The sequence below is a fragment of the Schistocerca cancellata genome, chromosome 4 (genome assembly GCF_023864275.1).
Source record: "Schistocerca cancellata isolate TAMUIC-IGC-003103 chromosome 4, iqSchCanc2.1, whole genome shotgun sequence".
Classification (NCBI taxonomy): Eukaryota; Metazoa; Arthropoda; class Insecta; order Orthoptera; family Acrididae; genus Schistocerca; species Schistocerca cancellata.
Window position 1 is genome coordinate 331,140,741 of NC_064629.1, and position 72,089 is coordinate 331,212,829.

Below are 72,089 nucleotides of genomic sequence, written 5' to 3' on the forward strand. Positions count from 1 at the left end.
CCATACTACAGATGTCAAGAAAATCTTACGACTGTACTGGGCACTACACATTGCAATTTGAATAGTTTGGCTTATTTGAGTGGCCCAGAGATGTGGCTGGTCTCAATGTTAGGCAACGTTTTTCGACATCGGGTACCAACTCACACCTGTCGTGAACTCAATTTTTCAGATCAAATAAAGTATAACAAAACAATGCAGGCAGGTATTGCGGTGAAATTTAAAATATTGAGTCACTCATGTTAATTTATAATTTGAACAAGTGGTTTATTTTTCTTCAGTATATTCACTAAACACTTAAAATGCAGTCTGAGGGGCTTTTACATAAGGGCGGCTTTTAACAACAGATGCTACAACACTTCACTATGAAAGTCATATGTCGCAATCACGGTAACTCGGCAGTCTGTTCACAATTCAAAAAATAAACTCTTGTCTACTGTCCTAAACCACTATATTGCGCTCCACTTGATCGCTTTAGAACGTGGCTACCAACCCACTTTTATCCCCAGATCGTCGGCACGTCCGCCCCTTAGCGTCGCTCAGGACCAACTCCTGAAAGATGGCCGCCCTATGCACCCTCAAAACGACTGCCTAACTCAAAACAATGTTTGACAAAAATTCCGAATATTCTACAACTAAACACATATTATAACTTGAAAAAAATGGAAATTTAAAGTACAAATTTTTGTATCTGCCATCATTTTTTTTACAAATAATGTTCTTTCCCGGATTTTTTATACTAAACGTAAATAAACAAATAAAGATACATACTTAATTACTCAGGCACCTCTTTCAACTTTAGAATTCTGCTGCTGGTTTCGTCTCTTTAAATTTATTTATTACCAAAACACACTTTCTCTCAGTCGAATCTCATATTCCGATTTCTCATTCAAAAATGGTACATGTTTCCTAAATCGGCTAAGATTGCTCGATGCAGCTCTACTAGCCACATCCGTAGACACTTTGTTTATATTAATCGGCCAAGGCATTGCCAAGATATTAGCTTTCAACTTTCATAAATTTACAGTTTTTGAGACAACAATAAATTTTAAACGATTACATGTTTTTGTGGCGCGTCTCGATGAATGCCAAATCGCAACTCCGTGTCTCTCCTATTTCTGTTTTTATCGATTTTTCTCTAGCATATAAATTTCTCCTAGCGCGCAAACACGGCCATATGCGCCCCTGCCAAGCGTCCAATCAGGTTTTTCCAACGCCGCGTACACGCTGGCTGCTCGCCACGGCCCCGCAGCAACCGCCAGCCACGTGCTCTGTGGCGGGAAACTGCCGCTCCAATCTCCCGCCACAGGTTGTACTCTCATACTGTTCACATTAAAGGCGACGAATTCGTGACCTCTTATCGGATTATGAAGAATACGTCAGAATTCATCAGACCATGCAATGCTCTGCCACTGCGCCAACATCCAGCGTCAATGGCCACGTGCCCATTTCAGTCCCAGTTGCTGATGTCATGGTGTTAAAATTGGCTCATGGATGAGAGTGAACTAGTCAGTACGCTGGTAGAGTGGCAACAGAAGTGCAAATGTGTGTTGCATGAATTCTTCGAATTTTATCTGGAAATTTGGGAAGATTCAATATGGCAAGAGTTCGCGCTGGACAGTTATTCTCCCAAGCCCCCACCCTTTTACGTAAACTGATCAGTTGACAGCCATGGTGGCAGTCTCTCGGGCCCATGACCATCTTGTACATTCGGCATGTAGATACTCGGTGATGGGCTCGCAACTGCCGGCGTGGCCTGCGCAACCAGGGCTGCCCAGCAGTCGGTTGTCTGCGCACGCTTCGCGATCGCATGTGTGTGTGATTGCAAGGTTTTTTTTTTTTTGGCCTATATATTTAGTGCAAATTGGAAGAATTATGGTGGTGGATGCTGCTTGGCGCTCAAACATCGGTGCATTCAAGACGTTGGATCAATTTAGCGCTGCGATCTATTTGTGGCGGAAGTTTAATTACTTGATTTGCAAACGTTTGCGTGTGACTCTCAAACATTGAAAATATAATTTATTACGAAGGAGAATCATCATAAAGTGGTGGCGAGTGTTATTAGGGATCTGTTTGACTCCTGTAAACTGTTAAACAATTAGTCTGATAGGATAGTACAAATGTACTATTTCCTGCCGTTTTTGATATTGCAACTGCGTCAGAGCGCCCTTTCTTCCCAGCATTAACCAAAAGGAACAAAGTATTTTGAGGAGGCTTGAAATCCTTTGTCTGCATGTCTGAACACGTTGGTTCATGCATGTGTTCATTCAAACCGAGGGTAACCACTTAAGAGAGACAGACACAGGAAGCGAGCCCAGAGTTTTCTTCTCAAAGAAATGCTGCCACCTGATGGTTTGTGCATATGCCGCAAGAACAAATGGAGGTCTGTCGGGAAGCTAGGCATGTCATCTTGGTCTACAGGTGTGAGGCAGAGGTGTTACACTCGGCTGTACCCACTTGAGAGAAAGCGGGTGTGATATGCCGGGTGTAGAATATAAAAGGGCTGTAACTTCTGGTCCGTAATCGTCTGTATTTACTGTCGTGATCTGTGACTAGGACGCTGGGCGGTTTTTGGGTTTTTGACCTTTGCGGTGATCTCAGGACTATATTGCACTTGATTCCACTCCTCCATGCTGACAGTTACTACGTCATGGAGGCGGAGAGGTGCAGACGTGAACTCTACCTGAGTGCTGGAGCCCTGTCTCCTGCAAACTGATTAAATAAAGAATATGCAAACTGAATTGAACTGTATATTACTGACATTGATTTGAACTTCATGTCATGAGATCCTTCCTCTCCAGCAAAAACTGTGTCTCTCTCCTGCCGCCGGCCGAAGTGGCCGTGCGGTTAAAGGTGCTACAGTCTGGAACCGCAAGACCGCTATGGTCGCAGGTTCGAATCCTGCCTCGGGCATGGATGTTTGTGATGTCCTTAGGTTAGTCAGGTTTAACTAGTTCTAAGTTCTAGGGGACTAATGACCTCAGCAGTTGAGTCCCATAGTGCTCAGACCCATTTGAACCATTTTTTCTCTCCTGCCAATTTCCTGATTGGGGAAGGGAGGTGGGGCAGTACAGGAGGGGAGGGGTGAGATAGAAGTTTCCCATGAGGGCAAATAGTGGCTCATAAATAGGGAGGGTGTTACCAAAGAAGTGTCCAGTGTACAGTGTCCCTTTTCCCATAAGGGAGGAGCGGTGAGGGTTTCTTAGAACGATGGATTATCCACCAAGGGGTCGTAAATCAACCCCCAGGGGGTCATAAACCACTTAGCACATCAATAATTTAAGGGGTAGGGAGTAGCATATTAGGATTAATTAATCAATTTATTTAATTAACATATCAATTAGATAGTACAAATACGCCAGAAAACGGCTTTTTGACAATACCTTTGTTCACCGTGATGAAAATGAATGCGGACATGGATGTGGAGAAAAATATGGAAACGCCACAAACACAACATATTACCACGCCTGATACCGTGTAGGAATCCGTTATCATTCAGAATAGCTCCCAGTCATCGGTAAAGTGATAATACAAGTCCTGTCTGGTTTTCAAGGGAATCTTATACCATTCGTCCTGTGACAAGGTCATGTAACGACGATGGAGGTGACTAACCGTCACAAAATCTTCCCTCCATAGTACATAACAATGTCTCTGTAATTTTTAAAGCTTCAGTGTTGCAGAGTACCCAAGGGGCCCATGGAACACCACCATATGGCCCTGCCGCGGGCATGGATGTGTGTGATGTCCTTAGTTTAGTTAGGTTTAACTAGTTCTAAGTTCTAGGGGACTAATGACCTCAGAAGTTGAGTCCCATAGTGCTCAGAGCCATTTGAACCTCTTTTTTTTTTTTTTTTTTTTTTTTTTTTTTTTTTTTTTTTTTTTTTGAATTCGCGCTCGCCCAGTAGTTCCCTGTTTACGGAGCTCCCTCCATTTTGTTTTGTTACTGACACGGTTCGTGAATGCGACATTCGGTTCTGCAGTGACTTGCAGCTGTACACCTCTAATACGTTGTCACAGACCTCCTTAATGACCATTCGTCACAATCACTCACCACTCACATTCGTCTGCGTTGTGACTTAGCGGATGACGTTGTTCCACTTTCTCTGCACGCGTTGTAAATGGTGCATCTTGAAACAACAAACACTTCGGCTACATTAGTTATGGAAGCACCCACCAGCCGAGCATCAACAACTGACCTACGTTCTAATTCATTTAGCTCCAACGTAATGTACTCACAACTATACAGAACACTGTTATGAGCAGGACTGACACTTGCAGTGGGTAGAGGATACTACACCGGTGGCGTTCGAAGTCAAATAAGACTGTACAATCCGCAGACTTGGCTGGAATCTTCATTTATGTTCAAGAACGCATTTCTCGCAATGTTTCCATGTTTTCGTCCAAACACTGTGCATCCATTACATGTAAAACTTTAATCGAGAGAACTTATATTGTGAGTGAAAAGTCACAGTGAAAAATCGTTATATTTGTTTCTTTCATCAATATATTGTGCATACGTTATACTTGCTCATGAATAAATACAAGATTAACGCTTGAATTCGTCACTTTTTCCATTATACTTTAAATTCCTGCTGTTCTTTCATTACGACAAGTTCTGTATCACGTTCTCACAACCTTCACATTATGAAAATGTAATGAAAGCCAAAAGATATAAATTTTCCAACATAACTGCCCTGTTGTGGTCACTAATTAACCAATCCGTATGCTGTGGATGGGAAAGCTGTTTCCACAATTTCGCTATTTACCCAAATTGCATTTTCCTGCGCCTCATACTTTTAAATAATGGAACAAAATTTATTTTTGTAATTAATTAGACAGTTTTTAATTAATAATTGTAGCTTTAGGTGGGAACAGGTGTGTAGCGGTATTCGTAATATGTATTACGTGTATGTCATGTAAATGTGCTTTGATTGAAACAAGTTTGATAGAACTGCTCATGACATATCTAAACATTTCATTACAGCTGACCCATTTTTGAAAGGTTCTTGGTATAAATTCTTCACTGATATGCTACTTTCACATTAGCCAGTGTGTTCACGCGTTGTTAGGAATTAGGTGAATCAATTTTCAGAATTAAAATCCGTTCTTAAGTAAGTGGATATCGCTCTAACGGTAGGCAGGATGCTTACGCAAATGCTAGGGTCTTCCGACTCGTTAGCTGCTCCCGACCAATAGAAAATGCCCGAGTTTGGCTCCACACAGGGTTTGGTTAATCATGTGGAATACTTGGAGAATTCTAGAACCGTTTAAGAAATTGGAAATTTAATTTCATTAACGAAATTGTAACAAAGTTCAAATTAAACGACCTTAGCAATATTAATTACAGAGATACTGGTACCAACTTCTATTCTGTAAATGATAATGTAGCAATTTTTTCTTTTAGGGGCGTAGAAGGGGACGAATTTAACATCATTTTAATCTGCTAAATCCGATAAATAGTTTTGAAAAAATTGTAGCTTTTACCACTTGGAATTCTGTTTTTAACCAGAAACTGATTGATGTCTTGTGCGGTAGTTTGTGATCTCATACGCAAACGAGGAAAAGTGTCGCATCGCGTATAAGGGAGAGGAATGTTTCACCGCCAAAATGTCGATAAATAACGTGTAGAGCCGAAATGCAGGCTTGTATCCTGTGTGTCCATCGAATATATTATTAATGTCACGTAGTTGCATGAAGATGGAACTACTCTTTATCCAGGTTGGACGCTTGTGTATCGTCGTATGTTGGAAATACTAACATTTCTCCGACACTACGTATAGAATTACAGAAAGTGAAAAGCTATTGAATTGCTCTCGTTTATGCTTCAGAGACTAATAGCAGTAATTGTTGTATTTTCATAAGAAGCAAATTAAGTTTGTACCAATACTCAATAATTAATACTGACATCACAAGTGTCTATACGTCGTTTAGTAAAAGCTTTGTTACACTTCAACTTAGTGAAAATAGAATTAAATTATCTTAAACGACATCCGAAATACATGAGGATAACAACAAGATCGTCACTCTGACCAATGATTACGTTTTAATTTTTTTATTTCAGTTTATACGTTATAAGTTCACAAATCTGTTGTCAAGATATGAGATTATGCCCTTCTTATAGATATTGGAATTTTAGTATCCATCTTTTTAGATTACTCGAATAATATTCAGTGACGTTTTTGATAGACATGTGAGGAAGCGTGTAGATGTAAACATATTTATTTATGCACAAAAATTTTCGTGTTTGAGTAGTTTATTTACTGTTAATGAATTACTATTTCTGAGTGAAAGGATGTTCATTGATACCCTATCTTACTATTACTATATTGTTGGTGATTTGAGATCTGTACGGCCTTACCGTTGTGCGCATAACTGGAAAGCAAGCTGTCTCTCCTCCAGACTGTGCGTTCTGCTGCTTGCGTAGTTCACGTTGCGAATTACCTTTCCTATAATAAACTGACAATACTTACTTAACATAAGTGGAACATTATTTTCAAATGGGAGACGTACCTTACAAGAATGTTGTTGTTTTCTTTCCTTTACTGTTTACCAACAGATATTTCCTCTACTTCCCTTTCTCTTATATGTCGATCTCATCCTTGTGTGAGTCCCAAAGCTGTGTGTGGAACTCAAGAGATCAGCGCGGGCAGACTGCTTCGCAGTCATGAGAGCTGCCGCGCTGCCCAAATGCTCGCGTTGAAAACTTTTTTCATCTCTGGGATTCAGGAACGATAACATCGAGTTGAGATCCATCACGTCACTGTATCCTTGAGCCCTCGGAAACGGAACGGCATCCTGAAATTACTTTCCGCCGACGATACTGGAGATCGCATCCCACTGCTTTTATATGAGCAATTATTACGGTTCCCTCCATCCTCTGTCCGCGTAAGGGTAGCCGCAGATATTCTGTGTAGAATTCAGGTTACTCCAATGCCAACTTAACTGCAACCGGAGCACAGAAAAAAATACTTTTAAACTTTATTTTCAGATACAGACACATCAAGGGAGCGTGTCTGCAGCAAAATAATAAGTGTGAAGACCTTTCTAAATATTTAAAAAATTAGCTTCGTAATGAAACACGAAGTAAACGAAGTATTTGGTTTCCAAATGAAAAAAAAATAAAAAATAATTCAGCACTTTGACAAAGGAGTGACTGTTATATTTCGAAACTTGCTACACTTCGATATTTCGTCTCTAACCAGTTCTGTAATACAAGTTTAACATACTAACGGGACAGGAAAGAAATGTCGTTCCTGCGCATGTAGACATTCGTTTGTCATTTATCACTTCATAGTGTACATCAGAGTTGTGTCAGAGACATTTTAAGGTTAGGATGGGTTGTTTACAAGTAAGTAATGAAATATTACTTTTTTTGCAGCTGATGGTCAAATGGCCAGCCAAATACGAAAATAGATACATATCAAGCATTGTATTCTTTTTGGGTAGTAGAGCAACAGTTGCCACAAGAAATATTTACGATGTTTATCCAACTGCATTTGACGTTCGTAAATGCCAAAGGTGATTTTCTAAGTTCAAAGGCCTGTCAAGCACTCTTTACGATCCTTTGTCAAAAAATGGCTCTGCGCGCTATGTAACTTAACAATCTGAGGCCATCAGTCCCCTAGACATAGAACTACTTATACCTAACTAACCTAAGGACATCACACACATCCATGCCCGAGGCAGGATTCGAACCTGCGACCGTAGCAGCTGCGCGGTTCTGGACTGAAGCGCCTAGAACAGCTCGGTCACAGCGGCGGGCCCATCCGTTGTCGATCATCCAAGAACATTTGCAGCAGATTGGTAAAGAGAAATAAAGCTAACCGATCTACGACATGCAACTTCTTGCTTCAGCGTTGCAGTACAGAAGCGTTTCTTGATACTTGTTCATTTTAAATGAAAGATGGGTCCTCTATGATAACCCAAAGTGCAAAACGCATTGGCCCTCTTCGAATGAATCAGAACGAAGTATAGCTAAGCCAGGTTTACTTTTGTGTGCTTGGTGGGGTATTAGTGCGGTAGTTGATTCTGAAGTGTTGAAATCTGGACAAACTGTGAATTCAGATCTTTACTGTGAGCAGTTCGATCGAGTAAATCAGTCTTTAATTGAAAAATGCCCAACGATTGAAAATAGAAAAGATATTATCCTGCAACACTATTATACAATATCGCACTGCGCAAGACGAACCCTGGATAAAAATTAATGAGTTGTGGTGGGAGGTATCACCTCACCCCGCTTAATATTGCACCATCGGAATTCCATTTATTCCGATCCCTACAATATTTTGTAATAATGGAATATCCAATCCGATATGTCGAAAAGTACACTGAGGTATTTCACACTGGAAGAATACACCGAAAAAATGCGCTGTTAAAATTTTAGCTGCTAAGGCGCACTACAAGTATTTTTTTTAATGTTGAAGTTACTTATTTTTCCCTCACGAAATACTGCTTATAACAGCATTTTGTTGAGCCCTACCTACGCGAGGAGGCAGACGCAGCCGTGATAAGAGAACGCAGCATCGCTAGCCCAAAGTCCAAAGTGCACACACGCTAATTTTAAGTACTTAAACAATACCATAACTGTCTCAAATAGTTAAAATTATGCATGACATGGTGTTTATATTAACAACTAAACTTTTGCAGATGTAACTGTTACACAAATGACTAACAGAGGAAAGAAAATCAAGGCAGTGTGTGATGTTACGAGGGGCATTCAATAAGTAATGTAAGAAACTTTCTTTTCTGAGAGCAAGTTGGTTTTATTTAGGATTCAACTACACCATATTATTCCCCTCCCTTTTGGCTATAAAACCGTATTTTTCATGATAATATACATTCAATGCGATGACATAGCGCCATCTCACTGGGAGGGCCTGTATGCCGCAAGGTACCATTCTACTGTTCTATGTGGGAGCCAACGTCTTGCTTCATCCATAACCTCCCCATTTCTGGGCGGGGAGGCGTGCTGGCCCCCTTCACGAATCCACCCGGTGGACTATTGTCAAGGTCCCGTATGCCGGCCAGTCTGTGGATGGTTTTTAAGACGGTTTTCCATCTGCCTCAGCGAATGCGGGATGGTTCCCCTTATTCCGCCACAGTCGGCGACTGCTGCGCAAACGCATTCTCCTCGTACCATAATTAGTCTACCAGGCAAACATTGGGGTTACACTCGTCTGGTGTGAGACGTTCCCAGGGGGCTCCACTGGGGGTCGAACCGCACAATAATACTGGGTTCGGCGTGGGGCGGCGGTGGGGTGAGTGGGCTGCTGCAGCCTTTTGTTGGGTTGCTTACCACTGCGGGCTACGGCGGGGACGGAGCCTCTCCGTCGTTTTTAGGTCCCCAATTCCAGACAATACAATACAACCTCCCCATCATCCACGTACTGCTTCCTATAGAGCATCACGCCCGCGTTCCCGGGTTCGATTCCCGGCGGGGTCAGGGATTTTCTCTGCCTCGTGATGGCTGGGTGTTTTGTGCTGTCCTTAGGTTAGTTAGGTTTAAGTAGTTCTAAGTTCTAGTGGACTGCTGACCATAGATGTTAAGTCCCATAGTGCTCAGAGCCTTCCTATAGAGTATGTCCTATGTTGGACCAAATAGATGGTGCGAGATCTGGGTCGTAGGGTGGATGGGCAAGAACAGATTCATGTTGTGCAGACTTGTGGGAAGCCTTCTGTTATCATGGAGAATGGAAAGTTCGATTGCATTTTTGCGGCGACGAATATGCTGAAGTTGTTCCTTCACTTTCCTGAGGGTAGCACAATACACTCCAGAGTTCAAATGGCTCTCAGCACTATGCGACTTAACTTCTGAGGTCATCAGTAGCCTACAACTTATAACTAATTAAACTTAACTAACCTAAGGACATCACACACATCCATGACCGAGGCAGGATTCGAACCTGCGACCGGAGCGGTCGCTCGGCTCCAGACTGCAGCGCCTAGAACCACACGACCACTCCAGCCGGCACACTCCAGAGTTGATCGTTGCACCACGCGGGATGACATCAAAGGGAATGATCCTTTCATAGTCCAAGAAGACTGTAGCCATAACACCGTTATTGAATGTGTGGCTTTGAACATACATTCACACAATATACACACACACATAGTGTGCAAAGAGACTTTCATGCTGACACACACACACACACACACACACAACCATGACAAATCGTCCGTCAAAGTATTCGGCAATATACACATCAACAATTTACAAACAAATACATGCTAAGTCACTCGAATGAATAGTGTGAGTAAGGTAGTGTCCGCATCCTGTCCCCACAGATGAACGTTTTGTCTTCATGATGGGAGAGACTTACTTGCGGCTGCATTGCAGTATGCACCTCATGACCTCTCGAACAAAAGATATTTAGAGCTGTACCAATACCGTAGAGGAAGGAAATCTTGTAATCTTCAATTGTGAGACTCTTTGAGACAGCATGCTGCACACCTCTAGCCCACCTCTGGGTAGAACCTTCATCTATGTGGAATGCGTACATCTTAGGTCACAGCCCCACGAACTCTAAAGTCTGTGTAACGTTCGCCTTGTCTTTCACCAGGCCGCGTTGAAACCTTGACCATCTCCGCAGCGATCAGTCCTTCATTGAAAATGGTGACCCATTTGAAATTTGGTCTGGTAACGTAATTTATTAAGCCATAACGCTCATCCCATGGATTTATGAAATAATTTTCGCGGTATTGTCTAACATTATCCATGGTTTATCTGAAAACTGAATTGTTTATTAATTTGTAAAAATCTTTTTTAAAATCACACTCGTGAGAGCCCCACCTTCAGAGTTGAAATCAATGTACTCCTTCAGTTAGGGAGGCTTATTAAAAGAGATTTTGCAGGTGATACTGACATGTCCATCCATAACTTGTGACATTGCTGAAGGTTTCTGTAATGCATAAAATAACGATCTTTGTTCTCCAGCGTTGTCAACAGCTTGGGTATGAAACCACTCTGGATATAGCTGCAAGTCACTGCCCTCATCAGGCAAGTGGATGGGATAATCCAGCTCTACCACCAGGACATATCGCTCGCATGCATCCTCAGCCACGTTATGGATGTTTTCCTTCAGCCTCGATTTCCCAACTGGACATTCATCGGAACCCTCCAAATGATAGATTTTGTTGCATGGCTTGCTCATAGAGATTGTTCATATCCAGGTTTAGGCTCTAACTTATATCTTCGCAAACCGGCAAAGTGCCCCACGAATCCTGTGTGCAAAGAAGAGCAGCATTTCAGCAGTAGTCAACGGACGAGAACAGACTATTTGCAGACATCTATCCCCACGAGAGTGTGATATCAAAAGCTTTTTGAGTCTTTCGTGGCCGATGCTGCTGGTTACTGTCTGCTACTACCCACACCACCATGATACCGCTGGCGGCCACTGCAGATACCTGGGTCGGCTTTGTGTCAGCTGAATGTGGCACGTCGGCACCGAGCGCTCGCTGCAGCCACAGATGACACAGCCATCGCAGTGAACAACGTCCATTTTGCAGAAGAAATCTTTACCTCAGTTCACGTATTAAATAACTTGCCACTTGCCGCGTATAGTTACGCTCATGTGGGCCCTTTTATGCAGGCAGCTGTAGCCAGGTGGGGCTTCCAGAAACGTATTGAGGAAGCTGCAAGAATTATAGCTTCAGCACTGAACGAACTCCACAGATAGTGTATAACAACTATTTATCTAAACCCTGTAAAGTTCTATTTTAAAGAGAAGGCAATAGCATTTTATGACAGTCCAACTTAAAATTATTTGTATATTTTCTGAGGTGTAAATATAATCCATGTATATTCACACTCTTTCCTGAGTCTCTGAATAGCTGGAAATGTATTATTTGCAAGGCTTCATATTGACAGACTTTTGAAAAGATGGCTACTCAAACTGATGGCACTATTGTGCATTTCGTTCAACTGTTTCAGCGTCATTATCGGCCTCATTTCAATCCTGTTGTTAGGCTGGTTAACTTGGGGCTGGAGAAAGCGCTGATGGCGGAGAGCATGGGTCACATTGCAGTGGTGCCATTTGAGTCTCTCAATAGATCGGGTTTCACTGGGCATGGCCTGCAACTCAACAGGATTGGGAAGAGAAGACTGGCAAAGCTTATAGGTGACAGGGTAGTGTGTGGTGGTGGGATAACTCACGGAAAGATTAGTATAGTATTTGGTGTTAGAGCTGAGCACTTTTTAGATTGAAGTCAGCTGATAGGTATATCCGCTTAAATGAAGTCCCTCTAACAAAAGAATCATCTTCAGAGGAGGCCAGGTTCCCAAGTAGAGAAGGAATTAGTACATTTCACCGAAATGTAAGACGTATTAGAGATAAAATTAGTGAAATGGTCATAGATGTTGACTCTGACGTTATTGGTATATCGGAGCATCATTTAAATAATTTGCCAGTTCAGAGGCTTCCTTTACTAGGACACAGATTATCTGGCTGTTTTTCAAGGAGTTCAATGTGGAGCAGGAGAGTAGCCATGTACGTAAAAAACGGTATTCCATTTGAGTCAGTAGACATATCACAGCACTGCACTGAACAGGTATTTGAATGTAGTGCAGAGGCAGTTGAATTTAGTGAAACGAAACTCCTAATTGTTGTTGTTTATAGCTCCCCTAACTCTGAATTCAGAAGGTTTCTGCCCAACCTAGAGAGAGTTCTTGGTTCACTTTATAGAAAGTACCAAACATTAGTTTTATTTGGTGACTTCAGTATTAATTTTGTGTATGATTGTGCAAGAAAAAGGATGTTGGCAGATCTCCTAAACTGATATTACATGATGCACACAGTGTTTGTTCCAACCAGGGTCCAGGGGAACAGTGGCACCGCCATTGACAGTATTTTTATTCATGCTTCATTACTATATGGCCCTTAGGTTAGTAAAAGGATGAATGACCTTTCAGACCATCGTGCACAAATTTTAACACTAAAAGGCTTTTGTACTCAAACAAATGTTATATATAATTACAAATTATGTAGGAAAGCTAATCCAACGGCAGTAGACAGTTTTGTAAACCTCGTTAAGGAACAAGAGTGGCAGGATGTTGATAGTGCCGTAACATAGATGATAAATATATTGCTTTCCTTAACACATTTATGTTGCTCTTTGAGAGTTGCTTTCCATTAGAACGTTATAAAAAGGGTACTAGCGGCAAAAGGAAGCCTGGGTGGCTGACCAGTGAGATAAGGATATCATGTAGAACAAAGCGGGAATTATATCAAAATGTTAGAAGTAGTCACAATCATGCTACAGTAGCCCATTACAAACAGTATTGTAAGGTGCTTAAAATGTTATTAGGAAAGCAAAGAGTATGTGGTACTCAAATAAGATAGCTAATACACAGACATCTATGGTCAGTTGTGAAGGAAGTATCTGCTCAGCTGCACAAGGTCGATGATATAAAGTCAGTTCGCAGTAAAAGTATTTATATTATTGATAAGTCAGATATATGTACAGTATTTAACAATCATTTTCTGAGCATTTCTGGTGAATTAAATAAAGACTTAGTTTCTACAGGAAATCATATAACTCTCTTGGAAAATGCCTTTCCGAGATTGATGTATGAAATACTCCTCTCTGATACTGAAAAGGGGGATATTGGGGCAATAATTAAATAAATCTCATGGATATGATGGAGTTCCTAGGAGACTGTTAAAGTACTGTGCTGCACATATTATCCCTGTACTTAGCCATATTTGTAATTTTTCCTTTAAAGTTGGTCAGTATCCTGAACGATTCAAATACTCTGTATTATGGTCGCTTCACAAAAAGGGACAAAAGAAGAATGTAGACAACTTTAGATCCATTTCTATGACATTAGTGTTTGCTAAAGTTATTGAAAAGGCTGTGTACGTAAGGAAAATTGATCATTTTATATCACATAATTTGCTATCAAATGCACGGTTCGGCTTTAGGTGTGGTTTAACAACTGAAAATACTATTTTACCTTTTATCTGTGAGGTTCTGGATGGATGAAGCAAATGGTTCCGACCGCTAGGCATATTTTTTGATTTAACTAAGGTGTTTGATTATGTTGATCATAAAATATTGCTCTAGAAGTTGGAACATTATGGAATACGGGGAGTAGCTCACAATTGGCTCACCTCTTAGTTTAACAACAGGTGCCAAAACTGAGGGGTGCTTCAGGCATCAATGTTGGGGCCACTCCTGTTCCTTATTTATATAAATGATATGTCCTTAAGGATTACAGGTAATTCTTAAATATTTCAGTTATCGAATAATATTAGCGTAGTAGTAAAGGGTGTTGTGTGCAACATTGACTCTATTTGAAATAGTGCAGCTCATGACGTAGGTTCATCGCTTGCAGAATGTAAACTAACTCTAAATGAGAGTAAGATTCAGTTTTGCAGTTTCTAATACACAATTAAACATAACCCGACGTTTTAATTTCACAGAATGGTCATATAATTAGTGAAACAAAATATTTCAAATTTCTAGGTGTTCAGATGGGCAGTAAACTGTCGTGGAAAGCCCATGTTCAGGATATTTTTCAGAGACTGATTGATCGTTAGACACGAAAATTAGTCTACGTTGCTTATTTTCATTCGCTTATGTATTGTGGTATTATATTCTGGGGTAACTCTTCCCATTCTCAAAGGATATTTTGGGTTTAGAAACGGGCAGTTCAAGCAATAAGTGATGTAAGTTCGGGAACCTCCTGTCGCCCCCTGTTTACTACTCTGCGTGTTATGACAGTGGACTCTCAATTAATATATTTCTTACTATCGTTTCTTGTTAACAGTATCAGCTTGTTCCCAAGAATTAGCAGCTTTCACTCAGTTAAAACTAGGCAGAAATTTAATCTGCATTTGGATGGCACTTCGTGAACTCTTGTGCAGAAAGATGTGCAGTGTACTGCTGCATCCATATTCAATAAACTATCACAAAAACTTAAAAAGCTTAGCAGCAATCCTCGCGCTTTCAAATTTAAACCGAAGAGTTTCCTCATGAATCACTCCTTCTGTTCTGCAGAGGAGCTCCTTGAAAAATTAAGGTTATTCCTGTGTTATATTGTTGATTGCGTTTACTTAAACTTATGGCTTGACATTTTTGTGTTCATAAACATTTTCATTTACATGTTATTACCTTTATGTTGTAGTTTCGTGTACTGACACGTTCCATGACTTTGGAGTTTAGCTCCTCAATTTGGTCCTACAGAACTGGACGTGTAAGTAAATAAATAAATAAATTTCACGCTAATATACAACTTTTTGACAGCCTTTCACGTAAACAATGATTGTTGTGATTGTAGATTCGGAGTTTTGTCACTGTTTCTTCATACTGCAATCTGTCATCATCCTACCGCTTTCTGTGGTGATTGTGGGATATCCAGACTGTCGTGCGGCAACTCTTGACACTTGACACTGTTCTAAATGATTTGGTTGAAGTGACGATTGTTGAGAGCGTTGTCAGTACTTGTCCAGTGTTTTTGAATGCTTTCTTCCTGCGGAAGACGAAACCATCCATTTAAGTGACTAGGAAGAGATCCGAGCCTGTATCATTACCTCTAAATACATGAGTGTGTCGGATCTGAGAGCTTATTTCTTCATTACCAATAATATAGTCAGTTACTGAGCGTGAACACAGTGCATTCCAGATTTGTTTATTAATGTCTTTTTTTTCTGAAGAAGGTATTTGTAATTCTCAGCTGACTGAATGTAACAAGATGTCTTAATTTCTTCCCATTTTCGCTTACTGTTATTTCACCAAATTTTCCTACTGCGCCTACTATTGATACCTTTCCAGTTCTTGCTTTTAAGTCTCCAAATTTTAATTAATGATCGGTTTGGGTATATTTACTTACGTGTTTTTTGCGGTTTTTCAGAAAATAGTTCAGAATCTTTGTGTTTTCCTTCTGCAGGTTCGTTTATTCCTATGATGCATAGAAGTCCTCTGTCAATTCTGGATTTAACAGTTACAGTTCTTTCATTTATGTAGTCATAAAAATCTATTTTTTTCCATTTTTCATCTACGAGAATGCCTACTCCACTCACTGCTCACTGTGTTTGTTCGACTCCACTGTAAGTTAATGTGTAATTACTGATATCTTTTTTGCTTCTCAGTTTCTTCTCTCTTCTGTTATTGCAGCAATGTTTGTACATCTTTGTTTCAAATTTCCTATAAATTCTAATTTCTTTGCATTAAAACCTCCTCTTATATTCTCTTAAGTCCTGGTTAGCATTCTACGCAGAAGAAGGTACTCTGATTTAATACCCCCTCCCCCGGGTGGGGGTTATGCAAACGGCTGGTTACCTGCCCATATAAAAAAACCACAACTCGTAAGTCTCTGAAGAATAAGCCGGATAGCTTCTAAATACGTAGACGAGGCCATGATAAAGGAAAACGAGTTGGTGTTAAAGATATTCTATGTATAGGTACATGGAGTACAAGAGGTTTTACTACAGTGTTGTAGTTTATCATATGGGTAATACGCCAAAATCAAAAGCACTTCAGCTTTGTTAGGATACAATTTTTCAAATACGCTTTAATCCTTAGTTACATTCTCTCGCTTACCTGTCTGCATCCCCGGAGTAAGGAATCGAGGCGTTTTAGCTAAACAGAGGTCAGAATCGTCCGTCTATGTTTTGAAGTCGTCCGTAGAGGTAGACATTTCCCACAAATAGAAACTTAATGACAACTGAACTCCAGAGTTCAGCACACGTAAAAGTTTAAGGAGGGGTACGTCTGATACAGAAACACTAAATGATTCGAAACTAATTTATTTTTCACTGGTTCTGCTCCTTGAATGCACCCAATATTATCTGTTGCACTTCAAACGAAAATCAGCCTCTGCTTAGCGTTCATAATGTCCCACTCATTCTTCTCAATGTACCCCATAAGCATTTTTAGAGGGATGCACATAGTTATTGGTCTGTCAGTAAACCACCCTGTGTTATGTAGAACACTCAGATTCAGATTTGTTGAGGGGACTTAAGTTTTGAGTGTTCTCAGCTAAAACTTGATTCCTCAAGAAACTAAGTATTAATCCCACTGCATTCTTCTGCTAAAGTATATTGCATATTTTGTCATTTTTATCTCTGTTTTAAACGTATTAAAGCTTGCACATAACCTAAATCCTTTATAGATCTTCTTTTAAAGGGCACCATATTCGCCACTAACTACAAAAATAATTGTTTTCAGAATAACAATTTCGGCCTTTGTGTCATTTTCAAGTGGTACTGCAAACATTTTGCTTCAGCCCATGTCAAACTTTGAAATCCTCTGACATTAATACATTCATCATTAAAAATGTTTTTGACGATGACATGTATACAAGTCAGCATACACGCACACATGCCATCATATCTAGCAAATAACAGTATCAACTTTGTCGTACTTCGACTAATCCATGTACGCTATTCGTGGACTGTTTCAAGCACGAGAAATGTGATCGACTACTTATTTCAAAGACCCGACCGGTTGGCCGTGCGGTCTAACGCACGGCTTTCCGGGCGGGATGGAGAATGGTCCCCGGCACGAATCCGCCCGGCGGATTAGTGTCGCGATCCGGTGAGCCGACCAGTCTGTGGATGGTTTTTAGGCGGTTTTCGGTCTGCCTAGTCGAATTCCGGCTGGTTGCCCTTATTCCGCCTCAGCTACACTATGTCGGCAATTGCTGCGCAAACAAGTTCTCCACGTAAGCGTACACCATCATTACTCTACCACGCAAACATAGGGCTTATACTCGTCTGGTGTGAGACGTTCCCTGGGGGGTCTACCAAGAGCCGAACCGCACAATAACCCTGGGTTCCGTGTGGGGCGGTGGAGGGGTGACGTGGACTTTGATAGTCGTCGTGGGGTTGCGACCCCTGCGTCTGCGGCGGGGGCAGAGCCTCTCCGTCGTTTCTAGGTCCCCGGTTAACATAACATAACTTTTGCACAAAGCATAACTTAATCATAGCTAACACTTGGTTCAAGAATCATAAAAGAAGGGTGTATATATGGAAGAATACTGGAGATACTAGTATGTATCAGATAGATTATATAATGGTAAGAGAGAGGTTTAGGAACCAAGTTTTAAATTGTAAGACATTTCCGGAGGCAGATGTGGACTCTGACCACAGTCTATTGGTTATGAACTGTAGACTAAAACTGAAGAAACTGCAAAAAGTTGGGAATTTAAGGGGTTGGGACCTGGATAAACTGACTAAACCAGAGGTTGTACAGAGTTTCAGGGAGAGCATAAGGGAACAATTGACAGGAATGGGGGAAAGAAATACAGTGGAAGAAGAATGGGTAGCTCTGAGAGATGAAGTAGTGAAGGCAGCAGAGGATCAAGTAGGTAAAATGGCGAGGGCTAGTAGAAATCCTTGGGCAATACTGACCTTACGACTTATCTTAGAAGAAAGATTAAGGAAAGGCAAACCTACGTTGCTAGCATTTGCAGACTTACAGAAAGCTTTTGACAATGTTGACTGGAATACTCTCTTTCAAATTCTAAAGGTGGCAGGGGTAAAATAGATGGAGCGAAAGGCTATTTACAATTTGTACAGAAACCAGATGGCAGTTATAAGAGTCGATGGGCATGAAAGGCAAGCAGTGGTTGGGCAGGGAGTGAGACAGGCTTGTAGCCTATCCCCGATGCTATTGAATCAATATATTGAGCAAGCAGTAAAGGAAACAAAAGAAACGTTCGGAGTAGGTATTAAAATCCACGGAGAAGAAATAAAAACTTTGAGGTTCGCCGATGACATTGTAATTCTGTCAGAGACAGCAAAGGACTTGGAAGAGCAGTTGAACGGAATGGACTGTGTCTTGAAAGGAGGATATAAGATGAATATCAACAAATGCAAAACGAGTATAATGGAACGTAGTCGAATTAAGTCTGGTGCTGCTGAGGGAATTAGATTAGGAAATGAGACACTTAAAGTAGTAAAGGAGTTTTGCTATTTGGGGAGCAAAATAACTGATGATGGTCGAGTAGAGAGGATATAAAATGTAGACTGGCAATGGCAAGGAAAGCATTTCTGAAGAAGAGAAATTTGTTAACATCGAGTATAGCTTTAAGTGTCAGGAAGTCTTTTCTGGAAGTATTTGTATGGAGTGTAGCCATGTATGGAAGTGAAACATGGACCATAAATAGTTTGGACACGAAGAGAATAGAAACTTTCGAAATGAGGTGCTACAGAAGAATGCTGAAGGTTAGATGGGTAGATCACATAACTAATGAGGAGGTATTGAATGGAAATGGGGAGAAGAGGAGCTTGTGGCACAACTTGACTGGAAGATGGGATCGGTTGGTAGGGCATGTTCTGAGGCACCATGGAATCACAAATTTAGCACTGGAGGGCAGTGTGGAGGGTAAAAATCGTAGAGGGAGACCAAGAGATGAATACACTAAGCAGATTCAGAAGGATGTAGGTTGCAGTAAGTACTGGGAGATAAAGAAGCTTGTACAGGATAGAGTAGCATGGAGAGCTGCATCAAACCAGTCTCAGGACTGAAGACCACAACAAAAACAACAACAACAGCATAACTTATTCTAAAGTGACTGGTGTATATGGGGGTTCTATCCTCAACTGCACCTACTATGGCACACAAAAAACTATTTTAATGTTAAAACTGCCTACCTTCGATATTGTTTTGATATTACAATTATATCTGTTAGTCTACAATCGAAGATTCCAGTTCAGGAAACAATGGTTTGTGACTCATCTTGTATTATCCTCCTGCAATAAATACTATTACTAAGTATTCTCTCGTTTTTTTTTTATAGTCACCAACCTCTGATGGAGCTCATTTACTTTACTTTAATTTTGAACTCATTGCTAGATTTTAATTCTAGACGGTGTAAATTTTTTTAAATGGAAGGCAGCATTCTGATTCATTCATGTTCTGTGAAGCAGACATCTCTAACGTGGCGTTTCATTTTACTTAAATGGTTTCCTTTGGCAAGAATTTAGCTGTCAGTAAAACTTTGAATTTAATACAGAAAAATAATTATGTCAGAAGCACTGGAATCATAAAACGAGCAATGCATTCAATTATAGCTTCCGTTCTCTCTGCATTATTTGTCACAAATACATCAGTAGTCTTTAGTTAATTGTTTTCAAGTCTTTTGAGTTGGATTTGGGACCATGAAATGGTTTAGATTGAGTTTAACACTGTCTTTAAGAGTTATTACCTTATAATTTGCCAAACATTACATAACAGAAATTTACACTAAGCTCCCATACAGTCCTAGTCTTCAAGAAAATTAATTGGACAGTCTTGCCTTGTCGTGTTGTGGCATTCGTTGTAGTGTCACTAGATGTGCGATGGGCAAACCAAGATTGCACTGCTTCTTCACGTCCGCCCCGATAGCTGAGTGGTCGGCGTGACGGACTGCCGTCCAACGGGCCCGGGTTCGATTCCTGGCTGGGTCGGGGATTTTCTCGGCTCAGTGACTGGGTGTTTTGTTGCCTTCATGATCATCATCATTTCATCCCCATCCGGCGCGCAAATCGCCCAATGTGGCGTCGAATGCAATAAGACCTGCACCAAGGCGGCCGGACCTGCCCCTGCAAATGACGCCAAACGCTCGTTTCCATATTTTTCATCGACGAATTTGACGCCATTTAGAGTCATTGTAACTTTGCCAGCCATTGCTCCAAAACTTTAAGCACCACAAGCGTGGAGACTCTTACACCCATTCTTTAACAGTATCAGAGATGACGTAGCAGAGTACGAATTGACGCCACATCACTTTTTTTGCCACAAAATAAATTTTTTGTCACAAGCCATAGAAAGCCTTGCTATTCTCTGTCTTCTTACTACCGCAGCTGCGTAGCCAGTCGAGACTCTCAACTCTCGTTATGATTTTTAAATTCGAAAAGTTATTTTATAAATCCTTCGAGTAGTCCTATAAATTACATTTACAAAATTAATTACCACTCTTTCTCCCTATTAACTGATACAAAAAAAAAAAAATGGTTCAAATGGCTCTGAGCACTATGGGACTTTATATCTGTGGTCATCAGTCCCCTAGAACTTAGAACTACTTAAACCTAACTAACCTAAGGACATCACACGCATCCATGCCCGAGGCAGGATTCGAACCTGCGACCGTAGCAGTCGCGCAGTTCCGGACTGAGCGCCTAGAACCGCGAGACCACCGCTGCCGGCATTAACTGATGCATATTCATAAACTTGTTACTGTCCTGTGTCAATAAGATATGTGATTTTCATTTGCTTAAATATACGTACCGAAATTTATCGATCGTTCACCGAATATTGAAAACGCTTATGAAAACAGTTACAGTCCAATATACTACCTTCACGTGTCAATAATAATGTAGCATTACGATTTTCAATCAGTGTGTCTCTATTCTTTCGATTTTGAAATGATGCTACATACACTGCATCCAAATATTTATTTTACATTTACAAATACATATGAGCTGCAACTAGCATTTATTTGTTGGAGAATGACACCGCATTTAGAATAAAATAATTGCCTTTTCCTCACACACACAGAACTTACGAGAATATTACAGATTCGTCTTGGCTCTTTAGATGTCCCATTGTCCCAGTTTTAAGACATATGTTATGTCACTTCCCATCTCGTATATGGACGTTGCAGCTTCTCTCGACCAATTGCCCCATCTGCATAATGACTTTTTCTTCTAAGTATGTCTCTGACGCCATGTCCATTCTTCTCTGTGTATAAATAACAAAATCCGATTCCCCTCTCCCTCTCTCTCTCAATTTCCGTCAATTTGGAGGCAGATTGTGCTGTGCTCCCCGCTTCCTCACTCCACTGACGGCAGAGCCTGCAGCAGCGGATGCGACGGAGGCGGCGGAAGCGCCAGGGAACAATGGAAGCGGCGCTGTTGTTGTTATATTTTCAGTGTAGGTGCATGGAATATCATTTTCGTGAATGAGCTGTCGCATCGCAGGGCATCCGGTCTTGAAATATAATAACGTCGAAGCTGCCGCTACCGAGGCACCCAGCACCCCCCAGCAATTCACTGGTGTGTGTGTGTGTGTGTGTGTGTGTGTGTGGGTGGGTGTGTGGGTGGGTGAGTGGGTGAGTGTGAGTGTGTGTGTGTGTGTGTGTGTGTGTGTGTGTGTGTGTGTGGGTGGGTGGGTGTTTCAGTGCTTTCAGTTAGTTGTGCCATTTGGAGGAATAAGTAAGGACCCTGTCTGGGCTCGGTCTCTGATTCAAAGTGTGCTAGTGTAAAATATATGGTAAGCCACACCTGGTTACTGTAAGCAATAAGAATATATATACAGTTGCACATAGACTTACGGAATATGGAGAAAATGGACAAATAACGACAAATGTGGAAAATGTCAAAAGCTCTTAAGATACTATGATACCATATGTTCGCACTGGATGCCTGCATCTGTACTTTGTATGTGGTCAAAATGTGACATAAGCAGTAAATAAAAGTGTCTAGGGACATCTCATAATTACTTTCCTGGAATAGAAATACCATCTGCCTCCAATCTCCATTAAAGGTTGAGAGATAGATAGGCAGAGAAGGAGTGAGAGAGAGAGAGAGAGAGAGAGAGAGAGAGAGAGAGAGAGAGAGAGAGAAGAGAGCCTGTGTAGATCCCTTGAAAGACAAAAACGTACGGATTTTGTTATTTATGCAGAGAGAAGGATAGACATGGCATCACAGATATATCTAGATAAAACAAATCATTATTCAGCTGAGGTAACTGTTCCTGAGGAGCTGTAACAAGTAGATATAAGAGGGGAGGTTACACTACATATGAGACAATGATGCATCTAGATAGCCAAGGCGAATTTGTCACACTTACATTAGTACCGTGTGTGTGTGTGGGGTAACGGTAATGTTATTTTATTTTAAATGCAGTGACATACTGCACCAATAAGTTATAGTTGTGGTAATCATATCTATTTGAGAGCGTAGAAAAAAAAATCAGTGTGACTCACTGATGGCAAATTGCCGTTACTGTAGACACAATCAAGAGACGGTTACTGATAAAGGATAAAAAGGGCATCTGTGAACGATATGGATAACATAGTTTTTACCTAAATGATTTAGACTACCTCCTAATACTATTGCTTAGGTTTTGATTATTTTTAACCTCATTTACTGTATATTTAACCTCTTTTCTCGATTGATTTCTCCAGCGATATTATTTGTGGAACAATTACTGCTTTCGAATCATATAACATTTACTGTTGTGGTGGGGAGTGAACACACATTAGCAATGGACGATCTTAGTCGTGATCAGCACTGATGCTACTTCATTTCTCCTCCTTACGTCAGTGTACAGTAAGTTAGCTTCAGCTTAATCGTCAAGATCGCCCGAATAGGTATATCTACCTTCCTGGCCGCGCGGGGTAACCACTCGGTCTTAAGCGCCTTGCCACGGTTCGCGCTGCTCCCCCATCGGCGGTTCGAGTCCTCCCTCAGGCATGGGTGTGTGTGTTGTCCTCCGCTTAAGTTAGTTTAAGTTAGATTAAGTAGTGTGTAAGCCTAGGAACCGATGATCTCAGCAGTTTGGTCCTATAGGATCTTACCACCACCCACCACCTGTCTACGACTTCCTGTGTCCATCGCCTGTTTACCATTTTACCGTCATACGTTATTGTAAATTAAATAAAAGTTTATTCTGTTGTTATAAAGTATCCTTCTTATCTTTAAAGCGAATTTCATCCGTTAGTAAATGTAAGTGATGCAGGCAGAAAATGAAATAACATCCAGCTTATCCCCACTGGCCCTGGAGCATTTACCTTGTAGTGCATACGTAAAGAAGTGTAATTACAGCCAAATTTAGAAGGGATGACCTAAATGTGTTGCCATCATGATCCTTTACCCTGATGTTTTGTACTAATCAGGTAAACTGTGTTTGACCTGAGGGGTTCTGATCCAAAATATTGTCTGTTTGTCTACAAATGCTAACTATTTACAGCAGAAATCGATTACGTAAACTTATGATCGTAGAAATCCATCTTGAAGAGTACTGAAAGCTTTAGGGGCTGGTAGCGTTTCGATACAGTCTCAACCCTTTATCGCCGATAATGGCAACAGGCTTGCAGTCCATAGAGACTTCCCAAAGCTACCTCTGGGCGTTGTGCAAGACCCTAGCTGGCGGATTGAAAATTATTCTCGCTACCTTCCACAGCTATATTGTTGCACAAGCGGTGTGTAGCGGACTATAGGAAACCCCACCTAGTACTTAAGTCGATGGCTTCTGCGTTAGTGGACAACCTAAAAAGGTGCGTTACTAAAAAATCTACATGGTATTCTATGACGGGGGCGTCTGATGTAATGGATAGTGAGCTGCAGGTGTTAGTTGCTGTGCGCAGGGGTCTCAAAGTGTCGGTCCTTTGAAGTTTGGAAAAGGATACAATGTGAAGGACCACTGTGCGCGTCTGCACTGAAATACAGTCGTATGTTGAAAACACCAGCGGAAGAGCTGTGCGATAACAGTGCCTACGCATAGGCGCAAGCACGCTACGTCATGCCTAAAGTCACACGACTAGAGGTAAGAATACTAGTTCCTCACTGTCTGAAATAACCAAAGGAATGTGGTTTTCAATTATAAACACAAGTAATTTCGATGAGAGAAATCATTCCTGTTTGGGAGTTGATAGGAGCAACATCATCAGCTATGACAGAGTCTGCAGAGAGAAAACACTATAATGGTAATGATACCTTATCAGGGTCTAATAAGTGATCACGATTTGACTGCACTAATCTTATAGGTATGACGATTGTTTTCTTTTTTTCACGTATTTCAATGTGTTTATTGTATTTCAGTTTTGTGATTATGAATTAAACTTAATACTTTTCCTCCTTCTGTCTGTGCAGTTGATATGGATGAGATGTAGGCCATATAGTAATGAGGGCTTGCATCTGCAGCAGCTGACAGCTATGATGTATGCACTGTCCTAGCCCGATTTGTCGATGATGCATTCGCGGAGACCCCAGACACCACCACTGTTGTGTCTGTCATCATCATCGCCATGGCATGGGCTGATGACACCAACTCGTGTGCCGACGCAACCACACCTTGGGTGGTCCCGCAGACGTCGTTACGGACCTACACAGAAACGGACATCCCATCGACACTACTCTGGACCTGGAAACTGCAGTAACCCTGCCCGCTCTGTTACGGATCACAAAATAAGTCCCGCAGCCACTTAGGACTACTCCTTGACTGCTGGCACAGCTGGCTCTTTTGAGGATTAGAAGTGACTTGCCCACATCTATAATTCGAATGCAGGCAACCGATATCCCGTCACATTGTTAGATGCCTGTCAAAGCGTTTTGGAAAGGATGCTCCCAAAATTGTCAACCACCATTTAGTGTAACACAATTACGTGCTGTCAGTTCAGGGTGTTTTGGAACTTATGTCAGGAGTGTCATACTCGGCTATTTTTCTGCCACACGGGAAAGAGGGCTGAGTGAGGCACTCAGTTGTGTACTCCACCTCGAGATATACTTACAAATTTGCCTTCCACTTAATGGGGGGGGGGGTTAGTTTGATCCCTATTCCGAAAGATACCGACGTTAAACAAGCATGCAATAATGTCCAGAATCTGGATGAGAAGGATGCATGTTGCTTTGCATGGAAATTGTAGTGTTAATCCTGAGCATACATGTGAATACAAAATAACTGATGACTACAGGCATTATTATTTACGGGGAATCTCATTTCCCTTAAAACTTCAGGCCTTACCAAGATTTGAGAAGCAGAACTCTGACAGTTCAGTTCATATCTAAACATTGGGAGTTGATAACACCAGAAGATAAAGACGACGATGAGAATACTGTGCAGGACAAGGAAGTCTACCGTAAAGTAGTTCAATCCCTCTACTTTTCCAAATTGCATGGTAAACTCGCCAAAAATGTAGACCTCTTGCCAATCTCTGTGGACGAGGAACAACAGTACATAAGTATCAAAATATGTCCAGCCTACTTTCCGCCCAGTCTCCAAACACTGGGGTACAAAACAATTTTGCTGTATGTGTCTCAGTTCTTTTACCAAAAGTACCTTGAAAGCAGGTGATTGTTTGCTCGAGCCAGGAACAGGAACTTTACATGTGGCCTACTGAGAATGAAAAGTTCTTAACGTTTAAGAATGCCCACCACCATCAGAAATGTCCTTTCATCGTGTACGCTGATTTCGAGTGCCTCCTAGGTCCGGTGGTGCTTTGTGAAGGTGACCCACCATGTCCCGTACTACCTTGACAGAACAACATGTACCTTATGCGGTTGCATATCAAGTTGTGAGAACATATGGTTCTAGCGACAAAAAAATTCGAATCTCAGGTTGGGGATCATCCTGCAAGACGGTTGTTAGCTAAGCGCGAAAAACTTGCATGTGAATGTGTCTGCGTTTACCGTGACAACGTCCCCACAAGCAACTCAGAGCAGAATGATGCGTTGTGCGATAAGGCAGTTAAGTGAAATATTTGGGGACTTTTGTAGGAAAGAGTTGCCCTTTACAGACAACCGTCATATTACGGGAAAATTCCACGGCACAGCTCACAGAGCATGAAACTTGAAGTACTAACAGCCACAGCACATACCTATCTTCTTTCAGAATCTGACCAGGTACGATGCACACTTTCTAGACTTGGACTTGGATAAATTTGGGTTGAAGGATTAGACGGTCAATGTCATTCCTAACTGTACTGTGAAGTACATTTCCTTTCAAAGAAAATAATGCCAACAGTAGCTCTCAAATTCCTTGATCCACTTTGCTTCATCCACGCATCTCCTCAGAATCATGGTGAGATGATGCATAAGGAGGAAAGGCATATCACCACAGCTACATGTCCTGATGATGCAAAGCTACAGCTTGTGATGAAGAAGGGGTTCTTTCCTTACAAATACCAGGATTCCATGGAGAGACTCGATGAAACCACATTGCCCGATATTATGACGTTCTCCAGTAAACTAACATGCAATGCTGCAACGGGTATAGAGCATGAGCAACTCTGAATCTTTGGATGGAGTTCGGTATCCCTAATTTAGGAGAATATGCCAGAATATACGTGAATACTGAAATACATTTACTAGTGGGCACTTTCGAGAAGTTCAGGAGTATACGCCTTGACACATACTTCCAGGATCCTGCCTTCCATTTCACTGCGCCTGGGCGTTAGTGGCACAGATTGTTAAGGAAATACATATCACCATGGAACTGTGAACCGGTTTTGACATGCTGCTCATCTTCGAACATGAGATTTGCGGCGGACTTTGTGAGTGCATGCACACGTGTACCAAGGCGAATACGCTCAAATTTGTGAGGTAGAGTACAGGCCATCTGATGATGTAAGTTACATCCGTTACCTGGATGTAAACAACCTCTATGGGCAAGCCATACAACGACGTCTGCGATTTGCCGGTTTCCGATGGCTGTCCAACGGGGAAATCAACACCCTCAAGGAACAGATTGATGATGTAGCTGAGGATGCTGGTGAGGCATATGTTCTGCAGGTGGAACTGAAATATCCCAACCTTTTGCTCGATGAACACAGCGACTTGCTGCTATGTCTGGAGAGCCTATTTCCACACAAATCTGCAGTGAGGCTCTGCAGACAACGATGCCAGAGTTTTAGTTGGAAGCTGACGTACAGCGCCCTGACTCTGGTCGGCACGTGTTTTAGTCTCATCCTGAGGGAGTGCAAGAGAGCTGTAATTGCACTTTGAATAGCATTCGTGAGCTGAATAAAGAGCCCAATACCATCAACAGACGTCGAGTCAGGAGAGTTGGGACTGGTAGTACCTGAGACAATGTGGTACACGGGAGGCATGGTAGATGTTCACATATGTGCGCATTGGATAATATTGAGGGCTTGTAAAAGGTAATCGGCAAGGTTTGATCTAATCGTCTGTAGCAAACGCCTATCGTTGATAGCCGCTGAACGACGGGGATCAGCTATGAAGTTAGTGCCAAGACATCGATGGATGGCGACGACGCTAAGGGGGCGACGCTTCTATCCGGTAGTCCCTCACCAGTGAGCAAGACATAGGATTTGGACACTTTGAGATAGTTGCCTGATGCTTCCCCGTTAGTCGCCACCCGTGAAAGGGCTGCTGCGTAGATAAAGGACTAGGCGAGGCCATGCAAAACTAATGGTGCCCGTGTTAATATCATACCTTCCAAGCGTTGGCGCAGTCCCTGGAGCAGGGATTGCGAAGCGAAAGCATATAAGATCGTGGCAGTCTTGTCCGACAGGTCGTGCTATGACCAGCGGCGGTGTGAGACGAACGTTGTATATGATTTTGGAGGTAGCGCAGCTAAAAAGACGCAAAAATATTGTGACAATACAGCAGGGAAACCTATGTGCTAAAGAACTGTCCGTAAATAGGAGTGGTCAAAACGGGAGGAGGCCTGGATAAAGACCAGTAATGCCAAGGTACCAGGGAGATGTTGGTGACGAGAAAATCTTGTCATGTGTCAGTAATGGCAAAGGGCCATGCGGATATTGTTGTGGCGTCCTAAAAATGTCTGGTCGCAGGATGTGACGTAGCATGCGACCTTCTTGTGTCGTGGTGCCAGTGGCCATTTTAATATTCTCATATTGCAGTTGAGCAACGTGATTGGTCTATAACAATGGACGCTTAATCGCCCACGCGGTTTGTGAATGAGGATAATGATGCCATCGGGAAATGCATTAGGGACCACTGTCATCGGGGACATCAATCTTGTGTGATGGTAGTCCATTTGGAAGCCAAGAAAGAGTTAAAACTTTTGTAAAATTTCTATGGGGATACAATCGTATCCAGGGGATCTGTTACCAGATCCTGCCTTGATACGATAGAGTACTCCATCTGTGACCACGTCTTTCTAGAGTTTATGCACTACCTCCACTGGAAGAATGCTTGTAGTAAGTCGTGCGACCTCTGTCATCAGTTCCGTGGAATGTGGTACAGCTGATATAATCTGGCGAAATAAGTGTGGAGAGCACGAGCAATGTATTGTTGGGTCTCATGCCGGTGGACTTCTTCATCAGTGATGACTTTGATGAGAGCCCTGCATCGTTGTCGACTTTCCAGGAGGAGGTGGTACATCGATGAATGTTCTTGAGGTATACGATCAGAGGTTCGAGACAGGACTACAGTTGCTTCCAGGTGATGGGTAATGTTCAGGGAAATCTGTGTCTTTGCTCGATGTACCATCGTCTGCTGGAATGGCGTGAAAGGCATCGTCTCACAGTCATGGAGAATTAAATAATGTAAGTGCAAGGCATTAGTTCGCCGTGCTTTGACTTCCTTACAGTGACTCCTCAGTGTTTTACAAAGGGTCGGCCTTGCACACGAGAACCACCAAGACGTGGTGGAGTCATAGGCGTCGCGACGATGCCAGCACCGTGCCCACGCGTCCTCTACCACTACGGTGACAGTCTGGGAGGGTCAGGTGGGCGACATTGAATTTCCACAGAACGTAATTATTGCCACACACGTTGTTGGGCGAGAGTGACGTCGCAGATGTATGCTTCATAGTCTGAGAAGTCTTTGGCCCAGACTTCTACAAGACAGCTGCCATCAGCAAGGGGCGGATGTAGTGGATGCGGTCTATGCAGCTTGACGAGTCAGGGGTGTGAAATGTGTAACATGGTTGGATTTCGTGGAGCTTCGTCCAGGTGTAAACAAGACACAGGCAGTCGATGCCCACTGAGAGAGCCGCATAAGGTGAATGCTGCAGTAATTGGTCAACGAGCCCTGGTGTCGAGTTGAAGTCCCCACCGATTACCACATCGTCTTGTTGTCCTGTGAAGAGCGCTGTGACCTCCTCAGTGAAAAATGTATGCCGGTCATGACGGCAGCTAGAGCCAGGTGGTGGATAGATGTTAATAATACGCACGCCAAAGAGAGTGAGGGCCATGCACAATGCTGTGGGAAGGTATACAAGTCCTCTTCATTAAGCCCATCACGTGAGAGGATGGTGACGCCACTACCAATGATGGAGGCATGAGAAACATGGGTGGTGTACCTGGTGAGCACTTGGAAGATAACGACGAATACCTCTTGTAGGAGTGCAATATCACCCTTACCAGAGTAGACTATGTCTCAGAACATTGCCAGTTTGTGAGGGTGGCAAGATTCATTGTAGGATCTGTTTCAGTGGCCATGATTACTGGCAGGACCCCAGCTAAGTCATCTCCATGATGTGGACCCACTCAGACACGCTGGAGGTCTGATCCTCTCCTTTTTCAACAACATCGGTTCCAGATGCTGATGTCGATGACATGTGGCAGTCATGTACTCTTGGAGTGGGTTAAGCAGGTGCTCCGACAAGGCTGTGGGTATTTGTTGTCTTCATGTACTGGTAACATTGAGTACATGTTCTGGATTGAGAGAGTATCTGTCACAGGAGGGGCGCCAGGAGCGACCACATTGTGTGACTGGAAGCAATATGGGAGTTCACCCACAGATTTCAGGTCAACATCTCGCGAGGCAATCTGAAGGGGGGAATCGTTGGAGGGTGTTCAACGGCTATTCTTGCGCTTTCAAGGCGACTGCTGTTTATTGATGTGTTGTTCAAATAAGAATGTGATCACCCATCGTCTGATACCACATCCATCTGGACAAAGGCAGAAGTCGGCTTCACATCTAGTTCAACATCCATGGTTCCAACATGGTCTACCACACATCGCCTCTGTCGAAATCTTGAAGTATACAACAGTTCCTATGCCGGAAAAAAAGTATCCCGATCACGTCCAGGGGATTGAAATCCCGATTTCCTCGTGTGATCTGTTCAACTTCAAAGGCTCTAGGTCGTGGACTTTCAGCCTGAAACGTATATGTGATCGTCGCGCAACGGTAAGAGTGCTCCATGAGGTACGTTATTAGTGGACTCTATATACGCATATACTACACCATGGAAGTAAACAACTCCGATAGCAGAGAGCTGGCCAGTACATGGAGCAGTTCCACGTGCTATCACGACTCACAGCCGACTTTCTTACTAGGCAGTTCCATTAATAACTACGCCATCAGGACACTGTGCTTACTGCAAATGCACGGACTATCTTGGCACGATTCCTGGATGACACATATTCCCACCGAGCGCCACCTATCTTCAGTCCCTATCCATAACCTCCATGCTTTAGATTCCTACTAGAGGCCAAATGATGTGCATCCGCACTGAACGTTGTGGGTTTATTGTCCAATGAGGCGAATCAATTATATGAATGTGTGAGTGTGTTCTTCCGGACATTTCTGAAAGAAAAGACACCACACATTTGTATAAGCAAATGTAAATATTTTATAAAAGCTTATACACTAGCCTCTCACTAATCCTGCCATTCCTTGCACATGTTGGTGCCGGATTAGTGCAAGTGCCGGATTGTTGAGAGTTATTTACATTTAGTGGAAATTCATTGGCTTAATACTTTATTAAATCCAGAGTCACACCCATTTTCAAGAGAAAACTAAATTCTTGAGTGTGTACATATACAATATTGTTCTTACTATCAAACATGTCCCTGATTTTAGTTGTCACTATAACGATACGCGACGGCAGTTTATCACATAACGACTTTACAAGCATCACGTCGGTAATGAATGTTGCTTAATGCAGCTTCAGTACAAGCAGTGTGACATATCTTCACGTTATTTCCCCCTATGCGCTCTTCTTCATCACTTTTATCATAATTTTTCTGCACTACCTTCATTACCTTTTCGTCTTTTTAAATTTGGTCGTAAATACTTGCTCCTCCAACATTGTGCTCAGCAGCAGTGGCTTCCTGTAAAGAACCTCAGTTCATCTTATCTCTAATTTCGAGTTTCTATTTGACGTCTAAAATAAGGGGCTTCCATTTAGAAGCCTTGATACTGAACAGTAAAAAAGTGACTATTTGAAACAAGTATAGTATTGTTTAACATTGTACTTAACTAACAGCGTTGTTACACACAAGTACTCATTATTGTATGCATCGTCAAATGGTTCAAATGGCTCTAAGTACTATGCGACTTAACTTCTGAGGTCATCAGTCGCCTAGAACTTAGAACTAATTAAACCTAACTAACCTAAGGACATCACACACATCCATGCCCGAGGCAGGATTCGAACCTGCGACCGTAGCGGTTGCTCGGTTCCAGACTGTAGCGCCTAGAACCGCACGGCTACTTCGGCCGGCTGTATGCATCATCATTTCTACCTGAGTGACTAGAGGCTGGATGTGAGCCTGATTACAGAGTGGCCGGACTATTAAGGGTCGCATTAACAAGAGCCTAGTGTATACAGAAACTAATTGGGAAATGTAGTGGTAAATTCCTATGGCACCAAACTGATGAGGTCATCGGTCGGGAAGTGTAGTACTTAAAGTCTTCTATCAATACTGTGAACAATTGTATATGATAATCACAAAAAGAAAATACCTTAGCAAATGAAACCATTGTATATAAATAAGGAAGCAGAGTAGCTGTGTAAGTACATCAACAACGAAACTGTAAAATACTAACTTCGCAAATTATTGCATATATGAAAAAGTAGCTTTACATTCAAAAAAATGTGGGTTATATCATCAAGACTATTGTAGATCAAAGGAGAAATTCTTAACAAAAAATTATTGTCAATAAAACATACGTTTTACTGGATTATTATTTACAAGCCGCTTCACTACTGATAGTTGACTAGGATTATGCAGTTGAGCTACTGTGAGAAAATTGTTGTTGATAATTTAATATTATTTATAACAAACCTACACCTATCATCCATGATGGTATTACCTTAGATGAAGAAGCCTACACAGAGTTGAGCTGATTATTTCCATTGGTAAGTGGGATAAGGAGGGGGTGTTATATCTGCATTAGTCCTTGAGGGCTCCTGCCATTTATTCTGCTGCCATTGGCTGAGAGAGTGTTCCCGCCATTTCATGTCACATGGTGACTGTAGAGTTACATCACGTCCTTGAATATAAGTCTCGTAATTGCCTAGGTGATTCGACTGTGTGACCTTGATCATTTCTCTGTGGTTACCTACAGGGAGGGTGTGTGTGAACCACGGAACCGTAGAGTATAACCTGACACTAGACGTGTAACATAACATTTGAGGTGATGAGATCGTTATCTTGGCTCGTACCTGCCTTTGATAACTACTACTTAGTAGCTGTGGTGTATCATATCACAAGCTCATGCTGATAACATGGTTACTGAGATCCTGCAACTTTTATCGATATCTATCATTTGTTTTGGAAAGGGTGCTCACTGAACACGATGTGACACACTGAGAGTAATGTGTCACCTGATGTTTACTTGCCGTCGTACATATGATGTTATCCTACTCTCGTCAGCCTTTCCATTTATTATACTGAGTAACAATGGAAGAGTTTCATTGGTTTCTTCCTGAGTTTTCCTTTTTGTGATATTTGCAGGAGAGGAATATCTCTCTCAATGTTTTTTGATCTTGGCATTTGTCGTCTAGATATGTGAATGTATTCTGTCATTCAACTGCTGCATCTGGGATTCATCTTTCGTAGCTATTGCCTTCATAATGCCATCCCATTCTGTTAACCTTGTTTTGATTGCTTACTCACGTCGCTGGATTCTATCATTCAGCTGATATTCACCTTTTGTAGCCAGCTATCCAATTCCTTTAATCTTCCATTGATGGTCTAAGTTCTTCGGCCAATGTGTTAACTTAAGTCTGGCTTGTACTTCATTCCATGAAGATAAACGGTCTGCATCTATGCGAATTTATCCACAGCTTAAAATACACTGATAGGGTTGCGTTTTGGTACAATACCTCTTACGCAGAATCTGATTGAAGTTTCGTCTTAGTATTAAAACATGCGTTCCTGCAGATGTATGCACTCCCTGCTGTTAAATACTTTAATTATTCCTTGGCAGTCATCTTCTGCTCATAGAATCTAATAAATCTGACTGGATTTGCAATCTAATTACAATGTTTTGTGTGTGCTACGATGTGGATACCCCACAGCCATGGGGTAGTGCATGGGTTCAGCAATTATAAACAGTATTCAGATGTTTAGTTGTATTCGAAGAGTTACTCTGCACACCAAAAACGCCTACTCAGCAGGGTATGTTTATTAAAGAATCAGCCCTGATATCCTTAAAAAATGCGAGATGCCTCTCTGAACTGAACAGCCTGACAGCCATATGGAGGAACGTGATAATGTTACCCTAGAATAGAGTGGCATCTTGATGTATGGGTTTCGTTGATATCGTAATAAGTAGAATTAAGAAGTGTATTCGGATAAAATAATAAGTACAGTCTAGACTCGACCCTAGGTCCTTCCCTAAACCAGTACCTGTGCACCTTCTGTAGCTGTAAACGTCTCAGAATTCATTATTTGATACTAGTACACCAAGAGCACGACTTTGGTAGTTGGTGTAAAGAGGGCTGACATTTGGAAGAAGTATTGTTTGTAGATACTCTGGCTAGGTTCGGATTCTGTAACACAGATGGATGGTTAAATCTGTAACCCAAACCTGGAATGTGAGCACCAAGAGCATGTGCATATACATTTGTCCTTTTACATGCAGAATACGGAAAAATATAAAAAAAAAATGAAATAAAATTGGAAAAAGAAAAAAGAAAAAATGTAGGCAAATGTGGAAAAGACGATAAATATACAAAAACACATGATAAAATCCAGATACAACGCGGGTGTACAGGATGTTGTATTTATACATAAGAAGTAGTCGAAATTTCTGACATAAGCGCTAGGTCAAGCTGACAGGAGGTCTCTTGGATACTTACCTAGCAAGCTAAAGGTTTGTACCAAGGAAGATAACTACTAGAATCACAGCACCATCTATACCCAAAATTACTGAGACATTTACGCTACGGGTTTAGAGAGCTCGCAGACACTTTGATAGAAAATTTGGAGTTTGCTATTTACACAGATGCAGGGAGAGACATGACGTCACATATATGCTTAAAAATAAAAATGTATTACACAGATGGAGTAATTGGAATATGCGGTAGAGAGGGGGTGTAAGTTCTTAATGTAACAACTAAATGTAACTGAGGGACTGACATAGCATATGCTTTAATAGTGTAAAGACGTTTCATTATAGAAAGATATAGTAACAATACGGAATTTTCGTGCTCCCACTAGTTCTGTGAGCCCGAAGAAATGGTAATGTGGTGAGACCTGAATTTCTCCCGGCGAATACAATGTTGAAATAAATTATGGGAATATAGGTGTGTGACGTTGTCGGCAACCGCCGATATTTCGAAAAGTGCACATCCCTCCTTTTTCAAGGCAAATCTGAAACAACTTAAATCTGTGCAAGGGAATTAAAAACATCTGTTACACTCTAATCTCTAAGGCTATCAACAAACCAATGATGTCTGACATCAGACGTTATCGATAGTGGAATTAATAATCAGTGGGTGAGGTAACATTAACTCTGACTCTCTATTTTTGGACGAGGTAGACAGCAGGATTCCATGAAAAAATTAAACAAGAAGGACCATCTCTAATCATAATGTTACTTGCTAATTTAATTTCAGCTGCTTCCTTAATAATACTATCCCAATTGTTGGAAGTCCATTCAAGCATCTCCGTGTTGTTACATTCCATAGGATGACAGGTGCCAAGACAGTGTCCTCCATTGGCGGATTTGCTCGGCTGCTGTAAGCGTGTGTGACCACTACATAACATGCCACAATTGCAAGGAATACGTTAGACATACGTCTTGTGCAATCCAGGATCATCCTTTACGGAATCTAACGGGACCCTGAGTAGATAAAAAGTTTAGATTCTATCTCAGTTTATGTTTTCTAGCTCAATCACACGTTTCACTCGCTCCTTCACTAGAAAACAAAAACTTACCTAGAACCTACATTTTTTATATACTTTAATCCATTTTTCAGATCTAACTGACATAAAGTCATTTAAAAAAGACCATTTTATATTAAATTATTTATAAAATAAATAAAAATGGATATTTTTGTATGATGTTCACCAACTTTTAAAATAATTGTTTTTCTCACACAAAAGGTGAATCAAAGAAAATAAAAATTAATATTTTTTTGTAAAAGAGTAATGTAAGAAAATAAAATTTAATATTTTTTATTAAAGGTGAACATGAGGAAATAAATAAAACGAATTATGGCGAATGTAAGAAATTTATTCCTTACTCAAAAATTTTCTAATTCTTTTTTCTTGAGCAACCATGAGATTTTTATGAACTAACGATAGTAAATATTTTTTGAGAGAAGGCTAATTTACAGTTGTAGCATATTCACAAGTAACTTTAGTTTTTGAGTTATATTTTTTACATTCTTTACAAATCCAACAAAACCTATCTTTGTGATAGTTATCTTTATAAAATTTATTAATATACTTTACCTCTAGATGGTCACCACACTGCTTTACTGGCTTGGTGTTGTCCATTTAAACATTATAAAATTTAATAGGAAAAATAAAATTAATTCTCAGAAACTGCGAAACAACCACCACATTGTACTTTTTGCCCGCCTCTGACCCTACGTACACAGTGGAAAACAAAGACTAAGTTCTGAATTAATAGAACTGCTTTATTTATTTAGACTGTTATGAAGTACAGCCAAAATCCTTCAGTCTGTGTACTCGGTTTAAAGGTGTGGCGCAGACGAATAGCAAAATTCTGCATGACACGCTGAAGTGTCGGACCATCGATGCTGTCGATGACCTCCTGAATGGCTGTTTACAGCTCAGCAATAGTTTTAGAGTTATTACTGTAGACCTTGTCTTTAATATAGCCCCACAAAAAGGAGCCGCATGTGTTCAGATGCGGAGAATATGGCCCATGTCAATGTCCTCCGGGTACCCACGCCAGAATTCGGTCGCCAAAGTACACCTACAGGACATCAAACACCCTCCTGCTTGTATGGGATCGAGCTCCGTCTTAAATTAACCAAATACTGTCGAAATTAGGGTCACTTTGGATAATGGGGATGAAATCATCTTCCAAAACCGTCACGTACCGCTCGTGAGTCACCGTGCCATCAAGGGATATCACACCGATTATTCCGTGATTGGGCATTGCACACCCCACAGTCACGTGTTGAAGAGGAAGATACTTCTCGATCTCGAAATGCGGATTCTCAGTCCCCCAAATGCACCAATTTTGTTTATTGGCGAGCCCATCCAAATGAAAGGGGACTTCGTCGCTAAACCAAGCCGTACAGAGCATGGTAATCCCCATCATGCTCCGCAATCGACCGTGCAGTTTGAACGTCCTAACGCAAATCGCTCAGAAGTTATGACGATTTTCTTTTAAATAGTTCAATGACTGTCACCCTACACGTATAGACTATGTAAAATACGGGAAAAGAACGTAAAATATGAAAAAAATACGAAGAATTGTAAAAAGTGAGAGATGTGTATAATTGTGGAAAATATACACGCGGTATCGGCCGGACTTGGAAATACGCGCGCTGTCAGTTACACCGCCGCTTTTTCTACAGCGTGGCGCGAGGGCGCTGCCATGAACGATCACGCTGCTGCCAACAAGATGCGAGCATCCCCTCTCCGGAGCTCCAGGGACGGGTGTATTTAAGGGGAGTTAGAACGGAAAATTTTTTCACATTTTCGGATTTTTATCTCATTGTAAAATTTGCAGTTTTTCGAATATATCACTTATAAACTCACATGGGAATTATTTTATTTTGTTTTTCTAAATGTAATTTACACAGGTTGGAAATGTTAAAATTTGTACGTGCATTACTTCAAGATCTAATAAAATCTGTAATTTTTATATACAAGGCTGTGGATTTCTGTGTTATAAGGGTTAAATTACGTGTTTGTATTGGTAGCACTGTCAAAAACAGTATCGTATCGTTTCATAGTATAAACACGCGTTGTATGTCGAAGTGCTAACGTTTTTTCGAGGAAAAGAGATAGTCTGACACACAAAATGATTGATGAACTACAGCAGTATTATGGGATGGCCACTAGAAATAATACTGAGGATTTGTTGAGAATGAAGCAGGCAACATGGACTACCTTCTTCCACAGACTGTCAAAAGACGAAAAACTAGTACACCACCTTTGCCCTCCTGGACCTGATCCATGGCGCAATTACCGCGATGCCCAGTACACAAACAGCTCATTCTGCCATAAACATTCCATCCCAGCAGCAGTAATGGAGACCATAAAACCTATTCACAGAGACCTGGAAAATCTGGAATTCCTGAAGATGTGTCTGCATGGTCAGACTCAAAATCCCAATGAGTCGGTCAATAACCTTATCTGGACTCGCTTACCAAAAAATGTTTTTGTTCGAATGAAGACACAAAAGTGGGGGTCCAGTGATGATGTTATTGCTTTTAATGATGGCAACATTGGTACGGTGAAAGTGCTATAGCATATGGAAATTAATCCTGGACCAAACTGCATCAGAGAACTTGGACGGATGGACAAGGTTCGCATAGATAAAGCAGAGTATGCAACACAGTTGGCCACTAAGAAGTCCAGAAAGGAGAAACGAAGAAGAAACGTTGGAAAAGATCAAGAGGATGATATACAGTATGGTGCAGGGTGCTTCTAAGTAACTAAAAATAAAAAATTAAGCATATATTAAGTGAATTACAGTCTTTTGAAACTTTAGAAGCTGTTCCTGAAAATTTCCATTTTCTGTTGCACATTTCCCTAAATCTCAGACACTACTTCGAGTAGAGTATTTAAATTTTCAGGGAGTAATAACATACATATCCTGAGTCTACTTAACTAAAAGAAGAACATAATGTTATGTATAATTAAAATTATTTAGGAAAGCGTACAAAAAAGCACACAAAATTTTAACCGTGTAATTAAAAACTTGTATTTCCGAAAGCAGTGGCTGAAATACAATTATTGTAGTTCATAAGACTCAGAACATACAGTTTAATGTCCTGTGAAAGTTTCATGTCGATGACTACAGTCGTTCCTGTAATACAGGGAAGCCAAGTCACTAAATTTAACATTGTCGGGATAGGGCGTTTCAACTCCCTTTAAGTTCGAACATTCATGGACAGACCAACAAAATTCATGTGTTGGCCAGCTGAAAAATGTTTACAGACTTTCATAGTGGTCAGGGCACGACACCTTCTGAATTGACATTGAATTGAAGAGTGATAGATATATAAATATCCTACACTCCTGGAAATTGAAATAAGAACACCGTGAATTCATTGTCCCAGGAAGGGGAAACTTTATTGACACATTCCTGGGGTCAGATACATCACATGATCACACTGACAGAACCACAGGCACATAGACACAGGCAACAGAGCATGCACAATGTCGGCACTAGTACAGTGTATATCCACCTTTCGCAGCAATGCAGGCTGCTATTCTCCCATGGAGACGATCGTAGAGATGCTGGATGTAGTCCTGTGGAACGGCTTGCCATGCCATTTCCACCTGGCGCCTCAGTTGGACCAGCGTTCGTGCTGGACGTGCAGACCGCGTGAGACGACGCTTCATCCAGTCCCAAACATGCTCAATGGGGGACAGATCCGGAGATCTTGCTGGCCAGGGTAGTTGACTTACACCTTCTAGAGCACGTTGGATGGCACGGGATACATGCGGACGTGCATTGTCCTGTTGGAACAGCATGTTCCCTTGCCGGTCTAGGAATGGTAGAACGATGGGTTCGATGACGGTTTGGATGTACCGTGCACTATTCAGTGTCCCCTCGACGATCACCAGTGGTGTACGGCCAGTGTAGGAGATCGCTCCCCACACCATGATGCCGGGTGTTGGCCCTGTGTGCCTCGGTCGTATGCAGTCCTGATTGTGGCGCTCACCTGCACGGCGCCAAACACGCATACGACCATCATTGGCACCAAGGCAGAAGCGACTCTCATCGCTGAAGACGACACGTCTCCATTCGTCCCTCCATTCACGCCTGTCGCGACACCACTGGAGGCGGGCTGCACGATGTTGGGGCATGAGCGGAAGACGGCCTAACGGTGTGCGGGACCGTAGCCCTCCTTCATGGAGACGGTTGCGAATGGTCCTCGCTGATACCCCAGGAGCAACAGTGTCCCTCATTTGCTGGGAAGTGGCGGTGCGGTCCCCTACGGCACTGCGTAGGATCCTACGGTCTTGGCGTGCATCCGTGCGTCGCTGCGGTCCGGTCCCAGGTCGACGGGCACGTGCACCTTCCGCCGACCACTGGCGACAACATCGATGTACTGTGGAGACCTCACGCCCCACGTGTTGAGCAATTCGGCGGTACGTCCACCCGGCCTCCCGCATGCCCACTATACGCCCTCGCTCAAAGTCCGTCAACTGCACATACGGTTCACGTCCACGCTGTCGCGGCATGCTACCAGTGTTAAAGACTGCGATGGAGCTCCGTATGCCACGGCAAACTGGCTGACACTGACGGCGGCGGTGCACAAATGCTGCGCAGCTAGCGCCATTCGACGGCCAACACCGCGGTTCCTGGTGTGTCCGCTGTGCCGTGCGTGTGATCATTGCTTGTACAGCCCTCTCGCAGTGTCCGGAGCAAGTATGGTGGGTCTGACACACCGGTGTCAATGTGTTCTTTTTTCCATTTCCAGGAGTGTATATCTACGTACATTTCTTCACTCAAATGCACTGTTAGCAACTGACAGTGCAAGTATAGCAACAAAGTTACGTATTTTTTTACCGTTTGATATTATATGAAAAATAAATTAATATCTGAACTCTCTGTTCATCAATGCCGCTCCTGTATCCACCAAAGAACCACACAGTATGCAAAGGAAGAGATAACAATGGAAAAATACGAAAAATTGTAAAAAGGTCGTGGAACACAAGGAGAAAAAGAAAGTTGGAAAAAATGAGGAAAAATCGTATAATTGTGAAAAATATGAAAAAATACGAAACCTTTCGAAATATGAGACTACTTACATATCTGCCTGTGTGTGGCCTCTGCTAGTGCATATGACGAAAACTTCGTGATATTGAATTTAATTTGTTATTAACAAATAGAATCATGCTCGACTTTGAGTGAAGTTACTTAATGTAGTTACAATAAAATTAGTTTGTTGTTGACAAACAGCGACATCCTGATCCCCTCCGTACGGTTCACAACTCAAGAATGTAGCTGCCCACTCAAGTGATCTAGTTATAAAAATAGTAGGGGAGAGGCGGGGTGCTTCAGTCGTATTGGTCTAGTGGGTGAGGGTAAGGAGTTCCCCGCCTCTTTAATGTGCTCCCTTTGGTCAAGGGGTTTCCCGCCAATTTCATATCACCATTATCAACTTACGTCCTGTACCTAGTCAACTTGCCTAAGTTACATGATGGATAGGGCAGGAGTTCCCCTGAGTGTCCTGGATCAATTGCCGGTGATTCCATGGGGGATGAGCCTCGAATATAACAAGTCCAAGTGTCTAACATGACACCGAAGTCCTTATCAGTAACCTCGAGGTAACGCCCACTCTTCCTCGAACCAACTCCGATAACTTACTACCGTGATCTGAAAAAAGTGTACAGTGGTACAGTAATAAACAACATGAATGTAAGGAAATGGTGCGAAATGTTCAAGGGTGGACGATAAAGTGTGCATGACGGAACTACGCTGGACGTACATACTCATCACAGATGATTTAAAGAATCAAGTGTAGAGCGAAATTGTGTTAGACCTCTTTTCATGCAAATGAAAGGTTTCCTGTGCGTGAAATGTTCTGGAGGTGATAACATGTGAGTAATGTAGTGAGCGGCAGCCGACTATGACACGACAGCACTGAGGCTCCTACAGAAATGCAATGAGTGGCCGAAATTCCTAGGAAAGCACTGCACGTGATATTTGGTCGTCCACTGATGAAGCACAATCACTACATTTTTCATTACATAGCACTTGTAAAAATGGATCTGTGACGCCCCACACTCAAATCTATGACGGCCACTCAAAGCAGAAAATCGATCGCCATTACAGCTTTGCGGAGCCTTCCTTTCGTTTAACTCTCATGGTCGTCTTGTGAGGCGGTTCACACGAGTTCTAACATTGTCTCTGCGTTATAGAAGATCGACCATAGCCATTATTGATCTAAATTCGAATTTTTGTGTGATCTCCGATTAGCTATGACGAATGCGTCTTTACGGATTATCGTCCCACCCACAGAGTCAGATAGCTCGCGAAATTCTGCCGTGTTCACTATGCACGTGTCAGTAACAGACTTCTCAGGTATGTTGTCTAAACATGTGATAGTCACCAATCAAGGCATGACATTTGGGCGTATTGCACAGCATATCGTCAAATGGGGCACTCGTTCCCGTGAGTTCTCACCCCTCCGTTTATGACAGTTGTTTAAATAATGAAGATGACTATGTAGAACAATAAAGTAAATTTTCGTTTTGTAACTGACATGTTTTTTGTTAGTACAGTAGATTCCGAAAAAGTCTTTAAAGCGAAATGTCCGTTGCTTCCTGGAAAAGACTCGTACATCACCAACAGAATTAATGTTAGAGCTGCGAGAGCTCGCATTACGCGAATAATAGAGCAGTACATTATATTCTCCTTCATTAACCCTTAAGAAACGACCGTTATGATAAAATTAGAGAAATCTGTGGGCACACGCTTCTCGAGGTCAGAGGGGAAAACAATAGAAGCACGCGACGTTCCCTGCAACACCCACTGTAGCTGGTGTAGGAAGACAGAGAATGCTTTAACAAATTCCGTACAAAAACAAATTTGCGGTACAGAAACGCATCTCACAGATCTGACGAAGAATCGAAACTTGAGTTCTCCAGGTAATCTCTGGTGTTACGTAATATGAGACGTTTTCTATCTGCTCTGTGTGGGGAGATGCTGGAGTTGAAGTGGAAGCTGCAGAAACGCAAAGTGCGGGAACGGCGGTCAGTATCGACTGGCGGCGAGGCCGCAAGAACTTGGTAATGAGGCAGGCGAGGCGCAGCTATGCAAGAGATTTCATCGGCAGCGGCGCGCACATCGACCCGCCCCCGCCACTGGCTGTCCTGCTGGCAACAGCCGCAGCCGCAGCAGCACCAGCTGCAAACCCAACTGTTACACACGCTCTTCCAAGCAGAAGCTGCTCCGTGTCACAGATAGTTTCCATCTCCGTTGGAATGATGGAAACACGTACAATACAGTGGCCAGGAAACGACCAGCAGCAGCGAAAGTAGATTCGTGCATGCCCCAACGAAGAGCAATACGTCTCTTCCGTTCTCAATATACATTCACGATTGGTTGGATGAGCTCAGCAGCAGTCTCGCATTGTATCTGATGATGCTGTTGTCGACGTGAGAAATTCTGCATGTAGACCATTACGCGGTGCCCACTGTAATACATGGCAGGAAACGTTGGACATCCTGGGTTACTCTGATTGGAAAGAGATAGAAAATGCTGTACGTCAGGTAGCATAAAATGGCTTCTATTGCTCATCCGGAATGGTGTACTAAATGCCTAGCCCAGATGATTCATAAATTTGCTATCCAGACTCACGCTGGATTCCCTAACGGCTTCCACGAATGGAGCGGTTGGAAGCAGCTACAATAGTGGGTCAGAGCTCACGGGGTTAAGTTGGAAAGTGAAAGCTTCGACACACAGTATTGCTGAGGCGGGGGCAGCGTCAGTTCTTTAAGGGTATCAGTGGCATAGAGAGTCAATTCTGAAGCTGCCGTCAGTGCCTGCCTCCGCGACTCATCACGTCACCAACAGGTAATTTGTCTAACTGATTGCCCGTACGTGGTCTGATGCTGTCCAAGCACATCGCTAAATATGGTAAGTAACTAAAACTTACTCAGCAACCTCGAAAAATATGCTAGTGCCTAGGTGAGATATACTACGATTATGCGGAGAGTTTGCGAATTACGAGCTTAACAGGACATAGTGTAAAACTGGCTGAACGACATCTACAGCAGGAAACCTAGGACAGAATATGACCATGACTCTCCTTCAATACGGATAAATGCGAGAAATTCCCATAATATATAAAAATAACCTGATGCCATCCGATTCCCAGATGTGGTGTATGTTCCTAGAGCCTGGTGTATCGTTTAAATGTTTAAAGTTTTACTATTCAAGGCTCTTTAATCGCATTCGCTACTTACTTTTATAAGAAACCTCGCAAATATGTCTTTGCGTCTGTTTCCATGACATGTTCTGCAACTAAGAAAGTATGCTAGTAGATGTTGAATTATTCATAAAACTAATTTAATAATTTTCGTTTCTTAACATAATGTCTTCATCCAATGTAGCTCGACGTATTTGTTGGCTCAATAGCTAGCAAGGGAATGTTCAGCTTTTGGTTTAATATATATATATATATATATACATTGTAATAACTTATTGCAGGCCTTTATTTTTAATATGAGACGCCCCAGTTTCAACATTCAGATAAGCCTGAAATTCATAACTTGACTATATATACATTGTAATAACTTATTGCAGGCCTTTATTTTTAATATGAGACGCCCCAGTTTCAACATTCAGATAAGCCTGAAATTCATAACTTGACATGACACAACCAGTACAACAGCTTCTGGCCAACTTCATACGACATCACCTTCACACGTCATCGGTTTCTCACAACTAACTCGCAAGACCACCAAAGTCTATACACACAACAAAGAAACTCTATTCCATAAAAAATGAATTACTAATGGATAATATTTTTGAAGTCGTTCGCTGAAGTTCTTAACTATGAAGTCGACGACTTCAAATGAAAATAAAATTGTATAAGTATATTTCGAAATAAATCCGATATATATGAAACAGTTACGTATTGTGAAAAATAATGACATGTATAGTATTCACTCTAGACCAATTGTTCAACACTTATTCTGTTGATAGGCGTACAAAACTGCTTTCTTGAAGTCGTTAACACTACACGGAATGCGAAGTTTCAGTTTAGTACTTGTGTCTATCGTTAACAAATTTGTAGAGTGTATACACTTCCTTTAATGTGTAGGCAAGTACTATACGTAGCGAAAGATGAGATGACTGGTTCTACTACAATACGATCACAGGAAATGAGTAATAGGGAGGACTTAGCTTCTTAGGAAGGATTTTGGAAAAGTGTTACTAATTTTTAAAGAAAATCACATAGAGAAAGTTAGTGAGATCTATGTTGTTCAAAAATGTTCAAATGTGTGTGAAATCTTATAGGACTTAACTGCTAAGATCATCAGTCCCTAAGCTTACACACTCCTTAACCTAAATTATCCTAAGGACAAACACACACACCCATGCCCGAGGGAGGACTTGAACATCCTCCTGGACCAGCCGGATCTATGTTGGAGTACTGCTCTAACATTTGGGGTCACTGGCAAGAAGGCACGCCAGCAAACACTTTATAGGAACATTAAAGGTCAATCTAGCCCACATGAAAGTGTGACAGGGATTTTTCATAGTTTTCTCCGTTATTTCAGAAAGAAAACTTTATTTGTAGATCCGCAAATAATAGTGTTTTTCTGGAAGTAGCATTTCCAGAGTTTCACTTTATTGCATTTCTTTTATTTATTTATATTTCATTGTTTACGACTAGTTTCGGGGTCCCAGCCCTGACCTTAGGTACTCGTTGCAATAAACCAAGTTGTCAATTTGGGACTTGGCACCATTACTGGTCACACTTCAGCAAACATAACGTCGTCTAACTGTGGCCGGTGGTGATACCAGATTCGAACTTGGATTCTAATCTTATACAAGAATGGACACATGAGAATGTGACTGTGCAAAAGATGAATTATAAATAAATAAAATGATAAGCATTTGAACGTAGTTAGGAAAGTGCTGTTTTTAGAAAAATGTGTCAGTGATTCTCAGGGAACGTAAAGTGGGAATCAGTGGAAGAAAGGCGTCATTGTTTGTTGTTGATGAAACCTATCTGGTGAATTTAGAGAGTCTACATTCCAGAAAGACTGTTCAGCATTTCTACTATCGCCTCTATCGTACATCACACGAAAAGGATCAACTACCGAGTTAAACGGCAAAGTGTTTAGGGCACTGGACCCTCGCTCGGGAAGACGGACGTTTGAATACTTTGAGAGGCCTTCTAGATTTAGGTTTTCTAGCAGTAAAGTATAGTTGTATGTTATTGTTAACCGTCAGACCACGAAGGGCTATTTCAGCCGCCTAACTGGTTAGGTTTCCCTGTCCTTCGCTTACAACGGCACCTACCCTTCGCGAAGTGTGAGGGTTATATGTTCAGGTGTACCTGGTAACTATAGGTGACAGTAAATGGTGTATGTGTAGTGTGGTGTCATGTTTGTGTTGGATGATGATGAGAGAAGGGTGACTATAAAACACTGTGCGAGTATATGCCTACTCCTCTAGAATAGAATCATGCTTAACGTTCCCATCCGATGGACATATCACCCATCAGCAGTCATATACCCACCCGTCATGAGACACTGTGGCGAGGTACGGAATTAAATCCAGGACGCTGATGCCACCACCCATCCTCTCCTTCGCCACAAAGGCAAAGGAAAAGCAGCAAACAGCACATAGTCGTGTACTGAGGCGGTTACTCATCCAAGTACTGACTACGCCCAAAGTTGGATAATTTCAGTGATCTGACTAGAACCATTATATTCAACGAGGTAAGGCCATTAGCTATGGTTGTCCGAGGTTTCCCTAAATCACGTTAGACAAATTTCGGGACAGTTATTTTGAAAAGGGACAAAACCGATTGCGTTCCCGTCCTCCAAACGACAGCCTGTGTTCCGCCGCTAAGGACATCTGCGTTGACTTGACGCTAAACCAAACCGAACGATGTGTGGCAGTGGTAAGACACTGGCCTCGCATTCAGAAAGACAGCTTTTCAGTTCCCCATTTGGCTATACAGGTTTAGGCATACAGTGGTTTCCCTAAATCGCTTAAGGCAAATGCAGGGATGGTTGATTTAGAAAGAAAACACTTGATTTCTTTTTTTAATGCGAGCTATTCCTTCGCTGCTAATCACCTAATCGTCGACAAGTCGTTAAACCCTCAGTATCCTCTCTCCCTTTGCATTAAACCCTATTCCTGATCCACCTATAAAGTTTGCATTAGGCCAGTGCTTTATGTAACATGACCGACACACCAACAGACAAGCCGTTTGATTGGGCAGTGTCCCTTACAGAGAACTTTGTTTTTTCCAAGAAGAGTGGCACAGAAGTTGAGATAACCTCCTCTCGTAAAAATACATTTCCACCCATGCAGACAGGATTTCGGTAGTTACCATATATCACCCAGGGAGGACGGTTCTTTTTATAAGGCGTCGCCGACGTCTCGGCCGGTTCTCTTCCATCCAAAGGCGGTGTGCAGTACCACTCTGATTTACAAGGGTCCCGTTTTATGAATGAAAGCGAGTGTTTATAAACCAATGTATTACGTGAATCGCAAATCTGGAAGTCGAGTTTCGGTGATAGGACTGTTTTTGGGAGAGTTTACAGGAATGTAGACATTTATAAGTGGATCGAAAACAGGCTTCAAGGGTGTTTTCCTCCGCAATTTAGTTAAAATGACCACTGTCCCAGTTATGTAAGTAAAGTGGTCCGAACAGGGTTATGAGTGTTAGGAAGGGTTAAAAACTGACTGCACCACTATGAAAACCACTATGAAAACAAATGGAAAATATATGGCGCCTTCGAATTTGATTTTACACTGTGAAAGTCATGGGATAGCGATACACACATACACAAATGGCAGTAGTATCGCGTACACTAAGCATGAAAGGCCAGTACATTGGGGGAGCTGTCATTTATACTCATGTGGTTCATGTGCAAAGATTTCCTACGTGATTACTGCAGCACGGTGGGACTCAACAGACTTCGATTGAAGGATGGTAGTTGGAGCTAGATGAATGGGACATTCCATTACGGATATCATTAGGGAATTCAATGTTCCGTGATCGACAATATCAAAACCGTGCCGACAATACCAAATTTCAGGTATTACATCTCACCACGGCAAACTCAGGGACCGACAGTCTTTACTTAACGACTGAGTAGCGGCACTTGCGTAGATTTGTCAGTGCTAACAGGCAAACAACACTGTGTGAAATAACGGCAGAAATCAGCATGGGATGTACGACGAACCTGTCCGTTAGGACAGTGCGGTGAAATTGGCGTTAACGGACTTCGGTAGCAGAAAATAGACGCGAATGCCTTTGCTGACAGCACGACATCGCCTGTAGCGCCTCTCCTAGGCTCGTGACCATATTGGTCGGAGCGAGACGACTGGTGAGATGAGTCCCAATTTCAGTTGGTAAGAGCTAACGGTAGAGCTGGAATGTCGCGCAGGCCCACAAGTAGCAATGGACCTAAGTTTTGAACAAGGAACTGTGCAACTTGGTGGTAGCACTGTAATGGTGTGAGATGTGTTTACGTGGAATGGACGGGTTATGGTCAAACTGAAAAGATCATTGACTGGAAATGGTTATGTTCGGTTACTTGGAGACCGTTTGCAGCCATTTATGGACTTCATATTCCCAAACAACAATGGAATTTTTATTGATGTTAATGCGCCATGTCAGTTCACGCACCTAATCCAGCACCGGCAACACTTTCGCAATTATGAAGGGCTGTAGAGGTCGCATGGCTCAGTATTCCTGCAGGGGGCTTCCAACGACATGTTGAGTTCATAACACGTCGAGTTGGTGCACGGGCAAAAAGAGGTCCGACACAATTATAGGAGGTATTTTCTGAGTTTTGTCTCCTCCGTATACGTTATGGGGAATGCACCAAGGCTACACGGAGTACATATATATCGTCTGCGAGAGCCATAGTCATTAACAGAAATCTCAATACATGAAATCGAAATGATCTGACTACTGATACAAGTAGAAAGATTTACGTGTAAAGCAAACTCTGTATGAGGTAATAGTGTCATATTTAAGTGAGGAACTTGTTACATCTAGGCCTTGAAAGTAACATTCAAGAACCGCGTGACCGCTACGATCACAGGTTCGAATCCTGCCTCGGGCATGGATGTGTGTGATGTCCTTAGGTTAGTTAGGTTTAAGTAGTTCTAAGTTCTAGGGGACCGATGACCTCAGATGTTAAGTCCCATAGTTCTCAGTGCCATTTGAACCATTTTTTAACGTGCAGAACGTTAGTTGAAGTTTAAAAGAATTTTTTACCAATCTTTTGACGGAAATGTAGCTAGAAGAGCAGTTCATGGTAGCAGAGACCGTTCATGGAATACAGTCCACGTAAAGAAATTTATACAGACACAGAGACTACTGCGTAATAGGTATAAAACAGTTATCGAGATGCGGAAGGGCATTCAACGGTCTGTCAGGAAGGCAGTATGGGAAGCCTCCAACGAATAATATTGCAGATTATTATCGAAAGGTCTCACACAAAATCTAAAGAAATTCTAGTCCTGTGTAATGACCTGTTAGTGGCACTGAAGTTAATGTCTCAATTTAATTCCCACATCACTGTCAAATGAGTCAAATAGATACAAGCGTCAGTGGCGTTAAACAATCGATAAAAATGAAATTGTTAAAAATGAGCAGAGCTTCTGGGCCTGATGGAACCTCTATCAGATTTTATATCAAATTTCGGGCTGAGTTAACCCCTCTTTTACCAATAACATCCCGTAGATCTCTCGAACAAAATAACCGTGACCAGTGGTAGAAGAAAACATAGCTCACACCCGTCTACGAGAAGGGTAGTAGAAGTGATCCACAGAGCTACCGTCCCATAACAATGACATCAATTTGTTGTACAACATCAGAACATATTCTGAGTTCAAGTGTAATGAGGTACGTAGAAATAAGTGAGTTCCTCCTTGCCAACCCGTATATATTCCGAAAACATCGGTTATGTGAAACCCAAAATACGCTTTTGTCATACAACATCCTGAAAGTCATGGATCAAGGCAGTCCAGTAGATGCAGTGCTTCTTGATCTCCGAAATGCAGTTGACTCAGTATCACACCAACGATTATTATCAAAAGTACGATCGCATTGGAAGTCAAACAAAATTCTAGACTGGACTGAATATTTCTTAGTAGAGTGGGAGCTGCATGCTGTTGTCATTGGAAAATTATTGACCTGTGTAGAAATAATTTGAGGCATATCGAGTTAAGTGTTTTGGGATGCTTCCTTTTCATGTTGTATATACATTTAATTATTAGTCTGTGTATGGCATAACACACAGTATTATTATAAATAAAAGACAGTGTTAATAATGAAAGATAGATAAAACATGGAGATGTTTTTAATGAAATTGCAGGCAGTATCAATAGTAACCTCAACATGTTCACACATAATGCAGTTATCTATAATTAAATACTGTCTGAAAGAGGAATCACAAATACTGAAGCACATCTTTAGGAGATGGGGCGCAGATTGGCAATTTGTTTTTAATATTCAGAAATGTAAAATTGTGCACTGCACAAAACTAATGGCCGTAGTGCCCTATGACTAAATTACAGTGAGTCACAATTAAAATCAGTAATCTCACACAAATTCATTGGTATATTAATTTGTAAGGACTTGCAAGGGAACGATCACGTAAGCTCAGCCGCAGGTAAAGCAGGTGGGAGACATCAATATATTGGTAGGGCATCAGGAAAATTCAGTCACTCTACAAAACTGCTGCGAGCCATCCTAAAACACTGCTCAGTTGTGTGGTGCCAGTACAATATAAGACTAACAGGGGATACTGTACGTATAAAAGGAAGGGCAACAAGAATAGTTACAGGTTTGTGTGGCCCATGGCAAAGCGTCACGGAGGTGCTGAAGAAACCGAACTGGCAGAAACTTGGAAATAGACGAAACTATCTCGTGAGAGTTTACTTACAAAGTTTCAAGAACCAGATTTAAGTGGCGAATCTAGGAGTATACTACAATCCCCTACGTGTCGCCTCTGTATAGATCGCGACGGCAAGATTAGGCTAAGTACAGAGCGCTCAAAGACGTTTAAGCAATCATTGTTCCGGCGCTCCATATGTGAATGGAGTGGGATGAAGCTCTAGTAAGTAGTAAAATGAGAAGCTCCCTTTACTGTGCACTTTCAAAGATTTGAGGCCAGTCTCTTATAGCTGTTAATCCGTCACTTCCAGCGCATTTAACTGTTCATTAGTTTCGTATTTATTTCACCCAGTTTTTATCCCAGTGATTCGTCACTTCACGGCTTTATTATTCAGCCAATATTTACAGCCTTTATCCTATTCTTCCTATTCGAACTTGTTCCAAGTACTCGATCTGCAATTAAAAAAGTGTCATAAATAGTCTCTCATTCAGGGAGACGCCAAGGTTCTACAAAAAATTGGTATCAGTGCGAAATAGGTGATGGCAACAAAAATAGTATGCACTCCATGACAGGCAAATAAAACTTAGCACTTACGTAAAATAACAACGTTATGGATAACAAGAAGCAGTATAGATACACAGTATCTCGCAAAGGTATTGTCTTAACATGTAAGTGCAGACTGATAAAATGGCACTACGATAGCCTTAAACAAAACAGACCACCAGACGGCCCTTCATGGCTGGTGATTACGACTTATCATATTTTGGTCGTACAAACGTAATTTTCATCTTGTGGATGATATACAGTATGGAAGAGGCAATGTTCTCATATCAATTTAATTCATGATATAAATTAAAAAGTGCTTCGCAAAGCGAACTGCAAGGAGTTTAGAGCGCGTGTTCAAAACATTAATGCGCTAATGTAAACGATGTCGACCACCTCCATATAATGCCATAAAGTAATACACAAAGTTAAAGAAAAGGAAAATTATTTCTAAGAAATAGTTTTAATTGATGCTATGCATTAAACTGATAGAGGAACATTGGTTAGTCAATGTTATATGATGTTCAAAGAATGAAAATTACGTTTGTACAGCCAAAATGTGTTCTGTCATAATCACTATGCATGAAATTCCATCTGGCGATCAGTTTTGCTTATGACTTTGTATTGCACTGCCATCAATTTGCACTGACATTTTATGACAATAAATAGACGAAATACTGTGTATCTACATTGGACAAACGCATTCTGGTTTTTCTTATCCATGACGTTTTCATATTATAGGCTAAGTGTTAACTTTTATTTGCTTGTCGTGGTGTACACACTATTTTGATTGTTATCATCTGTTTCTCATTGATACCAACTTTTTGTAGAACCTTTGAAAATGGCGAAACTCCAAAACGCCTAAGGGATAATAAAGTAAATTAAATACTGTGCTCGAGACCAAGAGGATTATTTCGGTGCAGTACGGACCACATATTTTTTCAGCTTTCATTCCAGATAGATGTATACTTTCGCCTCTCTCTCCTTATTTAATCTCCGTACCTCCACCTAACTTTTGTTTATCGAGCTCATAATTCAACAGAAAATTGTTGCCACAATTCTCCTCCAATAAAATTTGGTTTCCTAATTTACAGTCGTTTAGAAACTTCTTCACTCATACCTCTGCTTTCCCTACGCTAAAGAAGAGGCAGAAACTTTATAGCAACGTTCATTATACTATCATTGTAGCACCTACGAAATCAAAATTTTCATGGGTCTCTTTTCTCTGTTCTTTCAATTTTCATTTTGCTTTGAGATTTATTCGCGCATCTGTATCAATTACGTCACATATAAGTTTTTTGAGCGATTTCTTGAAGCCTTCAGCTGCCATTCTCTTTATTTCCTGAACTATTGTACAATTTCGGCCTCAGGCCATTTTCAAGTATCTAAAACGGAAGTTTCGTTCATTGGATACATTAATGACAATTTTGATTTTGATTTGGATTTAGGAACAAATCGTATCTGTAGATATACTAGGCGCATTATAACTTACTTCATGGATGATTTTTTAGTAACAGATTACGTCATATACGTCGTTGCCCCTATGCCATGTTATGCTCATAAAATAGTTCTAGGTGTTCACGCTAATTTTGGAGCACGTTACTTTCGAGCAGTTGTAGCAAAACTCTTACATATAACGTGCTTAACATAGGAAGATTATAATTATTTTAAAGAAATATGCTACTTAACCTGCATATGCTTTTGTTCTGAGTTATATTTGATTATCGTTAATCAAAAAAATGGCTCTGAGCACTATGGGACTTAACATCTGTGGTCATCAGTCCCCTAGAACTTAGAACTACTTAAACCTAACTAACCTAAGGACATCACACACATCCATGCCCAAGCCAGGATTCTAACCTGCGACCGTAGCAGTCGCGCGGTTCCGGACTGCGCGCCTAGAACCGCTAGACCACCACGGCCGGCTATCGTTAATCATTGGTGTAAATATGATTGTACCTAATTTCTTTAAAATAATTTCTAAATATTTGTTCTGCTATTGCAGGAACACGTCATTTTTGAATAGTTGGTACAAAAATCTTATATCTCACATTTATCACAGTATTCTAATGAAACAGAACTGAGAACCGCGAAAGTCTAGTAAAAACTGCTTTATGGTTGCCTGATGTTCCGCACTACGGTCAAATTTCTTAATGAGTGTAGCGATAATTTTACATTCTATGCTTCTGTAACACTTGGCCGTAGAACTGGTAGAAAGTTGTGTAGGAATTACCCATTTCGCAGGTCTTTTTTTCTTCATTCAAAACTCTGTCTCACTGATCTTTTAGATGTATGTAGATTTCAATTTCTTCCATTATATCCATGACTTTTCCTTTCCATAACTTGTGTAATATTTGAAGTGATCGATCTATATTAGGTATTTTGTGGTTGGTGTCTTTTATATGTGCTGCGATGTATGTGTCTCAAAAATTAGTGTAGATTGTTAGTGCTTCTGTAACTGGTGTAAAATTTCGTATCCTTGAAACATCGAGTAATTTTGTCGGAAGTAATACCGAGATATGGCCATACAAGAACGTTATTTTACTGTTGTGTTTACTTAAAGATATTTCATCTGTGTGACTGGCAAGTGTTTAGTCGGTTTTCTTTTTGAATGACGTGTATACTAACTCTTTAGGATAACTATTGTTTATAGCTATCTTTCGGAGAAGATCTAGTTCTTTCTCAATATTTTCTTTTTTCAGTGGTAAGTTGTTTAGTCTATATAAGAGAGAATGAAAATACGCAAGCTTGTGTGATCTCGGGTGGTAAGACTGGTTGGGGATAATTATGTCTGCTGTCGTTGCTTTACGAAAAATATCGAATAAGTGTTCAGATTTTTCATCTGAAATTCTTAAATCCAAAAAGTTTATGCTATTATTTTTTCTCTTTCCATAGCGAAGTTAATTTTTCGATGCAAACTGTTGACCTGTGAATGCATGACGTTGCACTCATCTGCTGTGCCATGGAATAGGATTAAGATGTCATCGAGGTATCTAGGCTAATAAACGATTTTTTTGGCTGCTTAAGTGAACCTGTTGAAATATATTTCTTCTAAAGTCTTAAGAAATATCAGCTAATGTACCTGCTAGACATGATCCCATTGCTACACCATCTTTTTGGAGATGCTCCTAAAGTAATGTGAACGCCTCGAATTGTTTTACGGGCATAACATGGTGTTGCAGGACCAACGACGTATATGACATAATCTTTTACTAAAAAATCATCCATAATGTAATTTATAATGCACCTAGTATATCTACAGATATGACTTGTTCCTTCATCAAAATCTCAAGTGTCACTATGTATCCAATTTATGAAACTTCCGTTTTAGATACTTGAAAATAACCTGAGGCAGCAATTGCACACTCGTACAGGAAATAATGAGAATGGCAACTGAAGGCTTCAAGAAATCGTTCAAAAATTCATAGCAGCAGCGGACCCTATCGCATTGAAAACATATAAGTTTGCCTGTCAATAGATTTCCTTCATTTGCACTTCCACATTTTAAAATCTTTATTAGCAGACCTCATTTATAGTCGGCTACACTTAATTAACTGTTTCACATTTCCACTCTCATTATCGTTTTTATCTGTGCGGTAGATTGATACCTAGCGACGGTATGAGTTATTCACAAACACTATAATCTGTCGTAAGGTAACAATCGTTCGCAAACGTTAGTGAAACTCTATCAGAATTACATGATCTCCCAAAGTTACAATAAATATATGAATACATGTATGGTGTGCACTGTAAAATTTATCACTCCATTTTTGGAAAAATAAAGGTAATGCTAGCTGAAGCAAAACTCCACCGACAAACTTTCAAAATTTACTTAGGGATCCCTTCTAAGTATTTTGGTGTCAAGGACTCACGATATCCGGCAGCAGCAGCACACTACAAAATAATATTGTAATCATGATTTATTCAGTTCGTTACCCCGGCTACCTTTCTTTCTGAGAGAATGCCTTCACACCACTGAAAGAAGCCTGTAATTTCTAATCGCCGAAATGTGTAAAACCCATGGTTTGGTTTCTATTAGCTGACGTAGTTGGCATTACTGCTAAGACAGCTCATATTTCATTCTCGGTGGCGTTCTTCCGTTGCATTCATCGAGCTCATGCACGAGATCCATATCGGTCAAGAATACCCATCTATAGTCGTGCCGTGTATCTCTGTTGACGCACAACTAATCCTGACGCAAAACAAAATTTTAGACAGCACTCAGTAGTACTGAATTCAAACATGAGGATAACGAGTTACCGAAGGCATTACTGTTGTCAACAGCAGGTACCGTGAGCGAATAGAAACGAGACACACAATGCATACAATCGATATTTACACAGTTGCGCACTGTTTACAGTGCGACACAGATACAAAGCAAATTGGGGCAAGAAACCAAACGAAATGTAGTAACTCTGTACAGAACTTCGTGGGTCCCTTATACCAAAATATCCAGAAGTTGCCCCTAAAAAAACTTTGAAATATCGTCGATAGAGCTCCAGTTCACCCTGTACATATTGTTAGAATGTGGTACAACACAAGTTTTTAATTTTTTCTGGAGATTCATAACTGAATACAGCGTGAAAAGTCCATTTGATGATTTATTCGTTGCCCTGAAAAGCCTTAACGAAATGCAAGTTTCTAGAAAGAAATATATTCTTAAATGTTCTTTTGTAGAGTTATATCAACAACGCCTGTCGCAGCTGAGGGTTTCAATTAATTATCATTTACTCTAGAGAAGCTGCTTTCGGGAACAGTTACTATCTACATATATGTTCTCTTTAGCCTTCGGAATTAATGTAGTAATTCGATGTGAACTATCTGTACTGCATAATCCGAAACAAAATTCAAACTATATCAAAGAGAAAACTTCTATACATGTTAGAATGCTTATTACTTCAGTTTGACAAAAAATTGTGAGGAAGTGTAGCACCTATTTCATTTTGAGCATATTCAGCTGTGACACTCCATAACTTAAGATTTTCGTATGTACGCCTGACAATATAGAGTAGCGGCTAACAGTTTTTAAACCATTTAGTTCCAAATCTTTAATGGCGAAGAACAATTACCTTGTCATTCAGACTTAATCATTTCTTAGTTACTGCACTGGAAACCTAAAATTCTACAGTCAAATATTTGGCACGTTTTTAACTACGTGAAGAACACTAAACATCAAATACAAGATCTGTAAAATGTGTTCCTTAAGGAATTATGAGACTGACCAAGCAAAATCACGTTTGTACGAATTCACTAAGTTGGTTACACCAGTTTGTATATGTTGTGTAACAGACTCTGAATGTGTTTGAAGACAAGTTGATTTCTGTCTCTCTGATTCACACCGAGTGATGTGGTCCATTGGTGAGACAATGGACACGCAATTTGGAGGACCGCCTTTCAAATCTTGTTTCGACCATCTAGATATAGGTTTTCCGTTGCCTGCCTAAATTTGTGAAAGCTAATGCCAGGATGGTTCCTTTCAAAAGGAGACATTCGTTTTCCATCCTCATCCTTCTGCATCCCAAGGCTATGCTCCGTCTCCAGTGACGTTGGCGACTAGTGGATGCTAAACCGTAATCATCTTTCACCTTTCCTTTCTATACCTAAAATTTAGTTTGTAATTATATGTGAGCTGATTTTAAATTTTATCGTTCTCATAAGAGATGAAATATACTTGCCAGCTAACATATAGTGTGAACTTCCCATCGCAACCCATTGATGTTCCATGGGTGACAAATCTTCCAGATATCTGTGATTGTTCAGTTTCCCTACAACAATTACAAAATCTCTCTTATTCTGATATGAAATAGCTGTCACACCGTGATTCCAAGAAATGGAGACATAAACGTCTAGAAAATCCTTGTGTGACCTTTCACGAAGTCTTTTACGAGCACGCTGGCATCATGCTGACCACCACAGATAGAACAGAGCCTTGTTACTGCACATCACACCAATAAATGGCGCACGGAAACTCGAAATTCATCCCACATTCCAGTAATCTGCTCCCGAGTGTTCGTGGTCTCAAGATGCCGGTAAACTCTGCCCGGACTTCTCCTGTTTTCATCCGTCTATTCAGCACGGCTGCTCACACATTCCGGCGATCCTCTAGTTTTCCTGTAATCGTAATAGAGCCAATTGTCTGCGCTATCTGTTGGTATGATGCTCCCATATTCCTCATGTTTATGGTTAAACCATTCTCAAATTCCTCTGCGTATGATAAGTTTGGATTTTCACCCGAAAATTTCCAGTAACGATGGATAGACTCACCAATCATCATGTTCTCACACTATTATTCACTGAAAATACCGAAAATATTGAGTTGAATCACGTGATTTGTTGAACTGATATGCCAATAAAATGGTAATCCATGATTGGACGAGTTAAGTACGTGTATTGCCATAGAAACTCACCCACTGATCTATTTCCAAGGAAGGTACGTGGTTAAGGAATGGGATGGGATAGGAAGGCGTGTGGCATAGAAATGGGGAGAGCTGCAGGAAGGAGAGGGAAGTTGAACAGGGAAGGAGGGGTAGGGAACGGTAGCACGAGGAAAGTTGCAGGTGGTTTTTGCATTTTTAGGAAATAACATTTTGACTATATGTTAGAATGATTTGAAAATGTATTCCGCAACGAAACCAGTCACCGAGTAAAGAAAATCGAAATTTGCAACTTCGGCTGGTTTTTGGCTGTACTCATTAACACAAGTTCCCTACCACCAGTTATTCCAGTGTACTGGAAGTTCGGTTTTGCGTGATGTTGAAGTACTTCATTACCCATCTAGACCCCAGATATCTTTCCAATAGAACAAGCGTGGGTCCAGCTCTGATGTCATCTCCATCCAGTGCCAGTATCCAGGATATCAAGAACCAATTACAACAATTGTTGGCCAGCTTGCCTCTGGAGACGATTAAATGGCTTTATGACAGCTTTTCCAAAAGAATCAGTGGATGAATGTAGGCCACGAGTCACACAAATAAGTGGGCTTACAGTTCTTTGTAAATCTGACTCGATTTTGTAATCACTGAACTAATATCAAATTCCATCTCGTCCCACGCAGTTTCATTTCGATTTCTCCTCTCTTTTTCGGAGCTTCACTTTTTCAAAAAAAAAAAAAAAAAAGTGGTTCAAATGGCTCTGAGCACTATGGGACTTGACATCTGAGGTCATCAATCCCCTAGAACTTAGAACTACATAAACCTAACTAACCTAAGGACATCACAAACATCCATGCCCGAGGCAGGATTTGAACCTGCGACCGTAGCGGTCGCGCGGTTCCAGACTGAAGCGCCTGGAACCGCTCGGCCACAAAAGCCGGCTCTGACTTTTTCAACACGTAGTGTATTTTATTTGTATTTTTATAATGTTTTATATCTGATTTCACGTATTTTGTAACGAAACATGAAGTTCTTCTTCGTGGATGAGTTTTCAGTTGCTGTTTCAAAGAATGTGTTCCGCTGGCGCGAATGTGGTCACGTGGAATTCTCTTCGTTGTTTTATAAATGGTATCAGTTTGTTACGGTAGTTCATGACATGAATCCTTTTCACGTCTTTCTTATTGGGTACATTTACAATGGAATCACTGAAGCATAACCGCCTTCAGGCCTGAAAGGTGTAACATTTTCTTCTTCTGTCGCAAAGGTACTCGCAGCAAATGCTGCTTCGAAAAAATTCGCCAACCGTGTCTGATGCTTAGTCCCTGAAACTGGGGTTTTATTCTTATTTAATAACGATGTTCCAACAGTGGTGGAGGCAAATATAGAACAGGTTTTATTGAATGCAGACTATGGCGAGGGCGTACGAAGCTATAAAATTAATTGGAAATCCACAATTTGCGTTAAAGTGATTTTTATTCCTTAATAACAATCGAATTCTCGTCTTTCGTAACTATTCGTACAAAAAAATTCTTCAGGATTTTTCTATTAGCAGGAACGTCCTCCACATAAACCCATCGACATGATATGAAGTTGGAAATAAAAATTCCCAATAGCAGAAACAGATATTAAACTTATCCTTGATTACAATGACATTTGCAGAAAATGCAGCAATTTGTTTAGAAAATCTCTGTTGGAGAGCATAAAAAGAACCGAACTATCACCATATCATTTCTTAGTAAAAAAATAATGTTCAGTATCTCGCATCATTTCCTGACCCACTAAAAACTGTAAATAAAAACAGGTTTATCTAAAAAAATTGTTTTCATTGTTAACGAAAACATAAGTCTTTTTAAATTTCTCGTGTTTTTAAATAAATTATGGTAAATATCTTTTCGAATATTTGGTGCAGAATGTCTCACAACAAATGCTGCCGTCACCTTCATGTGGACCAGTAAATTTCTCTTAGAATAAAAAATAAAATCGTGCAGAGAAGGAAGTATACCACCCTCGTACTGAATTAATCGACGTGTATACTCTTTTCCAAGTGCAAGGCGATGAAGTTTCCCGACTGAGGAGTAGTGAGGCAACTTTTATCACTTAATAAAAGCAAGTCTTCTGGTCCAGACTGTATACCAGTTAGGTTGCTTTCGAAGTACGCTGACGCATTAGCTCCATACTTAACAATCATATACAACCGTTCGCTCAACGAAAGATCCGTATCCAAAGACTGGAAAGTTGCACAGGTCACACCAATATACACTCCTGGAAATTGAAATAAGAACACCGTGAATTCATTGTCCCAGGAAGGGGAAACTTTATTGACACATTCCTGGGGTCAGATACATCACATGATCACACTGACAGAACCATAGGCATATAGACACAGGCAACAGAGCATGCACAATGTCGGCACTAGTACAGTGTATATCCACCTTTCGCAGCAATGCAGGCTGCTATTCTCCCATGGAGACGATCGTAGAGATGCTGGATGTAGTCCTGTGGAACGGCTTGCCATGCCATTTCTACCTGACGCCTCAGTTGGACCAGCGTTCGTGCTGGACGTGCAGACCGCGTAAGACGACGCTTCATCCAGTCCCAAACATGCTCAATGGGGGACAGATCCGGAGATCTTGCTGGCCAGGGTAGTTGACTTACACCTTCTAGAGCACGTTGGGTGGCACGGGATACATGCGGACGTGCATTGTCCTGTTGGAACAGCAAGTTCCCTTGCCGGTCTAGGAATGGTAGAACGATGGGTTCGATGACGGTTTGGATGTACCGTGCACTATTCAGTGTCCCCTCGACGATCACCAGTGGCGTACGGCCAGTGTAGGAGATCGCTCCCCACACCATGATGCCGGGTGTTGGCCCTGTGTGCCTCGGTCGTATGCAGTCCTGATTGTGGCGCTCACCTGCACGGCGCCAAACACGCATACGACCATCATTGGCACCAAGGCAGAAGCGACTCTCATCGCTGAAGACGACACGTCTCCATTCGTCCCTCCATTCACGCCTGTCGCGACACCACTGGAGGCGGGCTGCACGATGTTGGGGCGTGAGTGGAAGACGGCCTAACGGTGTGCGGGACCGTAGCCCAGCTTCATGGAGACGGTTGCGAATGGTCCTCGCCGATACCCCAGGAGCAACAGTGTCCCTAATTTGCTGGGAAGTGGCGGTGCGGTCCCCTACGGCACTGCGTAGGATCCTACGGTCTTGGCGTGCATCCGTGCGTCGCTGCGGTCCGGTCCCAGGTCGACGGGCACGTGCACCTTCCGCCGACCACTGGCGACAACATCGATGTACTGTGGAGACCTCACGCCCCACGTGTTGAGCAATTCGGCGGTACGTCCACCCGGCCTCCCGCATGCCCACTATACGCCCTCGCTCAAAGTCCGTCAACTGCACATACGGTTCACGTCCACGCTGTCGCGGCATGCTACCAGTGTTAAAGACTGCGATGGAGCTCCGTATGCCACGGCAAACTGGCTGACACTGACGGCGGCGGTGCACAAATGCTGCGCAGCTAGCGCCATTCGACGGTCAACACCGCGGTTCCTGGTGTGTCCGCTGTGCCGTGCGTGTGATCATTGCTTGTACAGCCCTCTCGCAGTGTCCGGAGCAAGTATGGTGGGTCTGACACACCGGTGTCAATGTGTTCTTTTTTCCATTTCCAGGAGTGTACAAGAAAGGTAGTAGGAGTAATCCACTAAATTATAGGCCCATATCGTTAATGTCAATATGCAGCAGGATTTTAGAACATATATTGTGTTCGAATGTAATGAATTACCTCGAAAAAAACGGTCTATTGACACACAGTCAACATTGGTTTAGGAAACAGCGTTCTTGCGAAACACAACTTTCTCTTTATTCTGATGAAGTGCTGAGTGCTATTGACAAGAGATTTCAGATCGATTCCGTATTTCTGGATTTCCGGAAAGCTTTTGACACTGTACCACACAAGCGGCTCGTAGTGAAATTGCGTGCTTGTAGAATATCGTCTCAGTTATGTGACTGGATCTGTGATATCCTGTCAGAGAGGTCACAGTTCGTTGTAACTGACGGAAAGTCATTGAGTAAAATATAAGAGATTTCTGGCGTTCCCCAAGGTAGTGTTATAGGCCCTTTGCTGTTCCTTATCTATATAAACGAATTGGGAGACAATCTGAGCAGCCGTCTTCGGTTGTTTGCAGATGATGCTGTTGTTTATCGACTAATAAAGTCATAAGAAGATCAAAACAAGCTGCAAAACGATTTAGAAGAAATATCGAAATGGTGCGAAAAATGGCAGTTGCCCCTAAATAACGAAAAGTGTGAGGTCATTCACATGAGTGCTAAAAAGTACGCGTTAAACTTCGGTTACACGATAAATCAGTCTAATCTAAAAGCCGTAAATTCAACTAAATACCTAGGAATTACAATTACGAACAATTTAAATTGGATGGAATACATAGAAAATGTTGTGCGGAAGGCTAACCAAAGACTGCGTTTCATTGGCAGGACACTTAGAAAATGTAACAGGCCTACTAAGGAGTCTGCCTATACTACGCTTGTCCGTCATCTTTTAGAATACTGCTGCGTGGTGTGGGATCCTTACCAGATAGGACTGACTGAGTACACCGAAAAAGTTCAAAGAAAGGCAGCACGTTTTGTATTATCGCGAAATACGGGAGAATGTGTTACAGAAATGATACAGGATTTGGGATGGACATCATTAAAAGAAAGGCATTTTTCGTTGCGACGGAATCTTCCCACGAAATTCCAATTACCAACTTCCTCCTCCGAATGCGAAAATATTTTGTTGACACCGACTTACATAGGGAGGAACGATCACCACGATAAAATAAGGGAAATCAGAGCACGTACGGAATGATATAGGTGTTCATTTTTCCCGCGCGCTATACGAGGTTGAAACAGCAGAGTATTGTGAAGGTGGTTCGATGAACCCTCTGCCAGGCACTTAAATGTGATTTGCAGAGTATCCATGTAGATGTAGATGTAGAAATTTTGTACACACAGATTTTTTGCTCATTGGAGCACTATCGGGGGATGGTAGCAGAAAACGCTTAGTTTTCGTAAAATTACCCTGAGGTGAGAGATAACCAAGTGGGCACCATAACATTTACCTTAGCAGGATCAGTTCAAAACGTTAAGTTTTTCACTGCTGTGTTTTATTGGCCCCTGTTTTGGGAAACATTATTTAGTGTCTCTCCTGACCTAGCCGCTGTTTTAATGAACACTGGGAACCAGACTGATAGAGCGATATAATTTATACAGCCGAAAGTAGATTACAACAAAGAAAAGAGGCTTATACTGTAAGAAGCGGGAATTATATGCTGAGGGGACAGGCTGTGGCAGATGGCAGTGTCCACCACCGCGTGGTCGTAAAAGCGTTAGGTGCGGCGGCCGCGCAATGTCCCCAGATTTACAATGCTAAACATCACACAAGTAAAGGCATGGTCAATATCAGTTCTCATGTTGAAGTCCATTTTAAATTTGCAGTCGACCGTCTTTTGCACCTTCTGTGGCACCAGTTTCCCTTTGTTTTCTACCACTGATCAAAATTAATATGCCACTCTGTCACTGATGGAATCTATTAATGTTCATTAATACGTCTAACTTACTTCCACGTTTTCTAAGACATGGTGCGTTTGTAGCACGGAGAGCAGTAGTTATGGCACTGTGGGGGAGAGGGAGCCGGTTTTGTAGTCTGTCCTCCTTTAAATACATCATGGCTTATCGTTGACCAATTTATTAATGCGCTGTGTACTGTTAATCTGATTGGCACAACCTACCATTCTGGTAATCTTCCTTTCCACTACTTGCAAAGTACTCTAATAGCTGTTGGTTTCTGTGTGGCCTTCTTTTAGCAGGGCTGCCATAAATAATTTCTCATAGATGATCCAAGAGGGCAACCCTAGAATCCTCAACGACATTCCTCAGAACCTGCTGAAACCCACTGATTCCAATATCCGAGAGAGCTCGCTATGTTTGCTCATTCATTACCATATTAGAATTGTTTTTATTGTACACAGCCGGCCGTTGTGGCCGTGCGGTTCTAGGCGCTTCAGTCTGGAACCGCGTGACCGCTACGGTCGCAGGTTCGAATCCTGCCTCGGCCATGGATGTGTGTGATGTCCTTAGGTTAGTTAGGTTTAAGTAGTTCTAAGTTCTAGGGGACTGATGACCACAGATGTTAAGTCCCATAGTGCTCAGAGCCATTTGAGCCATTTTATTGTACACATTAGGAGTAATCATAAAGTTTAAACTATCACCTAAATTAAAGTTTAATAACTTTTTTTTCCAGGTACATGTCTGCAGTCCTGATCCACACAGAGATTCTCGCGCCACAGTTCCGTAGCACGCTGCTAGACGAGCCAAAACGAAATCGTAAAGTAAGTAGATAAGGCAGAGTACTCTGCATTTGAGTGAGAACATTGCTACAGAAACCTATACTGGGTAGTAGTCTAGTAAATACCACACTGCTCTTTCAGTGTACACATGGCAAAGCACAGACCAACAAAACATTTTTAAGTAAAGTTAAAACTGGAGCTGCCACATAATACTACACACACAAAGTACAAAGAAATACGTTGAGCCAGAGAAACGTAAATACACATTATCGATGCAATATTTTGTCCCTTTTTAGCCAAAAAAAATCTAATGCTGCTGGCAAATGTGAAATTAGGCGAAAAAACCAGTCCCAAACATAGGCAGACCTGAAAAAAGTACGCTTACAGAAGTGATCGAAAACTAGGCACGAAATTAGTATGTAAGAGTAGTGTTTTTGATATGTACTGTTGTCAAATATAGAGGGGAACTAATGTTTTCAAATAAGTTTCATTCCGTAACACCGATGATGTCATCAATGAAGAAAATTATATTTGAATAGTAGAATAAACATGCAATTTCAGTAGTACAATTTCAGTTACTAAGACGGATTTTAAATACCTTGCGGAATATATTCGGTTAATATGTTACGTCAGCAAAGAAGGAAGAAATTTCACCTTGAATATTCCTCCAATGTGAGCACTTACTAACACTGAGTTAAATTACTATGCTAAGATAACTTGCATAATTCATTTCTAGATCCGTTTATGAGAGTTACTCTCCTGTCTATTGGACCTAAAAGAGCCTATGAGAAAGCGATTGTGGACCTTTAAACAGATAACGATCTTGGTCCATACTGTGCCAAGTATAAAAAGAAGAGAAATTCCTGTTGTTTCAGTAGCTCTGGTAAATGACTATTTCGTCTAGAAATAGTGTGGTATTTTCAAAACTGTACAATAAAAAGTGACTGCAATGCTTTCCAGTCAGTTAACAGGCGAAGTTATGGACATCTAACACAACTTAATAATTAGTATCACAAGCAAAGACCTGCTTTTAACTACTCTGCTTATTTTTATGCTCAATTTGTCACAACATGTTTACAAAATTGCCTCACTGAATATTTTCACACATCATTCAATTACATATATATCTTCAAGGAACAGTAACTTATATTTCTACAACGAGATCAGCCACTCTCATTTTTCTTATTCATACCATTAATTTACAATGAAGAGCCAAAGATACGGGTAAACCTGCCCAATATCGTGTAGGGCCCCCACGAGCACGCAGAAGTGCCGCAACACGGCGTGACTTGGACTATACTAATGTCTAAAGTAGTGCTGTGCGGCTGATCCCGGCGGATGTTCGAGTCCTCCCTCGGGCATGAGTGTGTGTGTTTGTCCTTGGAATAATTTAGGTTAAGTAGTATGTTAGCTTAGGGACTGAAGACCTTAGCAGTTAGGTCCCATAAGATTTCACACACAAGTAGTGCTGGCGGGAACTGGCACCACGAATCCTGTAGGGCTGTCCATAAATCCGTAAGAGTACGAGGATGTCGAGATCTCTTCTGAACAGCACGTTGCAAGGCATCCCAGACATGCTCAATAATATTCATGTCTGGGGAGTTTGGTTGCCAGTGGAAGTGTTTAAACTCTGAAGAGTGTTCCTGGAGCCACTCTGTAGCAATTCTGAACGTGTGGGGTGTGGCATTGTCCTGCTGGAATTGCTCAAGTCCGTCGGAATGCACAATGGACTTGAATTGATGCAGATGATCAGACAGGATGCTTACGTACATGTCACTTATCAGAGTCGGATCTAGACGTATCAGGGGTCCCATATCACTCGAACTGCATACACCCCACACGATTACAGAGCCTCCACCAGCTTCAACAGTCCTCTGCTGACATGCAGGGTCCATGGATTCATGAGGTTATCTCCATACCCGTACACAATCGCCCACTCGATACAATCTGAAATGAGACTCGTCCGACCAGGCAACATGTTTCCAGTCATCAACAGTCCAATGTCGGTGTTGACGGGCCCAGACGAGGTGTATAGCTTTTTGTCGTGCAGTCATGAAGGGTACACCAGTTCGCCTTCGGCTCGGAAAGATCATATCGATGATGTTTCGTTGAATGTTTCCCACGCTAACACTTGTTGATATCCCAGTACTGAAATCTGCAGCACATTGCGGGAGGGTTGCACTTCTGTCACGTTGAATGATTCTCTTCAGTCGTCTTCTCTGCCTCGTGATGACTGGGTGTTATGTGCTGTCCTTAGGTTAGTTAGGTTTAAGTAGTTCTAAGTTCTAGGGGACTGATGACCATAGATGTTAAGTGCTCAGAGCCATCTTCAGTCGTCGTTGTTTCCGTTCACGCAGAATGTTTTTCCGGCCGCAGTGATGTCGGAGATTTGATGTTTTACCGGATTCCTGATATTCACGGTACACTCGTGAAATGGTCGCACGGGAAAATCTCCACTTCATCGCTACCTCGGAGATACCGTGTCTCATCGCTCGTGTGCCTACCGTAACACCACATTCAAACTCACTTAAATCTTGATAATCTGCCATTGTAGCGGCAGTAACCTATCTATCAACTGCGCCGGACCCTTTTTGTCTTATATAGGCGTTTGTGACTGCAGCACCGCATTCTGCCTGTTTACATATCTCTATATCTGAATACGCAGACCCATACCAGTTTCTTTGGTGCTTGAGTGTAGGAACAGTATGTTACATAGGCTTCTCTGCTACTGCCGATGGTGTGCTGCAACTTCCACTTCCGTCTTACTAATAGACGTGACACATGGTATTAGTTTTAATATTGCGTGCCAGCCTGGTACTCACAGTGTACAAAACAAAAATGATGTGATGATCACCTTCCTGGTGTATGTTGCAAAAAAACGTTCACTTTTTCTAAACATTATTTGCAATCTGATAGTATTCGTAAGGAGTCTGGTTTGGCGTTAGTAATAGTGATGCAACTTACACTCCGTAACGGTGAAAGTAGACACCAAGCATGGAATGGTGATTTGAACAGCACCTTTATGCTTACATTTGAATACTGAAGAAGTTGTTTGATTTTATTTTAGGAAGAATCACAGTATACAGAGGGGCAGATAAAAGAAGCCTGGACGAGTGGAAAAAAATCTGGAAATTTGTGATAAGTTTCTATGGGACCAAACTGGTGAGTTCATCGGTCCCTAGACTTACACACTACTTAATCTAACTTAAAATAACTTACGGTAAGGACAACACACCCACCCATGCCCGAGGGAGGACTCTAACCTCTGGCGGGAGGGGCAGCGCGAACCGTGACAAGACGCATGAGACAGCCCAGCTGCCTCACGCAGCGGAACGAGTGGATACGATTGGACATAACTGTATACGTATAGCCACACTCCGAGACGCGTTCACCACGTGCACGCCCGCCACGTGATCCAGAGCGGTTCAGAGCGTAGTGGGGGCTGTGTCAGTGTGACTGGAGCAGTCAAAGGGGCGATGGTACTAACAGTGGAGGAGCGTGCGTTCATTGTGGAAAGTTACGTGGCAAGAGTCGTGGAAACGGTGTGGTTACTTGTTGGCTGAGAAACAGAGTTGAGCAAACTCGTTCATACTTACGAACTAGTTCACTGATGACCGCTATTTTTTGGGAACCGTTCATATTTACACGTTCACCGTTCTCATGTGCATGGCATATGGTTATTATGAAAAATTGAAAATTAGTAGCATAGGTGACTGAAGATGGAGGGGGCATTTGCTTCTCCCCTGGAGTACAGAATTTTTATTCATTACAGAATTCTCACACACTTGTAGAAGTAATTTTCGTGATTCTGCAAAACCTCTCGTTTAGCCAACTGTGGCGTTGTCTGGCTGATCGCAATGAAATAAAATAATGTGGCGCACGAAAAAGCGGCCCCGAGTACAGTCTGCTCGCCAATTACGCACGACTTGTTGAGCGCTACGAGCAGAATAGATAAACATCTACTAATTGGGCAGTAAAGAAATAACAAACAAGCTAATGCAAACAACAACTTCCAAACAATGGAGGACGATTGGTGGGCGACAGTGAGCAGTCTAGTACTCGGTGCCGATTTTTCGTTCGCCATCCTGTACCACTGAAATAATATTGTAGAAGTTATCGTATTATTTTTACAAAATGTGACAACAGACACTCGATTATGGAGTGCGGGCTTCATTCGGTTGTAAGTCTGTCTGCCTTCCATAACAATGAACATGCTGTTTTGTCTTGGATAAAAAAAAGACGGAAAATGGTAACTCGTGTGTACCGTGCAGACTTCCTTTGCTTGTGTAATAACAATAAAACTAACCTTTTTATAAGTATGTCTTCTGCTGTTTATCGAAATAGTGAAGTAAGCTGCCGGCCGGAGTGGCCGAGCGTTCTAGGCACTACAGTCTGGAACTGCGCGACCGCTACGGTCGCAGCTTCGAATCCTGCATCGGGCGTGGATGTGTGTGATGTCCTTAGGTTAGTTAGGTTTAAGTAGTTCTAAGTTCTAGGGGACTGGTGACCTCAGAAGGTAAGTCCCATAGTGCTCAGAGCCATTTGAACCATTTGAAGTAAGCTGATATGCCCTTTTGTTACCTGAAAAGATGTATGTATTACGTACCATGTAATTCTTATGTAATTTACGTAAGTACAAAATACAATTCAATTGCCGGTCGTGGACGCTGAATAGAATACGAAATGAACCAGAAGTCGAGAGTTCAAAAAAGGTTTGGGATAGATCTAGAATGAGCGTGCGCAGCGAACGAAACGAACAACAACCCGGTACTGAACTAACTCGGAGCAGTCGGCAGTGGAAGTGCGACGAGTGGCCCCTCGAAGAAGGACGAGTTCGGCCAAGGCAGACGGAGACAGGCGGGAACGGGACCGAGGCTGGAACGAGGACAGGCGACGTGCCGTTGCGAGAACGAGACCGACCTTTTCCCGTTCCCAGGAACTACAAGTAGAAAGCCGCGACCGAAGTGAACTATGGAAGACCATTCCTTAGAATTCGTTCATTGCTTCTTCCGTTCATCTTGGTGAACCGATTCATTTGACCCGTTCGTTCACGAACGACCCATCTCTACTGAGAAGTTTAATGGTGTAGAAGTACCAGCAAAGAGTGCCATGCAACGCTTAGTCCGAAAATGCGTCACACAGGATCGCTTTAGAACAAGTCAAAATGCATTCGGAAACGTGCCCGCACATCAGAAAATGTGGCTGCAGTGCCCTAGAAAATGTTTCAGAGTCCTACCAAATCAACACGATGCCCGTCACAAGAGACCGGAATATCACGTCGATTATGCGGATGATCAAAAAATGGTTCAAATGGCTCTGAGCACTATGGGACTCAACATCTTAGGTCATAAGTCCCCTAGAACTTAGAACTACTTAAACCTAACTAACCTAACGACATCACACACACCCATGCCCGAGGCAGGATTCGAACCTGCGACCGTAGCAGTCCCGCGGTTCCGGACTGCAGCGCCAGAACCGCTAGACCACCGCGGCCGGCTATGCGGATGAATTCTCCACCTGGACCTGCAGTGTGTTCAAAGCCCTAGCTTGCCACCCAAGTCACCTGATCGGTCAGAGTGCGACTGCTTTGTGTGGAGATCCCTTAGGTCTAAGATGTATCGCAACAACCCTCACAGTCTTCACGAACTCCAGGAGAACATTCCGCATGAGACTGCAACAATTCCAGCAGTCCAGCTTTGTTCCGCCTTCAGCAGCTTGCTGACCGGGGGCCAAAAGTTCCAAGAGATGACCGCTACGGTCGCAGGTTCGAATCCTGCCTCGGGCATGGATGTGTGTAATGTCCTTAGGTTAGTTAGGTTTAAGAAGTTCTAAGTTCTAGCGGTCTGATGACCTCAGAAGCTAAGTCCCATAGTGCTCAGAGCCATTTGAACAATTTTTTTTTTTAGTCAGGTGAGGTCTATATTTCCTTTCCTCTTGGCCACTTTCGCTTGCTCCATCCCGTTCTAGTTTACGTATTTCACAGTAGATGCGATCCTCACAGATATATTGGAACTCATTCTTCTACGCAAATATTAATCATGTCTGTTAGTTTCTAGCCGGCCAGAGTGCCGAGCGGTTCTAGGCGCTGCAGTCTGGAACCGCGCGACCGCTACGGTCGCAGGTTCGAATCCTGCCGCGGACATGGATGTGTGTGATGTCTTTAGTTTAGTTAGGTTTAACTAGTTCTAAGTTCTAGGGGACTGATGACCTCAGAAGTTAAGTCCCATAGTGCTCAGAGCCATATGAACCATTTCTTTTGTTAGTTTCTATAGCCACTCAATATAGAAAACGCATGTAGAACATGCAGCCAACAAGACTTGACATCTTGAGCAAGCAGTTGCATGTTTTCTTTTCCTCAGTCTTTCTTTCTCTGATGTTCCACCACCGTATAACAATGCAGAAGAATTTCAGTGTCTTTTTCACAGTCTCACGAGCAAATAAGTTAAGTTGCATATGGAACAGAAGAAATGAAGAGAGATCAAGAGAGATCTTACGCAAGACAACCCATCCATAATGTATAGTATCTCCAGACGTAATAAAACTAATTTCAGTGGAAAAGTGAACCATTATGGCTGGTAGCGCGCAAACATCCACTCATTTATTTCTCCTGAATTAAGTTAATTTTCTATTCAGTAATCACTTAATCCATACCTACCATATCGATATTTGTGCAAATGTTGAAAAAATCCTCCGCAGTAAAACAATTTGGGCTATCGAATTCACTATTTTGGCCTTGTGTCTATTATTTTTCGTTTAGACACCAATGTGATCACCGGAAAACTGAAAAGATGAATTAAATCAGTTTACAGGATTCGTAAGGCCAAAACTTCTTAGAACATTCCGTCATATCTAACGTCAAATTTTTACTTTCGCATTCCTCTCGTTACATAATCCTTGGTTCTGTTGGGCCTTTGTTTGTCAACAAAGTTTTGACTTCTCTTAAATCTGTGACGCAGCTCTCTTTGCTTTCATGGCACCAATCTAACGTCATCACTGTTGCCTAAAGCGTACGGAATAGAATTTCTACATTTTATCTATTGACACACCACATCTTCGTCCTCAGAGATGAATTATTAATGTTGACTCCTCAGATAATCTGTAATTTTCTTACTGTCACTCTTGACAAGTACAGATAATTTTATAGCTTTCTTAACACTCTTCTTAACACAAGTAGCCTGATGGAACCACTTTCGACTATATATTACGCCATCTTCAGGCACACTGACCGATGTGTAGGAAGACCTTGTCGACCAGTCGGCAAGTGATGATAGAAGGAATCGATGTGTCAAAAATCTACTGCTACGAGCCATCGAATGCTGGCCCCTATTTTGACTGGGCCAAAGGTGGGAATCTTCCTACACGTCGCTCAGTAAAATTACAGTTGGAAATTAGACAGCTGAGAGGTGTTTTGATTCGACGTTCTATAGTGACGTTTTGATTCGACATTCTGTTCATATCATGGACAAGCAGTTACCATAAACATGGTCCTGAGGTATCTCTTATCCAGCACATGTAGCGTGGTTCTACAAATTGGGGACCCTATCAAAATTCTTTGCCTTTACCTATTTCTTCACAGATGCAACAAAACCATTATATTCTTCGGTGAGAGCAGGTAGTGATTTGAGTGCTCCAGTAAACTGATCATCGTCATCTTTATCACAACATACGCTGGAAACCTCCGATACCTCTGATGACTCTAGTGTTTCCTCCTTGTTGTTCATCCCTGTCTGTTGTTTCTCTCAAGTCCTTACTGTCTTCTTCATTCAAATTTCTTCCAGCTCCTTTTCATAGAGGTGAGCACCTGTTCTCTTTCAATGCACCGTTATACCAGTCTGTCACTAGGAGGAAGTCGGTAAGTTGACAATATTAAGAAATATTATGATTTTTATAGCATTTACTTTTAAGTTAGATGACTTATTTACAGAAAAATTATTACTTCATGTATCCCCTTTAGGTTCGAGCTATTAAACATTCCTAAAACTAAAGATTTCTTAGGCAAACCTATTCGTCATCCTACCCTACAAGGAGGATAAGATGACTTTGGGTTATGGGTAATATGACGAAATGAAAATTTTATTTAGAAAACAAAGACATTTTATCGATGGTTATCTACTCATCATAAAAGTCGCGAATACAACATTCCTTATTTGTTTCCCTGACGTTTAAGCTCATACGCTGAGCATGAGCCCAATCGTAGCATCGACAACATTGATAACACATTTCTGTCTTTCCAACCTCACCACAAAG